At 38.2% G+C, this 68,820-nt stretch overlaps 2 protein-coding genes and 1 pseudogene across 2 annotated transcripts in view; all 3 read left to right on the top strand.

Annotated features, from left to right (window-relative positions):
• Window positions 1–17,256: 17,256 nt before the first annotated feature.
• On the top strand, window positions 17,257–24,276 carry LOC138814289 (vomeronasal type-2 receptor 116-like). Its single transcript, XM_070003294.1, has 6 exons — window positions 17,257–17,282; window positions 18,069–18,357; window positions 19,498–20,304; window positions 20,988–21,215; window positions 22,126–22,249; window positions 23,360–24,276. The coding sequence occupies exons 1-6, from the start codon at window positions 17,257–17,259 to the stop codon at window positions 24,274–24,276; spliced, it is 2,391 nt and encodes a 796-aa protein (XP_069859395.1).
• A 12,209-nt stretch (window positions 24,277–36,485) lies between these two features.
• Window positions 36,486–38,333, top strand: LOC138813461 (serine/threonine-protein phosphatase PP1-gamma catalytic subunit-like; annotated as a pseudogene).
• A 29,824-nt stretch (window positions 38,334–68,157) lies between these two features.
• The window catches only part of LOC138814290 (vomeronasal type-2 receptor 116-like), a 4,203-nt gene continuing 3,540 nt past the window's right edge, over window positions 68,158–68,820 (top strand). The window contains exon 1 of the mRNA XM_070003295.1: window positions 68,158–68,544. Within this exon, the coding sequence (XP_069859396.1) occupies window positions 68,158–68,544 (387 nt within the window). The remainder of the gene's footprint in view (window positions 68,545–68,820) is intronic.

Raw genomic sequence — 68,820 nt, forward strand, 5'->3', positions numbered from 1 at the left:
TCAATGCGATACCTATCAATATTCCAACCTCATTCTTCCAGGAAATAGAAAAGGCAATCCAAAAATTCATATAGAACAATAAGAGACCCCAAATAACAAAAACGATCCTCAACAGAAAGAACACTGCTGGAGGAATATCAATACCAAATTTCAAACTCTAATACAAAGCCATAGTAATCAAAACTGCTTGGTACTAGCACAGGAACAGACATCAGGACCAATGGGATAGAAATGAAAACCCAGAAATGAACCTACAGACCCATAACCATCTAAACTTCCATAAGGGAGCTAAAAAATAGAATGGAAGAAAGACAGCCTCTTCAGTAAATGGGGCTGGCAAAATTGGTTAACTACTTGTAGAAAACTAAAGCTAGATCCTCATATATCACCCTGCACTAGAATCAACTCCAAATGGATCAAAGACCTCGGAGTCAAAGCAGACACTCTGAAAACATTACAGGATGGAATAGGAGAAACCCTAGGTCTCCTTGGCAGAGGTCAAAATTTTCTTAATGAAGACCCAGAAACACAACAAATCAAAGAAAGGTTGGACAAATGGGATTCCAGGAAATTGCAGAGCTTCTGCATGGCAAAGGACATAGCTAGCAAGATTGATAGAAAGCCCACACATTGGGAAAAGATCTTCACTAGCCATACGATGGGCAAGAGTCTCATATCTAAAACATACCTGGAACTCAAAAAATTAAATCTCCCAAAAACAAATCTTCAAAGAAACAACTGCCCAATAAATAACTGGGCTAAGGACTTAAACAGAAACTTCTCTGAAGAGGAAAGAAGGATGGCCAATAGACACATGAAGAAATACGCAACCTCCCTAGCCATAAAAGAAATGCAAATCAAAACAACATTGAGATACCACCTCACCCCAGTTAGAATGGCTATAATCAAGAACTCTACTAACAACAGATGCTGGAGTGGATGTGGACAGAAGGGAACCTTACTGCATTGTTGCTAGGAGTGTAAACTTGTTCAACCAATTTAGAAAGCCATATGGAGGTTCCTCAATAGACTCCACATAGACTCCCCTATGACCCAGCAATCCTACTTTTAGGCTTTATCCAAATGTTTACAAACAAGACCACACTAAAGCTACCCACAAGACTATGTTTATTGCAGCATTATTTGCCATAGCTGAGATCTGGAACCAACCCAGATGCCCCTCATTAGATAAATGGATCAAGAAAATGTGGCATATATACACAATGGAATTCTATGCCTCCATCAGAAAGAATGATATTGCCCCATTTATTAGGAAATGGAAAGGCTTGAAAAAATTATATTGAGTGAAGTAAGCCAGGCCCAAAGAACCATAGGGCCCATGGTTTCCCTTATTTTCAATAACTAGTATATGTCTGAGTCAAGCAGAAAAAGTCAGATAAAGTGATGTTAGGGAAATGAACCCTAAGATATGTATTCAAATGTTTTTTTTCTTTCATGTGATTGTTCCTAGCACATTTATAAGATTATTTATTTGTTGCTTTGTATGTCCCTCCCCCACGATATAACCCCTGCTTTCACTGTATTTGATGTTGGTATAATTTGTGGATGGGAATGGCAAAAAACAAATAGTTTAAATAGGGATACAGGTGGAGCCATTGGAACAATGAGATGTACATGTTGTTATGTAGAAAATTAGCTTTACAACTTTCTGGGGAGGGGGGCAGGGAAGAATGGGAAGGGTTGGGAAGGGGAAACAAAGGAGGAGGCTACAATGCTTGGTAAGAAATGTACTCATTATCTTGCCCAAGTAATTGCAACCCCTCTGTACAGTATTTTCACAATAAAAAAAGAAAAAAAAAACGAATTCTTTCTATTGTCTGCTTTCCCAATTTCTTACTTTAAAGCTTTAACTTTCACTGTAGAAATCTTTTACAGATCCTACATTAGGTTTTAAATCCTAGATTTTTTTTTTGTAAAGCTGCCTTTTCAAGGTATATATAAAACCAATTCTGAGGTTCTCTTTAGCTTACCTTAATGGATTAAAAAGTTAAGTTTAACTCTGCTTGGGGCTCATGCCTGTAATCCTATCTACTCAGGAGGCTGAGATATGAGGGTCAGGTTTCAAAGCCAGCCCAGAAAGAAAGTGTATGAGACTCTTATCTCCAATAAGCCACCAGAAAACTACATGTGGCACTGTGGCTCAAGTGGTAGAGTGCTCACCTTAAGCTGAAGAGCTGAGCTACAGTACCCAGGTCCACAGTTCAAATCCCATCATCGACAACAAAAAAAAATTAAGTTTAGGTAAACAGGCCAAAGAGAAGTTATTTTTCCAACTGTAAGTGGACTGTCTTTTAAATTTAATTTTTGTATTACTTTAAATTTTCTAGTATATATGGTACAAATGGTTTTCATTATGATAGTATTATAGGGCACATGAAGTCTTTTTATCTGATGCCTCTTTATCCATTACTTTTTATTTCATCTAAAACATTAAATTACCCTAATGGCCTGCAGTATTTTATTTTCATTCATGCATAGAAAATCCCTAATGTTTCCACAGTATATATCTAAACCTTTGAAAATAACAACAAATCAGATAAAATTTTCATTTGGCATTTCATTCCCAATACCACTTGACACAGACACAGACACAGAAAGACATACAGACATATGCTCATACACATGTACACACACACACACACACACACACACACACACACACACACACACACTCAGAAAACAAAGATAGGGAAAACTTGACGCAGAAGCCAAATCCAGCCTTCCTTTTATGAATAAAGTTTTATTATAACACAAAAGAAAAAAAATATTATTTTGGGTCCGTTTGTGGGGCCTGAACTCTAGGCCTAGGCGCTATCCCTCAGCTCTTCAGCTCAAGGCTAGCACTCTACCACTTGAGCCACAGAGCCACTTCCGGCTTTTTTCTTTTTGCTTATGTGGTGCTGAGGAATTGAACCAAGGGCCTCAGGCATGCAAGGCAAGCACTCTACCACTGAGCCACCTTCTGAGCCCCAAGTAAAATAATTTTATATGGCTACATTTTCCTTGTTCCATTTTTTCTATTAATGGGTTTCTATTTATCTGTCAGATTCTCTATTATGTGCCATTACTCTCTCCCTGGCTGACACCCATTGGGTGGGGGGAGGGAGAGAGGAGGATTAAGTGGGGGCATGGGGAGTATGGGAAGGGATAGCAAGGGAAAACAAAAGAGGAGGCTACAATGCTTGATAAGACATGTACTCATTGCTTGATAAGAAATGTACTCATTTTCTTGCCCATGTAATTGTAACCCCTCTGTACAGTATTTTCAAAATAAAAAAAGAAAATGTGAGATATAGATATATAGATATGTAGATATATAGATATATAGATATATGGAGAGAGACAGAGAGAGTGGACTTCTAAGCCTTTGTCAGAAAAAATGATACTGTCACATTTGTAAGGATATGGACAGACTTAGAAAAAATTATATTAAATAAAGTAAGCCAGGCCCAAAGAAACATAGGTCCCACCATTTCCCTTATTTGTAATAACTAGTATATGAATAGGACAAGCAGAAAAGGTCAAGAGGTATGTACATATAACCATGTAAGGTGATGTTAAGCAAAATGACCACAAGATAGAGACACAAGAGGATTTATCTTCGGTTGCTATAGTTTTAATGTATTTATAGTGTACTATGTGATTATTTTGTTTCCCTTGTATATTCTTCCCCCATAGCATAACCCCTGTTTTCACTGTATTTGATTCCAGTGTCCTACATCTTGTATACACATTTTGATAATTTGGAGAGGAGAAAGGAAATAATGAAATGCTGAAATATGGATACAGTTTATCCCATTGTAATAATAAGATGTACAAGACACTATGTTGAAAATGAACTGTACAATGCTGGGGGAAGGAGTAGGAGAAGTGGGGAGGGAAGGGATGGTAGGGTATAAACAAAGGAGAGGATAACAATGCCTGATAGAAAATGTACTCATTACCTTACTCATGTAACTGTTAACTGTACAGTACTTTTACAATAAACATATATATTAAAAGAGAAAATGTGCTGTATTCATACAACAGAATTCTATGCTTCTATCCACCTGTGTTTTAAAAGTACATATGTGATATGTATTTTGATACCCAGTACATGATTGTGAACAAATGGAACAAAATATGTTCACTGCCCTAAGGTAGTTCTGTTCTCCAGAGCCTCTGAAGTCTCTGCATGGAATTTGGGTGTACCACATGTTGTCAATTTGATAACATAGAGTTGCTTTTGATACTGCTTTAGCATTGTGATACAGAAGAATTTCCTTTCCTACCCCTTATTCTCAACCCACTGCAGCATGGAAATATCTTCATCTATATTTGCATGTATGAATTCAATTATCAATTTGACGGCAACATTTCAGAATGTCAAAGTAGAAATCACTTTCGACGTTGGTTGTGATTGATTGGCATATCATTGGTGGGTTCATAAGCAATACTGCTTCCTCAGGCAATAGTAAATGGCTGGATTTCTAGAGGCCTTTTCATATGGAATTCGTATGAAAGCTGCTGGTATCAACCGCTAAGATTCTATGGCTATTATTTACGTTGTGTGTGTTAATTGAATTTCTGGGTGTGATGTTCTCAAAATGTTAGCTGATACCTCACAGGCATAGATTTTGTGTGGACATTTCACCATGCACAGGGCATGGCATCCTCTGAGGGAAATCAGGTGCACCATCCCAAATGGCTTTCATGCAAATGGTTTTGTGACAGAGATGCTGGACAAACTACATCCTGGAAAACTCTATCTCTGGGGCCTCACTATCTGTGGTCTTTGATGAAATCATAACTCCTGGGTGAAGAACACAAATGGACAAACATGTTTTCCAACCCATGTGTTTCTCCTGGATGAAGGCCACAGATGTAGAGCTCCAGGGAATACTTTTACACATGACTTCTCGGGACTCACAAGAAGCTTTGATGAAAGGAGAGCTATAGTGTAGATCTCTATCAATAAAAAGACACATACGCACTTATAAAAACATATATGAATATGCATGCCTAACATGTTGACTTCACATCCAGACAGAATTTCAGCTTGGCAGAGGCTTCAGGCATGTACCTTTTGACTTTCAAACTCCTTCTTCTCCAGCTTCCCCTCCTCTTCAGGTCCTTGGCTGGCAATAGCTGCTTCTCTACTATGAAGCGCCGAGCACACATGGATGGAGATATGACGATCACTGGGATTTTCCCTCTGAACACTTTTGGAATAGACCACAGTAACAGCCATGTTTCCAGTCAAGAACAGCACACAACGTAAGTAATTCATTATTCTATTCCCATTTACTATTTCAATATGAGGATGGGCAAAGACTAAGGAAAATCTAGGTGCACACATCAATGTTCTCTGTCTTTTCTATGATGAACTCCATCTCTATGGTATCAGGAGCAGTTCAAGTTCATTATTTTATCTTACATATACTGTTAAGCAACTTTCTGCTTGCTAGAAGAACAGGATTTTATTTCCTTCCATACAGTTCTTCTTTCCAAGCTGGTAAATTTTTCACTTTTCTCCAGCATTCCTGTATCTCCTCCATTTCATCTGTCATTGCAGAAGATGAAGTGATGTTACTACAATCACCCTGAGTCACTGGAATGAGATCTGTACTAAAAGTCTGCAACCACATTTCCTTCATGCTTAGGTCAGTACTGTGAGAACTTCGCTTTAGGAACCCCTATATTTTGAGAACATGGATAAAATTTCTTATCATCAGTTGGTGGCTCATACTTGTTAATTTTACTCTTGGTGCTAATATTAAGGATCAGTACTTGAAGCCAGCCCATGCAGGAACATCTGGGAGACTTTTATCTCCAATTAAACAACCAAAAGCTGGAAGTAAAGCTGTGGCTCAAGTGACAGAGTGTTAGCCTGGAGGAAAAAAGCTCAAGGAGAGTGTCCAGGCACTGATTTCATGTCCTAGGACTGTCTAACACACACACACACACACACACACACACACACACACACACACACACACACACACAGCCTCTCTCTGTCTTTCTCTCTCACTCTCTCACTGGAGAAAAGTAGTTACTGTTTCCCTAAGCCTTGTGTCATTACTTTATGTCAGATATGCTACACAACACATGTCTTACCAGGCAGGTTAGAATGATAAAGATCTCTTACAGAAAAATTTCATCTGCCCAAGTTCTATTTTACTTGTGCTCATGTATGTTTCTTGTTTCTGGTCTTGAACAGAGAGCCTCACTAATAAAAGGCTATACCAAAAAAAAAAGAGAAAAATGACTTGCAGAAGATCAAGAAATTCTAGCAAACTATTTGATTCCTATTGCAAGAGAAAATGTCATTGTGTCTATCATTTGCACTTGTTTAAAACGGCTGGTGTGACAAGTAGACACTGAGGTAGATGCCCACAATCAAGAGCAGTGATCCCAGGATAGTAATTACTCTCTTCTGACCTATGAAAGAAATATGGCCTTATCTTATATGTCATTGGTATGTTTATCTGTCTTCATTTGTGCTGGTCCTTGGAACTCAAGGTCTGGGCACTATCGCTGAACACTTTTGCTTAAGGCCAGTACTCTAGCATTTGAGCCACAGAACCACCTGTGGCAATTTTGGGCGGTTAAAGGGAGATAAGAATCTCACCGACCCTTTCCATTTCCTAACAAATGGGGAAATGTCATTCTTTCTGATGGAGGCATAGAATTCCATTGTGTATATATACCACATTTTCTTGATCCATTCATCTACTGAGGGGCATCTGGGTTGGGTCCATATCTTAGCTATGGTAAATAATGCTGCAATAAACATAGTTGTGCTGGTAGCTTTAGTGTGGTCTTGTTTGTAAACATTTGGGTAAATGCCCAAAAGTGGGATTGCTGGGTCATAGGGGAGATCTATGTGAAGTCTTTTGAGGAACCTCCATACTGCTTTCCAAAGTGGTTGAACAAGTTTACATTCCCACCAACAATGAAGTAAGGTTCCTTTCTGTCCACATCCCCTCCAGCATCTGTTGTTGTTAGAGTTCTCGATTTTTGCTGTTCTAACTGGAGTGAGGTGATATCTCAATGTTGTTTTGATTTGCATTTCTTTTATGGCTAGGGATGTTGAACATTTCTTCATGTGTCTATTGGCCATCCTTCTTTCTTCTTCAGAGAAGCTTCTCTTTAAGTAAGCCAGGCCCAAAGAAGCATAGGTCCCATGGTTTCCCTTATTTGCAATATCTAGTATAGGTATGAGTCAAGCAGAAAAGGTCAGATAATGTGATGTTAGGAAAATGAACCCTTAAATATGTATTTTAATGTTTTCGTTTCTTTCATGCATATGTTTCTAACGCATTTATAAGATTATTTCTTTGTTGCTCTGTATGTCCCTCCCCCACAGTGTAACCCCCGCTTTCACTATATTTGATGTCAGTATAACATGTGGAGGAGATGGGGGCAAACAAGTCGTTTAAGGATTCAGGTGGACCTGTTGCAACAATGAGAAGTACAAAATGTCATGTCAAAACCAGCTTTACAAAGTCGGTGGGGGGGGAGGAGGGGGGTATAATTGGGTGGGGGAGGGGGGAGGCTGGGAAGGGAGGTGAAGGGTAAACAAAGGAGGAGGCTGCAATGCTTGGTAAGAAATGTATGCATTATCCTGCCCATGTAATTGTAGCCCCTCTGTACAGTATGTTCTCAAATAAAATAAAATAATATTAAAAAAAAAAAAAAAAAGAATCTCACCGACATCCCTGCCCAAGCTGGCTTCAAAGGATGATTGATCTGCACCCAGAGAAAGTGAAGACTCAAGGCTAGGAGTGTCACCGGTGACCTAACCCCCCCCCCCAGTCCCAGGGAGAGCAGAGGAAAGGGTGATTCCCCTGATAAGAACAGTGCCTAGGCAACCAAACACAGACCTGAAGACAAGACATCTTTATTTTTAGGATGACTGGCATCCATACATCAGAACCCTGAGCTCTGATGTCCAAGTCTGTGCCAATATATTAGGTTAAGTAAGCCAATCATATTAGGTTCAGTAAGCCAGTCCCAAAGAAACAGAGGCTCTATAGTTTCCCTCATTGGAAATAATTAGTTTATCCCTTAGATAATCCTGACAGAGAACCATAATAGCTCAATAGCTATGTACATATACAGAACTAACACCCAGACCTGGAACAACAGGTCTTTTTTTTGGTTGTTGACCTTGTTGTTGCCAATATACTGTATCTAATTCTTTCTTCTTAATTAATTTAATTTTTATTTTTTCTTTGGATTACTCCTGGCAATTATTGTCTTTGATTCCAGTATCCTATGTTTTTTTTATGTACATTTATCTGATTTGGGCAAGGGGAATAACAAAATGCTGAAACAAGGACAAAGGATGCGCCATGCAACAACGATACATACAAGACACTATGTAGGAAATGAACTTTACAACTTTGGGAGAGGCAAGGAAGAGTAGGGGAGGGAAGGGACAGTGGGAGAAAAAACGAAGGGGTGGGTAACAATATTTGACAAGAAATATAATCATTACCTTACTCAGGTACTAACATCTTTATAGTAAAATAAAATTTAAAAAAAAGAAATTTTCCTTGAAAACACCTCATTTAAGAAACTAGTAATCTGTTAATTAAATTGAATATTTTTAATTATACTAATTTATTCATTTATGGTTGACAAATAATTCATAGCATTTCCATATTCTGTGCATGTTTTTACTGTTTTCCTTGTTGATTTCTGGCCTCACTACAGTGTGATGGGCACGTGTGCTCAATAAACACACTTTCAATACCTTTAATATCTGACTGGTTTTATTCAACAGCATAAAGAAAGCAATCCATATGGGGGATGATTTCATACCTGGCTATTTTGCCAAAGTTCTATATCAACTCTAGTGGATTGAGAGAGGAGATTTTTGGAGTCCCTTTAGTACAGTATAATATCTGTTTTACTTCTTGCTTCCCTAGTTGGTTCCCCTAAATGTCTTTCTCTTGTTTACTACTCTTGCTGGAAATTCCAATGCTATGTTGAAGAGGAATGGAGAGAATGGATGTCTTTGTCTTGTTCCTGATTTTAGGGAAATGGCTTTACTTGTTCACCATTGAGCTTAATGCTGGCTGTAGGTTTGTCATATACAGCATTAATACAATTGAGGAACATTACAAGGATTCTTAGCTTCTCCAGGGTTTTTATCACAAAGGGTGTTGAATTTTTCTGCATTGATCAGGATGATCATGTGGTTCTTATCTTTGTTTCTGTTGATGTGTTGCAGTATGCTAACTGGCATATAGGTTAAACCAAATTTGCATCCCTGGAACAAATCTAGTTTGACCATGCTATAGATGAGTTCTTTCATTAGTTTGGAGTTCATATACCAGTATTTTGTTGAGAACTGTCTCATCAATGTTCATCAAGGAGATAGACCTGAAGTTCCCTTTCCTCAATGTGGCCTTATCTACTTTGTGGATAACTGTAATGCCTGCTTCATAGAATGAATAGTGTTCCCTCACTTTCATTTTCATTGAAGGGTTTTATAATTGATAATTCTCCTTTATCAGTATTATAGAATTTGCTTGTAAAGGCATCAAGTCCTGGGCTTTTCTTGGAAGTGAGATCTGCTATTGCCAGTTCAATCTCATTGTTTCTAATGGGTCGGTGTGTTCATTTTAATTTATATATTTGGTTTTACTTTGCATTGTTACTATAGAGTTGATACACAGAAGGCTCACAGTGACATGTGTTAGGTAATCAATATCGAACACAATTCTTTTTGAACGATGTCTCCCTTTCCATCTCTTTCTCCCAGTCTTTCCCTCCAGTCCATACACACAAGATGGCCAGTTCATCTTCCACATAGTGTCTAGTGGTTAACACTTGTGCCTCCTTGTTCCAACTTTTATGTACCCCCATTACCCTCCAAAATATAAACAAAAGGAGAAGAGATCAAAAAAGAGCCTTAATGGGAAACAAAAAAGTCTTTTGTTTCCTTTTCTTAGAGTTCATTTCATAGCATATGATTTTATATGGCCATATATTATATAGCTATTGAGCCATCATCCCTTTTTCCTATGCTTGTCCTCTCTTGGCCTACGTATGTTAATGTCTAGGGTCCTATATAAGTGTGTGTACACATATATTTATTTACATATTTATAAATTTACATATTTGTCAGTGTGTTTACTTGTAGATTTCCAGATATATTCCACTTACAGAAAACGAGGGAAAAGATGCAACCTATATTTCTTTGGCTCTGGCTTACATTGATTAATATAATTTTTTCAAAGTCTTTCCATTGCCTTACGAATGATATATTATCATTTTTTTCTGATACATAAGTAGAATTCCATTTTGTATATATACCAAATTTTCTTCTATTTGTCCACTGAGGTTCATCTGGGTTGATTTCATATGTTGGCTATTTTAAACAGGCTGCAATAAACATGGTTGTTTAAAGCTTCGGGCTTTAGCGTGGTCTGCTTTGTGGTCCATTGGATAGATGCCCAGGAGTGGCATTGCTGGGACAAAAGGAAGCTCTGTGTTTAGTCTTTTAAGGAACCTCCATACCACTTTCCAGACTAGCTGAACAAGTTTACACTCCCACCAACAGTTTCATAGTATTCCTTTTAGGACTTATCCCTGCCAACTTTTGGTATTGTTAGTTTTCCTGATAAAGTCGGCTCTAATTGGAGTGAGGTGGAATCCCAATGTTATTTTGATTTGCACTTGTCTTGTGGCCAGAGATGTTGAACACCTGTTCGTTTGTGTGTCTATTGGCCATTCTTTTTCTTCCTCAGAGAAGTCTCTCTTTAAGTCAGCCTATTTATTGATTGAGTTGTTGAGTTTGGGGAGGTTTTTTATGGAAGGTTAATTTTTTGAGCCCCGTCTATATTTTACATATGAGGCATTTGTCTCATGTGTACTGAATGAAGATTTTCTCTTATGCTGTGTGTTATTTATCTCGTTAGCTAGTCCCATGCTATGCAGAAACTCTTCGTTTTAATACAATCTCCTTTATCCAATTATTCTTTAATTTGTTTGATTCTGTATCTTTTAGAAACTCTTGTCCAATTGTAAGAAGGGTTAGGATTTCCCTTATCTCTTTCTGCAATATTTGCATACTACATGGTCTTTAGTCTACCTACACTTAATTCTGATACTAGGTGATCTATGGGTATCTAGCTTCGGTTTTCTGCATGTAGCTAACCCAATTTTGCCAGCACCATTTCTGTAACAGGATATCTTTCTTCCAAACTGTGTTTTGGGATCCCTTATCAAATATTAAGGGGTTCTATATTTGTGGGAATTTTTCTGCATCTTCTGTTCCATTGTATTTGTCCTCAGGCCTAGTCTTGTGACACTAATCTATTTTTCTTACTATGGCTTTGAAATAAACATGATTCCCATCTTTGGTTAATTCCAAAATATTTTCTTTTCTCTGGGGCTATTACAAATGATGTTGCTTTTCTGATTTGAGTATTGTTGGAAAACAGGAAGACAACTGATTTTTGTGGGTTGATTTTATACCACACTATTTTGCCAAAGGTTTAAATCAACTCAAATAGCTTAGGTGAGGAATATGTAAGATTCTTTTGTCTGCAAAGAAGGATAGAATTACCTTTTCTATTTAGATCCACTTTATGTGTTCTTCTTCCCTTTTTTCTCTTGGTAGGAATTCTAGCACTATGACGAATGGAGACAGTGGGAACCTTTGTCTTGTTCCTGATTTCAGAGAGATTGGTTTCAATTTTTCCCCATTAAGTATAATGCTGGCCCTAGTTTGGCATATATAGCCTTCATTATATTGAAGAACCTTCCATGGATTCTGAATTTGTCCAGAGCTTTCATCATAAAGAGGTGTTCACTCATGTGAAATGATTCTTTGCATCTATTGAGATGAACAAGTGGTTCATATGCTTGCTTCTGTTGATGTTTTGAATTACATTGATTTGCTTATATTGAACCAGGTTTGCAATCCTGGAATGAATCCCATTTGATCATAATATGTAAATTTTTTTGATTTTTTTGATGAACTCGGTTTGCCAGAATTTTGTTGAGAAGTTATTTATCAACATCCATCAAATTCATGTGTCTATAGTTCTCTTTCTTTCATGGGTTCTTATCTGCTTTTGGAATGAGTGTTATGTTGGCTTCATAGAATGAGTTTGGTAGTGATCTTTCTCTTTCTTTATCATTGAAGAGTTTGAGGAGTATGAGACTGAGTTACCCTTTGAAGACCATATAGACTTCTGCTGTGATTCCATCTGGTCCTGGGCTTTTCTTGAATAGTAGGTTCCTTATTGCCATTTCAATGGCATTAGTTGTTATGGATCCATTTGGTTGAGATAAATCTTCTTGGTTCATTTTGGGGATATCAATACTCTCCAGAGATGCTTCCATTTCTTCCAGATTCCTGAATCGACAGTCATAAAGGTTTCTGAAGTATTCCCTAATAACATTATGAATCTTGCATATTTCTGTTCTGATGTTCCCATTTTCAAGTCTAATTTTATTAATTTCGGTGTTCTTTCTTTCATCAAATTTTCTAAGGGGCTATCAATTTTGTTACATTTTTCAAAGGACCAGCTTTTTGTGTTGTTCATCCTCTAATTTTTTCACCATCTAATTCCTTTATATCTGATTCATTTTTATTATCCACTTTTGTATATTAATTTTGGATCATCCTTGGTCCTGTTTTTCTCAGACATTGAGTTGCATCACTAAAATATTCATTTGTGTTTTCTCCAATATGTTGATCTCAGAACTATAAATTTTCCTGTGTTCTGTCTTTAGTATGTCCCAGAGGAGCTGGGGTTTCTTTGTAGTCATTGTTCTTACATTGTGTAATGATTTGGATTTCCCTTCTAATCTCCTCCAGTACCCATTGCTCAATCAATAATATGTTGTTTATTTGTCTATAAGTCAGATTTTTCTCTAACGGATTTTGAGGTTCAGCTCTAATTTTCATCCAGTGTGGTCTGATAGGATTAAAGGGAGTAAGGACAATTTTTTTTTAATTTGCACAGGTTTGCTTTGTGACCTAACATGTGGCCTGTTTTGAAGCATTGCCAGGGCGACTGAGAAGAATGTATATTCTAATGCTGTTGGGTAGGAGTCTGTAGATGTGTGTTCAATCTACTTGGTCGATTTAGTTTATACTTCTGAGGTTGCTTTGGTGAGTTTGGCCTACCTAATATACCCAGAGATAAGAGTGATAAGTTGAAGTCTCCAATTATCAATGTGTTTTGATCTATGTGTATTTTTAAATCAAGTAGTATGTGTTTGATGAAGTTGGGTGCTCCAGAGTTTGAAGATATTTAGAATTGTCATATCTTTTGTATAGTTTGTTATTTATTTAGTTCGTGTACTATAATCAGTATATAGTATATACAGTATAATTGCAATATATACTATATACTATAAAATTGAAATATATATCAAAATATAGTATAATTGTATAGTTTCTTCATTAGTATGTAATGATCTTGTTTCTCTTTCTTTACTGATTTTAATTTGAAGTCTATTTTAGCATATTAGGATATTAGGATTGGTACTCTATCCTCTTTATTCCAAACTTTCAATTGGAGAATGCTCTGTCAGCAAGTTTTGTCTTGTGTAAGCAACAGATGGACATCTCTTGCTTTTGGATCCAAGTAGTCAGTCTATGTTTTTAATTGGAGAGATAAGTCCATAAATATTGAGGGTTAGGACTGAGGTGTCTGGTAATTCCTGCTGTGCTATTTCCAGCTTTAGGGGTTGTGAGCTTTTCCTGTTCTTAAAAATAAGTAAGGATCTCTGTTCAGTGTGCTAGAGATCAGGGCTATTCTGCATTGCAGTTTCTATGGGAATTGCCTTAGTTGGGACTCCTTTAGAAGCAGAGACTTATTTCCAAATTGAACTTGACCCTTCTTGATACTGGAGCTATATGCTGCTGGTCCCACCAGAGATGCTGTGTGGGAAATGTAGTAGAGGAAGTTGTTAGGTTTTTAAAAAGGAGGTAGCCGAGTAAGAACTGCACCACGCACGTGGTATTCAGGTAAGGGGTTTATTCAGTAGACCTGCTGGGACCAGGCAAGGTTGGCACTCCACGCGGCTGGCAAAGGAAAAAAGAGGGCGGTCTGGCGGCGGTTTAGGCCTTATATAGGGTAGGGGGCGGGGAAGGGTGTGTCCAGGTAAAGGGAAGTGGGATCAGGTGGGAGAAAGGTGTGGCCACATCAGGTTAGGATGTGACCTCAGCGGATGCGGATGTGACCTCTTCCAGGTGTCCCAGTTGCCAAGGTAACGCACGTACTGGGCGAGGTCTGTTCGTAGTCCGGGAATGGACCTTACAGAAGTAATACGTTTTAGCCTTTTTTCCTGTGTAGAGGTGAGTTCTGGTGTTCCCAGGTGCCTCATGGAGGCATGTGTTCCCTATGTGTGTTGCTGTCTGCTGGTGGGAGTTCTCATCAGAGTTTGGGAGTTGTAGTTTGTTGGCACAGGTGCAGATCATGGAGTTGTTTTCCCAGTTGATTCCCTGGCTACATGTAGCATTGCTATCCCCTGGCAGGAGTTTGGGAGAAGTTTTGGAGTTGTAGTTTCCTGGCAGAGAGGCAGAGCTAAGTCTCAGGGGACTCCTCTAATAGTGAGTGACAAACAGTATGGGGCAAGAGTTTGGTGTCTTACCCTCTTCAAATAGGCAGGGCAGTGTGGATAACCACAAGGAACTGATCCTCCTGGGAGGGTCTCAGTTGAGGATTCACCGATTCTGGAGCCTGTTCAGAGCTGGCAAGAGGAGTCTTGGTGAGGGGCCTCTATGTCTGAATGTGGCAATCTCAATCTCCTCTTCATCCACCCCCCTCCCCCACACACACACTGATCCTGTGGTTTGTGGCAGCTGCAGAGGCCTCTCAGTAGGGGTCCTCAAAGCTGATTTCAGATCTGACCTGTTTTTCCTCTTTGTGTTCCTAGGGTTACTTCAGTGTGGTGTGATTTCTTCAGCATTACACTGGTCTTCTGTTTAAGGTGTGGCATTTCAGGCATGTCCTTCTGAGTCTCCCAGGGCTGCCTGGGGAGGTAAGGGGCCTAGGCTGCAGATGCTCAGCAGGAGTCTGCATGCTGAATTGATGTTTTCTGCTTTTGTGTTTCTGCCAGGAGATTTCTTCCTTATTAGAATGAGTCTCTGCAACAGAGGAACCCATCAGCTGCACTGAACATTGACCAAAATGAACTAAGCAACTCAATGGCAGCGATGGGAAGGAGTGAACAAGTGGGAAAGAGGCAACAGCTGATGCTATACAAAACAAAGAAATGTACATATCACCCAATGTGGAAGAAATAACTATATCGCAAAGATCATAGAACTCATAAATGTTATAGACCGTGATAGACAATTTGCACCAGGAAAGTTAGAATGTGTTTGTGACTTTAACTGAGTATCACAATCCCACAATACAGTGAAATTTGGGGAATTATGTAACCACTAAATCACAATAAAAATTTTGAAAAAAAAAAAAGAATGAGTCTCAGGCTGGGAAGGTAGCTCAGTGGTAGAGCACTTGCCTTGCACTCTAGAGCCCCTGGGTTCAATTCCTCAGCACCACATAACCAGGAGAAAAAAGGATAGAAGTGGTGCATTGGCTCAAGTGGTAGAGTGCTAGCCTAAAACTGAAGAGCTGAGGGATAGCACCCAGGCCCAGAATTCAGGCCCCAGGACCTGAGCCATATATATATATATATATATATATATATATAAAATGAGTCTCTGTGTAAAGTTTGATTGGAGTGCAGCACTTAAGGTGACATATGTGCTGGTACGCTAAGTGTCTGTTTCAGCAGATACATAGGGAGTTGACTTGTGATGATGCCACCTTCTTCCCAAAATTGTAAGGTCTGTCTTTGAAGTGCAATCATTAGGGTATTGACTTGCGATTTTCTCTTGTTGATATAAGCACGTACACACATGAATTGTCCTGAGAACTGCCTTGTTGTGTGCCACATTTGATATTTTATGTATTCTTTTCCATTGAATCCAAAAAACAATGAAATTTCATTTCTTTTACCTGAAAAACCTACTGAAGACTATGCAATGAATTCTTCAGTTTCCATGAGCAAGTATTTTCTGTGATTGGTGTTGCTGCTGCACTCAACATCAAATAGAGTGAAAACAGGGGTTATACCGTGGGGAAGGGACATACAGAGCAACCAAGAAATCATCTTATAAATATGCTGGAAACAATCGCAAGAAAGAGAAAACATTTGAGTCCTCATCTTGGGGTTCATTTTGCCTAACATCAATTTATCTGACCATTTCTGCTTCTCTCAGACATATACTAGTTATTGCATATAAGGAAACCATGGGACCTATGTTTCTTTGGGCCTGGCTTACTTCAATCGGTATAATTTTTTCCAACTCTCTCCATTTCCTAACAAATGGGGCAATGTCATTCTTTCTGATAGAGGCATAGAATTCCATTGTGTAAATATACCACATTTTCTTTGATCCATTCATCTCCTGAGGGACATCTGGGTGGGTTCCATATCTTAGCTATGGTAAATAATGCTGCAATAATCATAGTAGTGCTGGTAGCTTTAGTATGGTCTTGTTTGTGATCATTTGTGTAAATGCCCAAAAGTGGGATTGTTGGGTCATAGGGGAACTCTATGTGGAGCCTTTTGAGGAACCTCCATACTAATTTCAAAGTGGTTGAAGAAGAATACACTCCCACCAACAATGCAGAAGGGTTCTCTTCTGTCCACATCCCCACCAGCATTGACATACCAGCTCAACCTAGTTAGAATGGCTGTAATCAAAAATAATAACAACAGATGCTGGAGGGCATCTGGACAATAGGGAACCTTACCGCATTATTGGTGGGAATGTAAACTTGTTCAACCACTTTGGAAAGTAGTATGGAGATTCCCCAAAAGATTCCCCATATAGCTCTCCTATGCCCCAGCAATCCTACTTTTTGGCATTTACCCAAATGCTCACAAACAAGACCATAATAAAACTATCAGCACAACTATGTTTATTGGAGCATTGTTTACCATAGTGAAGATATAGAACCAACCCAGATGTCCCTCAGTAGATGAATGGATTAAGAAAATGTGGTATATATTATATATACACAAGGGAATTCTATGCCTCCATCAGAAAGAATGACATTTCCCCATTTGTTAGGAAATGAAAGACTTGGAAAAAATTATATTAATTAAAGTAAGCTAGGCCCAAAGAAATATAGATCAATTGGTTTCCCTTATTTGCAATAACTAGTACATATTCTCTGAGATAAACAGAAAAGGTCATATAAAATGACGTTAAGTAAATTAACCACAAGGTAAGGACAAAAGAGGATTTTCATTTCTTGCTATTGCTTCTAACGTATTTATAGGGTACCACGTGGTTTTTTGTTGCTTTCTATGTCCCTTCCCAATGGTATAACCTCTGTTTTCACTGTATTTGATGATCATATAATTTGTGGAAAGGAAGGGAAAAACAAATTGTTTAAACATGGATACAAGTTGACACACTGCAACAATGAGATGTAGAAGATGCTTATCAAAAAACGAACATTTCAATTTAGGTGGGGAGTGGGGGAGATTTGTGGAGATGGTAGGGAAGGGATGGTAAGGAGAAAACAAAGGAGGAGACAACAATGCTTGAAAAGGATTGTACTCATTACCGTGCTCATGTAACTGTAACTTGTCCTCCATACAGTATTCTCACAATGAAAAACATTTAAAAGTTAAAGTGGGTGACAAAACCACAAGATTTATTTTCACACAGGTAGAGCTAGTTGCCCTAAGATAAAGGCAACAGAATATTTGCTGTCTCATAAAAATCTATTCCAAAAGATTGTGGCTGTAGTGAAGGTTTGGTGGGGGGGAGGGGAAGCAAGCTCTCTCTCTCTACTTAAATGTTTCTGAATCGTATTCATGACAAATGCCCTTCATGTCTTTATCTAATTCTCTATACAACCATAACACATTACATTCATATTCCATTCCATTTAAACAATTTAATTTAATTTAATTTAAACAATTATTTGGCAAAGAAGCAAGTATTTACTATACTAATTCATAAGTTTTTAATAATCCTCCATGTGTCTATGCCAATTATGCAGGTTTGTGTTCAAGAACTATCAGTTTGTGTTGGCTTTGGCTTTTGCTATTGAAGAAATCAATAAAAACCCTGATTTTTTAAGTAACTGGACTCTGGGATTTGAGGTCTATGATGTTCAATTCAGAGATTGGACAATGCTTAAGAATCCCTTCATTTGGTTCTTTGGGAAGTACAAAATTCCAAACTACTCCTGTATGAGAGACAGCAGGTCTATAGCAGTACTTACAGGACCATTAGGATTCACATCTCAGAAAATTGGAACATTGCTGGGACTCTACAGATTTCCACAGGTAAAAATAGTGGTGTCAAAAGTCATAAAAACGTCTAGTTTGATGTCATTTTAGGTGTTAGAAGAGAATGATAGGAGAGACTGGATTTATAAACCTATCAAATTTTGTGGTATCAAAGAATAAGTTTATAAAGATATATATATAGATAGATATATATCTACTGTTTGGAAAAGGATATGGAAAAGTTAGAAAAGACAAATAGATAGTTTATTGTTGCAAGCCTATCAATAATCTCCTTTAAAAGAAGAAGTAAATGTAAAATGAATTAGCAGTGTGAATATATTAAGCAGAGTACTAATAGTCCACACCAGTAATTCTAGCAATTCAGGAAACTTGTATCTAGAATTACCCAGCAACAAGCTGGTAGACCAAAAAGTTGGCTCAAGTGGTAGACCAGTCTTGAGAGAATAATCCAACAAAGTGCATGAGGACATGAGTTTGTGCCCCTCTACTTGCTTGTATGTGCACAATCATACACACACATAAACACACACACAAGATATTACATTGAATGAAGTAAGTTAGGCTCAGATTGAGATGGGGAATGTGTTCTCTCATATGGGAGAGCTAGATCTAAAATATGAACATGTATCACACACATAGTTTATGTGTATGTGTCTGTGTGTCTCTGTGTGTGTATAACCAACCTGACTAAAGCATGGTATGTATATATATATATATATATATATATATATATATATATATATATATATATATATATATATATAGGTAGAACTGGATGCTATGACTTTTCTTATCTACTGACAGTACAAAAATAAACACCATAAACCTGAAACATAACTGAGAAGGGTAAGTATTGAGGGAAAACATGAGAGGAATAGGGAATACAGGGGATGGCATACACAGAACACTCACTGTACATATGTGAAAATGGAATTACGGAGTGGGTGGGGTTGATATAGTTTGGAGGAGCTTATGGAAATAGTGACAAACATAAAGAGACATTTTACAATTTATATGTTATACAACTCCTCAAAAACAATTAAAACATTTTTTCAAAACCTAAAATGAAATCTACCTTCCACCTACTTCAACTACTTCTTCACATATATCAAGACTCAAATTTTGATGGACGGCAATGCTCTAATTCATAACGCATCCAATTTCCTTTCCTTTTAGATTACCTTTGGGACATTTTCTCATGCCCTGAGTGACCATCACAAGTTTCCTGCTCTCTATCAGATGGCTCCAAAGGACACATCGATAGCGAAAGCCATGGTCTCCTTACTGCTTCACTTCAGCTGGAACTGGGTGGGACTATTGAACTTAGAGGATGAGAATGGTTTGTGGTCTCTTGCTGAATTGAAAGAAGAGATGGCCAAGAACAGAGTTTGTGTAGCCTATGAGCTAGTGATCTCAAGCCAATCAATATCACATGTACCCCAATCCATGGCAGTTTATAATGACATAAATAAATCTTCAACAAATGTTCACATCATACATGGTGATAATGATTCACTAATACATTTAATCGTGTTCATTGAGCAACTTTTAATAAAAGGCAAAGTTTGTATCATGAACTCACAGTGGGATTTCACCATGAAAAGGAAATATTTCATGCTAGGCTCATTGCATATACCTCTCATTTTTTTACACTATCATAAAGATGTTTCTGGATTCACAGATTTTGTCAAGGCAGTTAATCCTTCCAAATACCCAGAAGACATTTTTCTTGCTAGGATTTGGTTTCTGTCTTTTAATTGCTCAAATCCTCAGTCTGACTGTGTGACATGGGACAACTGTCCTCATGATGCCTCTTTGGGTTGGTTGCCTGGGCGTGTTTTTGACATGACTATGTCTGGACACAGTTACAATATATACAATGCTGTGTATGCTGTGGCCAAGGCTCTCCATGAGATGCTTCTTCATCAGACAGAACTTCAAATAATGGGAAATAGAAAAGGGACACCGCTTTCCCCTGCACAGGTAATGTCAACTATGTGGATGGCACATACTATGAGCAGAGGCACTTCCTAGAAAGTGTGTCATTCTCTGAAATTGAATGTTTCAGGTGTTTTTGCAAGTCTCAAACTTTTAAGCCCAGTCTGGTTTAAATTGTCCTACTCATATCTCAGCCTCCTGAGTAACTGGGATGACAGGTGTGAGTAACCAGTAATCAGTTATAAATTCATTTACTTATAAATAACCACAACGTGTCCATAGCTAATCTTTTAAAAACTAAATTAGGATTTTCCCTATACTTTTCTTCAGGAATACCAAAGGATGACATGCTGAACAGAGTTTTCTATATTTTTCATATGGGATCTAGTTTCCCTCAACGTTGGTAATAAAAATGGAACATTCTCAAACTATAGACATTAATAAAAATAGAGTTTCTGATAAACTCTAGCTGTGCAACTGAGAATTGTCTCATTCGTGGCTATATAGTATAGGTTTCTCTTGAACAAAGGCTTGTATTCTTTTCTGAGTGACCAGGATTCAGAGAATTATTTTTATTCCTCCTTAGATTGTTTACAGAGATACTTCAATAATTCTCAGTGCTATTCTTGAATTCAGAATTGCTGGTAGGTAATGAGTAGCATTTCTTAATTCACATTTTGTGTCTTACTTTGGAATGTATTTCACCATAATATGATGTCTCTCTATAGTTGCTCCATTTTCTGAAGAACATCCAGTTTCAAAATTCTGTTGGACATCAAGTGATTTTGGATGAGAAAAAGAAATTGGAGCCAGACTATGACATTCTGAACATTTGGAATTTTCCAGAAGGTCTTGAACTTGAGGTGAGAGTCGGAAAGTTTTCTCCCAATGCTCTACATGGGAATCAAATGTTTTTATCTGAAGATATGGTAGAGTGGGCCATTGGAAATACAGAGGTGAGTTGGGTCCAATCCTAATAATTTTATCGACACAAAAATAAACAAAGATTACCTTCATATTTACACTTTCCTGAGTGTTACCAACTTTCTCCCATAAGCCTACCTACTCTGATACTTGAGATCTGAATATCATGATTTAAAAGTCAGCCCTAAAAGAATGTCTGTGATTCTGTTATGGCCTATTAACCAACAAAAATCTGGAAGTTGAGCTGTGACAGAGGAATGCAATAATATCTTTGAGCAAAAAATTCTCAAGGCCAGTACCTAGACATTGGGTTCAAGCCCAGGATGGAAAATAAAAATATTACATGTGTTCCTAATTTTTGATTCAGAATATTGTCAGCTTATACTTTCCTATTTCCTACACTGGGATAAAGTACCTGACACATACATTTATGGGCTCAGAAGCTTTATTGGGTTCCATTACGTAGAGTTTTCAGTCAATGGTTTGTTGACCTGCCTTTTAGGCATCCTTGGTGAAAGGAATGACTGAATATGCCATTATGAAGATTCATTCTTCATCACCACTGGAAAGCTAAGAGGAAAATATGATGGGCCTATAAAAGGGAGGTCATCCACCAGGCTTTTCCCCTTGTCGCAGATAAGTAGGAGACAACATATAATGACATGAGTTTAAGAAAATTCTGTAGGGTTATGAAGAGGACTCATTTTCTCACCACGGGGTTCACCCTTTCAAAGATCCCATACTGTTCTCTAGTTCAACAGGCTAGCACAAAAGTCTTTAGAAATCATAGGATATGGAGTCTATAACACAATTCAATTTATCGACTGCACTTAGCTACATAGCAACATTATGCTGAATAACCAATTCTTTCCAACAATGGGTTTTTGGAGTTTTAGCTATGAAAGTTTGAAGAGTTATGGACAGATACCTGATTTTCCTCAGACTCCTCGCTCTGTCTGCAGTGAGCCTTGTGGTCCTGGATTTAGGAAATCTCCTCAGGAAGGAAAGGCTGCCTGTTGCTATAATTGTACCCCTTGCCCACAGAATGAGATTGCTAATATGACAGGTAAGTCTAAGACTCTCCTCAGTTTTCCTGAACCAAACAAGTCAATGCAAAACTTGTACATTGTGATTGCAGACCCCTTTTTCCTTTTCTCTGTTAATAATTTAATTGTGAGGGACTGGGAAAGTGGCTCAGTGGTAGAGTGCTTGATTTGCATGCATGAGGACCCTGGTTTGATTGCTCAGCACCACACGAGCAGAATTAAAGCCAGAAATGGTGCTGTGGCTCAAGTGATAGAGCACTAGCCTTGAGCTGAAGAGCTGAGGGACAGTGCCCAGGCCCAGATTTCAGACCACATAACTGGCCACAAATAATAATAATAATAATAATAATAATAATAATAATAATTTGACAAGTTGTGGTACTGTTAGGTGAAATGTGATAGGTCATGAGCTTGAATTGCATATTTCAGTAATATTTTATACTCTATTGCAGCAGGCAAACTTAGCCCCAGAAATCCCTCTTATCACTCAGAGTTAAGACAAGTATAAACCCTAAGATGAAAGTAAACATGTCTTATTGGACAGTGCTCACCTTTTTATTCACACAGGAAACACAGATCTTACACATCTTTATTTCTCTCTGCCCAGCACTGTTCATGGCACAGAGAAAGTACTCAGAAACGTGGATTGACTTTAAGAAGTGAGCATGACTATAAAGGGCCCAAGAAGGTTTTCTCTCTTCCTATTGCTTCACAGATGAGTTGGACAGAAAAATAGGATGAGATAAATTCAAGAAGGTGCAATTGGGATAAAATTAATGTTTTACAAAAGACATTTAATTAATTGTAACCCATAGTATTTATTGTGGATTGCACAAACAGTTAATAAATGTTAAGACATATAAGAAATTGTTGTTAGGACATGAGAATGACCCAAAGTGCACATTATCACTACATATGATAATGACTGAAAGAAAAAGGAGTTGAATGAAAAAGTCTGAAGAAACAAGTAGATGGAAATGGGAGGAGGTTATGATTTAGAAAAGATATAAATGTGCATTAATGTTTACTAATGACATGTTATCATTACATCTAAGGGAGTAATTTCCCCATTTCTTTGAAATAAAAGAAGTTCAAAATAAGAACTAATGATAGCTTACACTCTTTATCAGAGATGGAGCACTGTGTGAAATGTGCAGATCATCAGTATGCCAACACACAGAGAAATCAGTGCCTCCTGAGAGATGAAAGTTTCCTGGCTTTTGGAGATCCTTTGGGCATGGCTCTGGCCTTCATGGGTATCTGCTTCTCTGTGCTAACTGCTGTTGTTCTGGGAATATTTGTGAAACACCAAGACACTGCCATTGTCAAGGCCAATAACCGGAATCTCAGCTACACCTTGCTCATCTCCCTCATCTTCTGTTTCCTCTGTTCCTTGCTCTTCATTGGCCGTCCCAACACAGTCACCTGCATCCTGCAGCAGATCACATTTGGACTTGTCTTCACTGTGGCTGTTTCCACAGTGTTGGCCAAAACAGTGATTGTGGTCCTGGCCTTCAAGTCCATTTCTCCAGGGAGAACAATGAGGGGGTTGCTGCTATCAGGGGCTCCTAACCTCATCATCCCCATCTGTACTCTCATCCAGGTGACTCTCTGTGGATTCTGGTTGGGAACCTCTCCTCCCTTTGTGGACACAGATGCACACTCTGAACATGGCCACATCATCATCCTGTGCAACAAGGGCTCCATCACTGCATTCTATTGTGTCCTGGGATACCTGGGCTCCCTGGCCCTGGCCAGCTTCACTGTAGCTTTTCTGGCCAGGAACCTGCCTGACACCTTCAACGAAGCTAAATTCCTGACCTTCAGCATGCTGGTGTTCTGCAGTGTGTGGCTCACCTTCCTGCTTGTCTACCACAGTGCCAAAGGGAAGGTCATGGTGGCTGTGGAGGTCTTCTCCATCTTGGCCTCTGGTGCAGGGCTCCTAGGCTGCATTTTTGTCCCCAAATGTTACAATATATTGTTAATGTCCAATAGAAATTCTCTGCATGGCTTTAGGGAAAAGAGTCAACATAGTAGGAAAAATTAGCTTTCTTATGAAGAATCTCCTATGTTTGATTACGATACAGATGGTTTGATCTAAATCTAGAGTCATTTTCCATTGTTTTGTTACATTGTAATGTGGATTTTAACTTCAATGAATAAGGGCATTTTGCTCATTTTTCTTTTTTTCATTTTTTATTGCACAGAGGGGTTAAAGTTACTTGAATAGGGTAATGAACACATTTCATAGCAAGTGTTGTTACCTCCTCCTTTATTTTCCCCCTACCAAAACTTCCCTCCCTGCTCTGACAACTTGTCCCTCCACCCCCCACCCTGACATTGTAACATTCATTTTCAATATAGGGTCCTGTACATCTTGTCTTCACAATGAGTCAGCCTGCATACCCATTTAAGCATTCTGCAATATCTCTTCCACTCCTCAAATTACAAAAGTGTATATACAAGGTGCAGAATACCAGCAACAAATCCATTGAAAACAGGGGTTATACCATGGGGGGGAAAGCATACACTAAATAGAAAGAAAAAGATCACATAGTGCATTGTATCTAGATTAAACACACTAGCACATAAGGAAAAAACCTCTTCTGCCCCTGTCTTGGGTATATTTTGCTTAATATTATCTCATGTGGTTGTACGTACATAACTTTTGACTTTTTCTGCTTGTCCTAGACATGTACTAGTCACTGTAAACAAGAGAAACTAGGGGACCTATGAAGTAAGCCAGGGGCTTACTTCACTTAATATAATTTTTCCAAGTCTTTCCATTTCCTAACAAAAGAGGCAATATCATTCTTTCTGATGGAGGCATAGAATTCATATTTTTTTCTTGATCCATTCATCTACTTAGCCCATATGGATTTGTTCCATATCTTAGCTATGGTAAATAATGCTGTAATAAATATGCTCGTGCTGGTAGCTTTGGTATGACTTTCTTTACTGTTTTTTCGGTAAGTGCCCAAAAGTGGGATAGTGCCCAAAATTGCCCAAAAGGTCATAAGAGAGCTCTATGTGGAATCTTTATTTTAGTTTTTATTTATTTTTTATTGTGAAAATACTGTACAGAGGGGTTACAATTACATGGGCAAGATAATGAGTACATTTCCTATCAAGCATTGTAGCCTCCTCCTTTGTTTCCCCTTCCCATCCCTTCCCATCCTTCCCCTGCTCCTCCCACCCAATCCTCCCCAACCCCCGCCACCAAAGTTGTAAAGTTCATTTTACATAACAACTTGTAAATCTCATTGTTGCAATGGGTCCACCTGTATCCCTATTTAAATGACTTGTTTTTCCCCTTCCCCTCCACAAATTATACTGATGTCAAATACAGTGAAATTAGGGGTTATACTGTGGGAGAGGGACATACAAAGCAACAAAGAAATCATCTTATAAATGTGTTAGAGACAATCACATGAAAGAAAAAAAAACATTTCAATACATATCTTAGGGTTCATTTCCCTAACATCACCTTATCTAACCTTTTCTGCTTAATTCAGACATATATTAGATTTTCAAATAAGGGAAACCATGGAACCTATGGTGTTTGGCATAGTTTTTTTGTAATTCCTGCTAACTTCGTCATAGTTGAGATTTCAGTAAATTCACACAACCCTCTTTTCTCTTAAATGAAAGAATGAAGACTATGAATACATGGATAACTTGATGTGTTGAAGCAAGTTTTTATGGATGCCATGCAGGGAGAAAGCCAATGGCACATAAAAGAGAAGCTCAAAGATAAATAGGAGAGAAATAAAAAGAAGGGAATGAGTAAAACAGATCTACATGAAATTAGATTGCTTTTGTGCCCCAAGAAACATTATTCATAAAAAGCAGGCTGGATTTGACCCGTGAGATATGATTTGCCTATCTTGGTTTTGTGGGGGACAGGGCGTAATTAGGGGTCAAATGCTATATGAAAATTTTTATCTGATTTTCTGTACCTTTCAAAAGCTTTAGATATATTAGGCTGCCCCTCCCTACAGCAGCCTTGACAATCAATAGAAATTCAGAAAAAATAAACCCTGAGAATGGCTCCAGGCTGGGCTCTGTGAGTGTCTCAGAAGATAGCCCCTCTAGGAAAGGCTACGCTTTGCTGAAAGGCCTCAACTCTACCCAGAACCTAGCGTCATCACAGCCTCTCCAAACTAGAGAAAACAGCCATCTCCCCATTTTGTGATACTCAAAGCAGATCTCCCTCCCATTGAACTAGCCTAGGAGGAGGATCACAAAATCTTGGGTCAAGCAGAGCATTTTTCTGCCTGCTCAAACTGACTTCAGAAAACAACCAATCCACAGGAAAAACACCGCAAGCAGACCAAAAACTCCAACAAGAGACTGGTTAGGGACATGAGGGAGATACAGGACCTTCCCATCCTTCCCCCACCCCCCCAAAAAGAAAGAACTCTTTTTTTATACCATTTATAAAAAAAATTCTAAAATTATCTTTAATTTTTAATTTTTAACTTTTTTTAAAAAATTGTTTTCTATTAACTTTTTTTTCTTCCTCTTATACTTTTTATTTTAGGAGTATATATGTGTGTGCTTTTTTATTCATTCTTTTTTCTTTTTTTTCTTTTATTTATTTATTTTTCTTTAGTTCTACTGACATTTTGATCGTTTTTTTATGTCCATCTCATTCTTTTCACCTTTTCTTCTCTTTTGTTCTTCATTGCATTACTAAATTGCTGTTCTGCTCATCCTCAGATATACCCATAGCCAATTATTAGACCTTATCCCCCATTGTATACACACTTAATCCGGAAATTTATTACTAAATTCAAAACATCATAGACTTAAATTCCATAATAGCACTACTACCTCTTTATGCCTATATAATATTTTATGCATTTTTATTTTAAATTTTTCACATCTCCTTTCTATCCCTACACTTCTCTTATCCTATCAATGTTCTTCTCTGAATATTATGTTTTTAAATTTGCATAATTTTTATTTTTTTCACTCATTAATTTTTAATTTTGTTTTCTGATTTTTCTTCTCTCTTTTTTCTTTCTTCGTCTTCTTTTTTCTCTTTCTCTACTATCATTCTATCCAACCTATTTCCGCATTGAGATTAGAACTTAGTTGAGTTAACTCTCCCTCTGCCTTTCCACATCCTTCTATTCCTATTTTTATCCACATCTCTCCCTAAACATAATAATTATTGGTTTGCCAAATTCTTTGCGGTTTGTAGCCCATTAATACATAGTTGTTTGATGCTGAATAGGTATATCTGTTGAACTAGATTGTATCTTTGGTTGATGCTTGCCTTAAGATAGTGTTCTAGCTAAAAACTGGTGTTACTTTCATCCCAAATGGGCATAGCAAGTCAGAAAAACACAAGAAAAATGGCAAATCATGATACTCAGGTGACAGAACAGATAATGAATAATCCACAGGAGAGTTCCCAAAAAGCTCTACAAACACTACTGGTAAACATGGTAAATGAAAAGATGGAAAACCTGCAAAGGACTTTATATTAGCATGATAGGGAGAGAGAGAAGGCAAACTAAAGGTCAATACAGGAATATCATGAGCTTGAGGACTACTCAAAGATTGATACAGGAATTGTGTGAGCAACTTGAGAACACTCAAAGAGAAATAAAGGAATGCCGTGAGCAGGCTGAGATGAGTCAAAGATATAGACAGGAATTGCGAGAGCTGGCATAGAACAGACATAGGGAAAGTCAGGAATGGTGTGAGTAAGCTAAGAACACTCAAAGAGAACTACAGTAATTGCGTGAACAGAAGGAAGCTAATCAAAGAGTAATATTGGAATTGAGAGAGCAGGATGAGAATACATAAAGATCACTAAAGGCATTCATGGAATCCATAAACAGAGAGCTGAAAGAAATCAGGGAGACCACAAAGGGAATGCTGAATGGAACCCAACAGAAGGAATGGCAGTCCAAGGAAACCATAACCAATCAACTAAGTGATTTGAGAATAAACACTGAACACCAAATTAAGGAAGAAAAGAAGTTCATACAAGATCTAAAACAAAGCTCCAAGAAAGAATTTGAAGCCATCAAAGCCGACCAACTAGAAGGAAAAGAAATAAAAAACAAATTAGAAAGTAATGATAGTAGGTTAGACCATGCAGAAGATCAAATTTTGGGGATTGAAGACAACCTAGATATTATAGAGAAAGAACATACAACCATCCAAGACAAATCCAAGAAATATGATAGATCTATCCAACACTTGGAAGACACCATCAGAAGGCCTAATCTGAGGATAATGGGTGTACAGGAGCACCTAGAGACAGAAGTTAATGGTCTAGGAAATTTGTTTAACAGGATCCTAGCAGAGAACTCCCAAACATGCAAAAAGATAGGCCTATTCAGATACAAGAAGCTTTTAGAACTCCAAATAGACCAGACCAGAATAGGACATCCCACCATCACATTACAATCCACACAGGGTCAATCCAGACCAAGGAAGAGATCCTTAAAACTGTCAAGGAGAAAAGATCAATCACCTATGAAGGGAAACCAATTAGAATCACCTCAGGTTTCTCAGCTGAGACAATCAAAGCAAGAAGAGCCTGGAATGATGTATGAAATGCCCTAAAGACAAACAACAATCAACCAAGAATACTGTACCCAGCTACACTCTCCTTCATAACTGAAGGTCAAATAAAAACCTTCCATAGCCTGAAACAGACAAAGTTCCAGGAAGTTAGCGGAGGAGAAGCTGGAGGCTAAGGAAGCTCTCACATAGAAAGCCGTTTTAGTGTTCCAGTGAACAGTCCTAAGCCAGAGAATCACACCAAGTGTGCCATCACAGTACAGAGTTAGGCCAGAGAGGGAAAATCCAGGCAAAGAGACAGATCTGAGCACTTGTCAGCAGATGTGGCTGCGGCTGTGGCTGCAGTGGCGGCGGCCGTAGCATCCATACCTGCAACACAGAGAGTCTGGGACGAAGGAGCCAGATGCGGCAGGCAAGTGGAATCTACTCAACACCAGCAAGAACTGACAAGGAGCAGACATCTTCATCCTGCAGTTCGCAGACCAGAGACGACCCAGGAAACAAGACAGCGTGAGTAGAAGCCTGATATCCTCACTCCTACTCAGGGAGCAGAGGAGGGAAGGCCACCCTTCCCCCAACCTCCTACTACCAGAGATCTCCATCTTTGATACTGACAAAGCCCCAGCTGAGCTGCTAGCTCCAACTCAGGCCTTGGAAGAAAACAAGAGTCATTTAGCAGGTCACAAGAACTTAACCTGACCTGCAAGACTCAGCTCCACCCAGGGAAAAGTCACCCAGCTTGGGCTGCCAGCCCCAGGAGTGGTTGTCTTCACTGGGTAAACAGAGCCAGAGGCTGCCCCTCCCTTTAGCAGCCTTGTTAATCAATTGAAATTCAGTAAACATAAACCCTGAGAATGACTCCAGGCTGGGCTCTGTGAGTTTCTCACAAGCTAGCCCCTCAAGGAAAAGCTACTGTTTGCTGAAAGGCCTCAACTCTACCCAGAACCTAGCATCATCACAGCCTCTCCAAACTAGAGGAAACAGCCATCTCCCCATTTTGTGATACTCAAAGCAGATCTCCCTCCCATTGAACTAGCCTGGGAGGAGGATCACAAAATCCTGGGTAAAGCAGAGCATTTTTCTGCCTGCTCAAACAAACTGACTTAAGAAACCAATCAAGCCACAGGAAAATCAAACACCACAAGCAGACCAGTGACTTCAACGAGAGACTGGTTAGGGACACAGGGAGATACAGGATCTTCCCAACCCTCCCAAAAAAAATCAAACAACTTTTTTTTTCTTGTACCTTTTATAAAAAAATTTTTTTCTAAAACTTTTTTTAATTTTTAATTTTTACCTTTAAAAAATTGTTTTCTAGTAACTTTTTTTTCCTCTTATAATTTTTATTTTAGGGGTATAGGTGTGTGCGTTTTTCTTTCTTTTTTTTTTTGCTTTTTAAAAAAATTTTATTTTTGTTTTTTGTTTAGCTCTGCTGAACTTTTGATCTTTTTTTCTTTCTCATTCTTTTCACCTTTTCTTCTCTTTTGTTCTTCTTTGTGTGACTTACTGTTCCGCACATCCTCAGATACACCCATAGTCGATTATTAGACCTTAACCCCCATTGTGTACACACTTAATCCAAAAATTTATTACTCAATTGAAAATATTTTAGACTTAAATTCCTTAATAGCAGTACTACCTATTAATACCTATATAATATTTTAAGTATTTTTATTTTTAAGTTTTTCACGTCTCCTTTATATCCCTCCCCTTCTCTCATTATATCCACGTTCTTATCTGAATATTTCACTTTCAATTTGCATAATTTTTAAGCATCGCACTTTTTAATTTTTAATTTTTGCTTTTCTATTTTTTCTAAACTTTTTTTCTCTTTCTCTTTCTTCTTTTTTTTCTCTCTCTCTACTTTCAGCCTATCCAACCTGTTTCCCGCTTTGAGATTAGGACTTAGTTAACTCTCCCTGTGCCTTCCCACATCCCTCTATTCCTATTTTTACCCACATCTCTCCCTAAACCTAATAATTTCTGATTTGCCAAATTCTTCTTTGTTGTTCGTAGCCCATTAATATAGAGTTGTTTGATGTTGAATAAATATATCTGTTGAACTACATTGTATCTGCAGACTTTTAACTGTGCAACTACAGATATTGGTTGATGCTTGCCTTAAGGTAGTGTTCTAGCTAAAAACTGGTGTTACTTTCATCCCAAATGGGCAGAGTAAGCCGGAAAAAACACAAGAAAAATGGCAAGTCCGGGTATCTCAACTCCCACTCATGATAATCAGGTGACAGAACAGTAATGAATAATCCAGAGGAGAGTTCCCACACTGAGGGTAAACATGGAAAATGAAAAGACTGAAAACCTACAAAGGACTCTGTATGAGTGTTAAAGGGAGAGAGAGGAGGCAAACAAAAGGTTTATACAGGAATATCATGAGCGTGAGGAAGCTGCTCAAAAACTGATACAGGATTTGCATGAGCATCTTGAGAATACTCAAAGAGAAAGGCAGGAATGGCGTGAACAGGCTGAGAACACTCAAAGAGATCTACAGGAATGGTATGAAGGGGAGGAAGCTAAGCAAAGAGTAATACAGGAATTGAGAGAGCAGGATGAGAATACACAAAGAACACTAAAGGCATTCATGGGATCCATAAACAAAGAGCTGAAAGAAGTCAGGGAGACCACAAAGGGAATGCTGAATGGAACCCAACAGAAGGAATGGCAGTCCAAGGAAACCATAACCAATTAACTAAGTGATTTGAAAATAAACACTGAACACCAAATTAAGGAAGAAAAGAAGTTCATACAAGATCTAAAACAAAGCTTCAACAAAGAATTTGAAGCCATCAAAGCTGACCAATTAGAAGGAAAAGAAATAAAAAACAAATTAGAAAGTATTGACAGCAGGTTAGACCATGCAGAAGATCAAATTTTGGGGATTGAAGACAAACTAGATATTATAGAGAAAGAACATACAACCAAGACAAATCCAAGAAATACGATAGATCTATCCAACACTTGGAAGACACCATCAGAAGGCCTAATCTGAGGATAATGGGTGTACAGGAGCACCTAGAGACAGAAGTTAATGGTCTAGGAAATTTGTTTAACAGGATCCTAGCAGAGAACTCCCAAACATGCAAAAAGATAGGCCTATTCAGATACAAGAAGCTTTTAGAACTCCAAATAGACCAGACCAGAATAGGACATCCCACCATCACATTACAATCCACACAGGATCAATCCAGACCAAGGAAGAGATCCTTAAAACTGTCAAGGAGAATAGATCAATCACCTATAAAGGGTGAGAAATCTCAGGTTTCTCAGCAAAGACAATCAAAGCAAGAAGAGCCTGGAATGATGTATGAAATGCCCTAAAGACAAACAACTATCAATTAAGAATACTGTATCCAGCTAAATTCTCCTTCATAACTGAAGGCCAAATAAATACCTTCCATAACAAAGAAAAATTGAAACAATATATCTCCACCAAACCAGCCCTACAAAAGATTCTTAAAGATGTCCCACACATACAAAACCGACAAGACCAAAATAAATGCATAGAAACCTCAACCAAACTGAGAGATCTGAAACCAACAATTTAATGAAACATCTGAGCCTCCTTGAAAAAGAGCAGCAATATGAACCCCAATCCAGTAGATGGAAAGAAATAATTAAAATTAAATCAGAATTAAATGAATTAGAATAAAAAAAAACATAGAAAGAATCAACAAAACAAAGAGTAGGTTCTTCGAAAAAATTAACAAACTTGCAGACGTTTAGCAAATCTTATCAGAAAAAGAAGGGAACACACCAAAATCCATAAACTCAGAGATGAGAATGGTAACATCACCACAGAAACAGCCAAGATTCAGAACATTATAGGGGAATATTTCTCAAAACGTTATGCTAATAAGTTTGAGAACTTGGCAGAAATGGACCTTTTCCTAGCAATTATTGACATGCCAAAACTAAACCAAGATGAGTTAAGCCATCTTAACAGGCCCATATCAAGCATTGAAATAGAAACAGCAATAAGAGACCTCCCAGCTAAGAAAAGTCCAGGACCAGATGGTTTTACAGCAGAATTCTACAAGGCATTCAAAGCAGAGCTCACGCCAATATTCCTCCAACTCTTCAATGAAATTGAAAGAGAAAGTTCACTACCAAACTCATATGAAGTTATCATAACTCTCATACCAAAACCAGGCAGGGACTCATCAAAGAAAGAGAACAATAGACCCATTTCTTTGACAAACATTAATGCAAAACTTCTCAACGAAATTTTGGCCAATCGATTTCAACAATTCATCCAAAAAATCAAACACCACGATCAAACAGGATTCATTTCAGGGATGCAAAGCTGGTTCAATACGCACAAATCAATCAATATAATTCATCACATCAACAGCAGCAAGGATAAGAACCACATGGTTATCTCAATAGATGCAGAAAAAGCATTTGACATGATCCAACACCCCTTTTTGATGAAGGTTCTGGAAAAATTAGGAATGCAGGGAACATTCCTCAATACAATAATGATTGTCTATGACAAGCCTACAGCCAGCACTATACTTAATGGTGAAAAACTAAAGCCATTTCCTCTTAACTCAGGAACAAGACAAGGATGTCCACTCTCTCCACTTCTCTTCATTCTAGTATTAGAATGCCTAACTACAGCAATAAGACAAGATGCAAACATAAAGGAGATCCAAATAGGAAAAGAACAAGTAAAACTCTTCCTCTTTGCAGATGACATGTTCTTGTATTTAAAGAATCCCACAGACTCTATTCCCAAATTACTCAAGCTGATTCAAAACTTTGGCAAAGTAGCAGGGTAGTCTTATTCAACTACTTTGGAAAGCAGTACGGAGGTTCCTCAAAAGACTCCACATAGAGCTCCCTTATGACCCAGCAATCCCACTTTTGGGCATTTACCCAAATGTTCACAAACAAGACCACACTAAAGCTACCAGCAAGACTATGTTTATTGCAGCCTTATTTACCATTGCTAAGATATGGAACCAATCCAGATGCCCCTCAGTAGATGAATGGATCAAGAAAATGTGGTATATATACACAATGGAATTCTATGCCTCCATCAGAAAGAATGACATTGCCCCATTTGTTAGGAAATGGAAAGGCTTGGAAAAAATATATTAAGGGAAGTAAGCCAGGCCCAAAAAACATAGGTCTCACAGTTTCCCTTATTTGCAATAATTAGTAATGTCTGAGTCAAGCAGAAAACATCAGATAAGTTTATGTTAGGGAAATGAACCCTAAGATATGTATTCAAATTTTTTTCTTTGATGTAATTGTCTCTAACACATTTATAAGATTATTTCTTTGTTACTTTGTATGTCCCTCCCCCATGGTATAACCCCTGCTTTCACTGTATTTGATGTTGGTATAATTTGTGGAGGGGAGAGGAAAAACAAATCGCTTAAATAGGGATACAGGTGGATCCATTGCAACAATGAGACGTACAAGTTGTTATGTCGAAAAGGAACTTTACAACTTTGGTAGTGGGGGAGGAGGGTTGGGTGGAGGGGCGAGGGGAGGTGAAGATGGGATGGGAAAGGGAAACAAAGGAGGAGGCTACAATGTTTGATAAGAAATGTACTCATTATCTTGCTCATGTAATTGTAACGCCTCTGTACAGTATTTTCACAATAAAAAAAAAGAAAAATTTTAAAAAATGCATTTGCAGTGACACATGTACAGCCCTGAGGATTAATGAATAGAATAAACAACTAGGAAATTAGTACAAAGAACTATGGCCACGTAAACTTTGATGAGGGAGTAAACAGCACAGGATGAAAGAAAACAGCATCTTCAACAAATGATGTTTGCAGAATTGGCTATACATATGCAGAAAACTGGAGTTAGATTTTTATATATCATCTTGCACCAGAATCAATTTCAAATTGTGAAAAAGACCTCAATATGACACCAGATACTCTGACAATATTACTGGAAGGCATAGAGGGAACATTAGGAGTCCTTGGCACAGGTCAAAACTTCTTAAATACAGATCCAAAATCACAACAGAACAAATAAAGACTGGATAAACAGAACTGCATTGAACTGAAGAATTTTGCATGGCAAAGTATAGCTAGCAGGATAAATATAGAGCCCACAGAATGGGAAATGGTCTTTAATAGCTACTAATAACAGAATGCTATCATAACCAAAAGTATACTTGAAGCTTAAAAATTTAAAACTCCAAAAGGCAAATCCTTGGAAAAATACCAACCGATTAAAAATTGGGCTGAAGACTTAAAGACAGACTTCTCTGAAGACGAAATACCAATGGCCAATACCCTCGAAGTCAAAAGAGACACACTAAAAACATTACAGGAAGGAATAGGAGAAACTCTAGGGCTCCTTCACACTGAGAGAAATTTTCTACATAAAGACCAGAAAGACAACAAATCAAAGAAAGGTTGGATAAATGGGATTGCATGAAACCGCAGAGCTTCTGGATGGCAAAGGACATAGCTAGCAAGATCAATAGAAAGCCCAAGGATTGGGAGAAGATCTTCACTAGCCATACAATGGACAAGGGTCTCATATCTAAAATATATTTGGAGCTCAAAAAAATAAATCACCCAACAACAAATCTTCAAAGAAACAACTGCATGATAAATAAGTGGCTAAGGACTTAAGAAATTTCTCTGAAGAGGAAATAAGAAAGAACAATGGACATATGAACAAATGTTCAAACTTGATAGTAATAAAAGAAAGGCAAATCAAAACAACATTGAGATTCCACTTCATCCCAGTTAGAATGCCTATAATCAAGAACTCTAATAACAACAGATGCTGGAGGGGATATGGCCCGAAGGGAACCCTACTGCATAGTTGGTGGGAGTGTAAACTTGTCTAACTCTCAATATCATGGGCTTAACTCTCCAATTAAGCGACATAGTTGGCATAAAAGGCAAGATCCTTCTATATGCTGCCTTCAAGAGTCACACCTTGGCCATAAAAAGAAACATATTTTGAAAGTGAAAGGCTGGAATAAAATCTACCACGCAAATGGCCCCCATAAACAGACAGGAGTTGCAATCCTAATATCAGATAAAAGAGAGTTCAAATTAAAATTTCTGAGAAGAGATAAAGAAGGTCACTACATACTAATTAAGATATCTCTCCTTTAGGAGAATATTACAGTTCTAAATATCTATTCACCAAACAATACAACACCCAAATTTATCCAAGAAATACTACTTTCCCTCAAATCTCACAGAGATCCAAAGACATTAATTGTTGGGGACTTTTAACCCACTGCTATCCCCACTAGATAGATCAACCCAACAAAAACTCAACAGAGAAACCGCAGATCTAATCAATTACATAGATCAACTAGATTTAACAGAGGTCTGCGAAATATTTCACCCAGCAGCCTGAGAATATATGTTCTTCTCAGCAGCACACGGAACATTTTCCAAAACAGACTACATTTTAGGTCACATAGTAAATTTGTCCAAATTCAGAAACATTGAAGTTATGCCCTGAATTCTCTCAGACCACAAGGGAATAAAATTAGAACTTAACAGCAAAAGTCAACAGAAAAAGTCTTGTAACACATGGAGGCTGAACAACACTCTGTTGAATAACCAGTGGGTCAAGCAATAGATTAGCGGTGGTTCCAGTAGGGATCGAAGGAGGAAGCAGTGAGCATGAGTCCCGGGCGTGAGCCGCTGGTGGCGGTGCCACTGCTGCGGGAGGGTCGGTGGCGGGAAGGCGATGGCGTGTATCAGCAAACTCAACATCGACAGCATCATCCAACCGCTGCTGGAAGTGAGAGGGTCCAAGCCAGGTAAGAATGTCCAGCTGCAGAAGAATGAAAACAGAGGACTGTGATTGAAGTCCCCCGAGATCTTTGTCAGTCAGTCTATCCTACTAGAACTTGAAGCACCACTCAAAATATGTGGTGACATTCACGGGCAATACTATGATGTGTTTTGACTTTTAGAATGTGGGGAATTCCCACCAGAAAGCAACTATCTCTTTCTGGGGGACTACCTGGACAGGAGGAAGCAGTCCCTGGAGACCACCTGCCTCTTACTGGCCTACAAGATCAAGTACCCCGAGAACGTCTTTCTTCTCAGAGGCAACCAAGAGTGCGCCAGTATCAATAGAATTTATGGGTTTTATGATGAATGTAAAAGAAGATACACATTAAACTATGGAAGACTTTCACAGACTGCTTTAACTGCTTGCCAATAGCAGCTATCCTAGATGAGAAAATATTCTGCTGTCATGGGGGCTTATCACCAGATCTTTAATCTATGAAGCAGATTCGGCGAATTATGCGACCAACTGATGTGCCTGATCAAGGTCTTCTTTGTGATCTTTTGTGGTCTGACCCCGATAAAGATGTCTTAGGCTGGGGTGAAAATGACAGAGGTGTGTCCATCTCGTTTGGTGCAGAAGTGGTTGCCAAATTCCTCCATAAGCATGATTTGGACCTTATTTGTAGAGCCCATCAGGTGGTTGAAGACAGATATGAATTTTTTGCAAAGAGGCAGTTGGTCACTCTGTTCTCTGCACCAATCTACTGTGGAGAGTTTGACAATGTGCGGTCCATGATGAGCGTGGACTAGACGCTGATGTGTTCCTTCCAGATTTTAAAGCCTGCAGAGAAAAAGAAGCCGAATGCCATGAGATCTGTCACGCCACCCTGCGGTATGGTCACAAAGCAAGCAAAGAAATAGCGTTGCCCTGCCTCCCAGTCAGGACTTGTGCCATAGAATTATAGATAGCCTTCATTTTTCAGACCGCACATGCGTGCCGGTCAACCTGCTCAGATAGACCTGTGCTGTGGGCCCTCCCCTCTTCAACTTAAGGATGGCATTTGCTAGTTATAACAGTAAATGAAAGAAAAATCATTTTGTTTTTAAATACCCTATTCCTTTTGCAAACAACGTTAATGATGGTGTTAAAGCTGTACACCCAGTACAGTTTATCCTGTCGGAGGAGTAAGTGTACAATTGATTTTTTTTAATTCAGTGCAAACCATGAATACTGTAAATGCTCATTTTCTTTAGGATATAAAGAGCCCTAGGGTGCTCTGAGGCTGTACATGTTACTGTCATGAAATGCATACTGTTGATATAAATCACTGTGAACATATGTTTTATTTTCAGATTTTGTTTCAAAGAGCTTGCTTTCTCTCCTTCTCTTGTCCTGGGCACCAGAGTTCCCTAGCTCTGACAGTAGGACTGTCCTGCACCTCCAGCCCCTCTGGTAGGGTGTGCATTACTAAAAAACAGCCCTCCTGTACTCCTTTTGACAACTGAAGTCATTCTTTAAATGCCTGGGATTCTGAAAGCCAAAGCCTCCACCCCTCAGCATGGGGCATGCAGGAGGAGGGAGCGCCCACAGCCGCCCCCTGCTAGGGCCCAGGGAAGCTTTGGGTTTTGAATAGCAGTTAGTAATAGAGTACTGTTTAAACTATTAATGATTAAAGTTAAAAACATTTTGTACAATTTCCATATAGTGAATTAATTAAGTAATCTTTTTACAGTTGGATCGGGCCTGAACTCGTCCATTCAGAAAGCTTCAAATTATACAAACAATACTGTTCTATAAGAGTGACCCATTATGCTTTCTTTGGCCTCATTCTTTATCCTTCGGTGAAGTTGAGGCTTGTCATTCAGAAAAAAGTAAATAAGTTGCTGTCCACCAGTTTATACAGAACTCACAGTGTCTATAACTTTTTTAAACTAAGATCAGTTAAAAAGAAATGTTTCAACAGATGACCATGTACAATACCATGTGACAAAAACTGAGACTTATTCAAGGCAGTCACCCTGAAAACATTACAGGATGGGGTAGAAGATATTCTAGCACTCTTTGGCACAGGCCGAAATTTTCTTAATAGAGACCTGGAAACACAAAAAATCAAAGAAAGGTTGGACAAATGGGATTGCATGAAACTGCAGAGCTTCTGTAGGGCAAAGGACATAGCTAGCAAGATTAACAGAAAGCCCACCAATTGGGAGAAGATCTTCACTAGCCATACAACAGACAAGGGTCTCATATCTAAAATATATCTGCAACACAAAAAAATTAAAATCCCCCAATAACAAATCTTCAAAGAAACAACTGCCCAATAAATAACTGGGCTAAAGACTAAAGAGAAACTTCTCTGAAGAGGAAAGAAGGATGGCCAATAGACACAAGAAGAAATGCTCAATGCTCTAGCCATAAAAGAAATGCAAATCAAAACAACATTGAGATACCACCTCACCCCAGTTAGAATGGCTAAAATCAAGAACTCTAACAACAACAGATGCTACAGGGGATGTGGACAGAAGGGACCCTTACTGCATTGTTGGGGGGACTGTAGTCTTGTTCAACCACTTTGGAAAGCAGTATGGACGTTCCACTAAAGACTCAACATAGAGCTCCCCTATGACCTAGCAATCCCATTTTTGGGTATTTATCCAAATGTTCACAACCAAAACTGCACTAAAGCTATCAGCACGACTATGTTTATTGCAGCCTTATTTGCCATTGCTAAGTTATGGAATCAACCCAGATGTCCCTCGGTAGATAAATGGATCAAGAAAATGTGGTACATATACACAATGGAATTCTATGACTCCATCAAAAAGAATGACATTGCCCCATTTGTTAGGAAATGGAAAGACTTGGAAAAAATTATATTAAGTGAAGTATGCCAAGCCCAAAGAAACTTAGGTCTCATGGTTTCCCTTATTTGCAATAACTAGTATATGACTGAGTCAAGCAGAAAAGGTCAGATAAGTTGATGTTAGGGAAATAAACCCTAAGATATGTATTCAGATTTTTTTTCATTCGATTATTTCTAACACATTTATAAGATTATTTCTTTGTTGCTTTGTATGTCCCTCCCCCATGATATAACCCCTGCTTTCACTGTATTTGATGTCGGTATAATTTGTGGAGGGGAAGGGGAAAAACAAATCATTTAAATAGAGAAACAGGTGGACCCATTGCAACAATGAGGTGTAGAGGTTGTTATGTTGAAAATGAACTTTACAACTTTGGTGGGGTGGGGAAGGAGGATTGGGTGGGGGCTGGGGGGAGGCTAGAAGGGATTGGAAGGGGAAACAAAGGAGGAGGCTACAATGCTTGATAAGAAATATACTTATTATTTTGCCCATGTAATTGCAACCCCTCTGTACAATATTTTCACACTAAAAAAAAAAATAATAAAAAGAGATGCTGGTGCACCCATTGCAACCATGAGATATACAAGATATTATGTCGAAAAACAAAATTTAATAAAAAAGTTGGCAAAGGGGGGAAAAGAGGGCAGGGATGGTAAAGGGAAACAAAATGACCAGGCAACAATGCTTGATAACAAAGGGACTCATTGATGAAGGTCTTGGAAGAATTAGGAATCCATGGAAAATTTCTCAATACAATAAAGGCTGTATATGACAAACCTACAGCCAGCATTATACTTAATGGTGAAAATTTAAAGCCATTTCCTCTTAACTCAGGAACAAGACAAGGATGTCCACTTCCTCCACTTATCTTCAATCTAGTATTAGAATGCCTAGCTACAGCAATAAGACAAGATGCAAACATAAAGGGGATCCAAATAGGGAAAGAAGAAGTAAAACTCTCCCTCTTTGCAGATGACATGGTCTTGTATTTAAAGACTTGCATAGACTCCACTCCCAAATTACTCAAACTGATTCAAAACTTTGGCAAAGTAGCAGGGTATAAAATTAACACCCCAAAATCAATGGCTTTTCTGTATGCCAACAATGAGAAAAGTGGGGCTGAAATTAGGAAAGCATCTTCATTAGTAATAGCCCCACAAAAACTAAAATACCTAACTTAACCAAAGAAGTGAAGGACCTCTATGAAGAAAACTTTAAAAACTTGAAAAAGGAAATCAAAACAGAACTTAGAAAGTGGCAAAAACTCCCATGCTCTTGCATTGGAAAGATCAACACCGTGAAAATGGCAATACTTCCCAAGGCTATCTATAAATGCAATGCAATACCCAACAAAATTCCAACCTCATTCTTCAAGGAAATAGAAGAGGCAATCTAAAAATTCATAGGGAACAATAAAAGATCCCGAACAGCAAAAACGATCCTCAATGGAAAGAACACTGCTGGAGGAATATCAATGCCAAATTTCAAACTCTACTATAAAGCCATAGTAATCAAAACAGCTTGGTACTGGCACAAGAACAGACCTCAGGACCAATGGAATAGAATTGAAAACCCAGAAATGAACCTACAGACCTGTAGCCATCTAATCTTTGATAAGGGAGCTAAAAAAAATAGAACGGAAGAAAGACAGCCTCTTCAATACATGGTGCTGGCAAAATTAGTTAACAACTTGTAGAAAACTAAAGCTAGATCCTTATATATCACGCTATACCAGAATCAACTCCAAATGAATCAAAGCCCTCAGAGTCAAAGGAGACACTCTGAAAACATTACAGAATGGAATAAGAGAAACCCTAGGTCTGCTTGGCGCAGGCCGAAATTTTCTTAATAGAGATGCGGAAACACAACAAATCAAAGAAAGGTTGGACAAATGGGATTGCATGAAGTTGCAGAGCTTCTGCATGGCAAAGGACATAGAAAGCCCACAGATTGAGAGAAGATCTTCACTAGCCATACAAGGGACGAGGGTCTCATATCTAAAATATACTTGGAACTCAAAAATTAAATCCCCCATCAACAAATCCTCAAAGAAACAACTGCCCAACAAATAAGTGGACTAATGACTTAAAAAGAAACTTCTCTGAAGAAGAAAGAAGGATGGCCAATAGAGACATGAAGAAATGCTCAACCTCCCTAGCCATAAAAGAAATGCAAATCAAAACAACATTGAGATACCATCTCACCCCAGTTAGAATGGCTATAATCAAGAACATATGCTGGAGGGGATGTGGACAGAAGGGAACCTTATTGCATTGTTGGGGGGACTGTAGTCTTGTTCAACCACTTTGGAAAGCAGTATGGAGGTTCCTCAAAAGACTCCACATAGAGTTCCCCTATGGCCCAGCAATCCCACTTTTGGGCATTTACCCAAATGTTTACAAACAAGACCACACTAAAGCTACCAGCAGGACTATGTTTATTGCAGCATTATTTACTATAGCTAAGATATGGAACCAACCCAGATGTCCCTCAGTAGATGAATGGATCAAGAAAGTGTGGTATATATACACAATGGAATTCTATGACTCCATCAAAAAGAATGACATTGCCCCATTTGTTAGGAAATGGAAAGGCTTGAAAAAAATTATATTAAGTGAAGTAAGCCAGGCCCAAAGAAACATAGGTCCCATGGTTTTCCTTATTTGCAATATCTAGTATATGTCTGAGTCAAGCAGAAAAAGTCTGATAAGGTGATGTTAGGGAAATGCACCCTAAGACATGTACTCACATGGTTTTTTTTCTTTCATTCGATTGTTTCTAACACATTTATAAGATTATTTCTTTGTTGCTTTGTATGTCCCTCCCCCACAGTATAACCCCTGCTTTCATTGTATTTGATGTCGGTATAATTTGTGAAGGGGAAGGCGAAAAACTAAATAGAGATACAGGTTGGCCCATTGCAACAATGAGATGTACAAGCAGTTATGTCGAAAAATGAACTTTACAACTTTGGTGGGGGGGAGGGTAGCAGGGAGGATTGGGTGGGTGGGCGGGGGCAGGATGGGAAGGGATGGGAAGGGGAAACTAAGGATTGAAACAAAGGGGAAACAATGCTTGATAAGAAATGTATTCATTATCTTGCCCATGTAATTGTAACCCTCTGTACAGTATTTTCACAATAAAAAAAAAAAAGAAAAAGAAAACGAACTTTACACCTTTGTATTGGGGGTAGGGGGTGAAGGGAGCAGGGTGCATTGGGTGGGGGGATCGGGAAGATGGAGAGGGATGGGAAGGGGAAACATAGGAGGAGGCTAACAATGCTTGATAAGAAATGTACTCATTTTCTTGCCCATGTAATTGTAACCCCTCTGTACAATATTTTCACAATTAAAAAAAAAAAAAAGAAATGTACTCATTACCTTGTTCATGTAATTGTAACCCCTCTGTACGGTAACAAAAAGAAAAAAAATTTTTTAAGAGTTCTCAAAAAAAAGAACAAAATTGACAAATCTTATCAGAAAAAAAAAAAGAACACACACAGCTAAACAAACTCAAAGATGAGAATGGAAACATCGCCATAGAAACAACCATGATTCAGAACATTATAAGGGAATACTTCTCTAACCTTTATGCTAAGAAGTTTGAGAATCTGGAAGAAATGTACGTTTCCTAGCAAATATCGACATTCCAAAACTAAACCAAGATGAGTTAAACAAACGTAAAGGCCCATATCAAGCATTGAAATAGAAACAGCAATAAGACACCTCCAATCTAAGAAAAGCCCAGGAACAGATGGATTTACAGCGGAATTCTACAAGGACTTCAAAACAGAACTCACACCAATCCTTCTCCGACTCTTCAATGAAATTGAAATAGAAAGTTTACTATAGAACTCTTTCATGAAGCCATCTTAACCCTCATCCCAAAACCAGGCAGGGACTCACCAAAGAAAGTGGAAATATAGCCCCATTTCTTTGATGAACATCCACGAAAAACTTCTCAACAAAATTTTGGCCAATCGACTTCAACACTTCATTCAAAATATCATAAACCACAATCAAACAGGATTCATTTCAGGGATGCAAAGCAAGTTCAATATATGCAAAACAAATAATATAATTCATCACATCAACAAGTTCAAGGATAAGAACTACATAGTTATCTCAATAGATGCAAAAATGTGCTTGACAAGATCCAACACCTCTTTATGATAAAGGCTCTGGAAAAACTAGGAATCAATGGAATATTACTAAATACCATAAAGGCTGTATTTGACAAACTTACAGCCAGCATTATAATGAATGGCGAACTGAAGCCATTTGCTCTAAACTGAGGAATGAGACAAGGATGTCCACTCTCTCCACTTCTCTTCAATTTAGTATTAGAATGCCTAGCTACAGCAATAAGACAAGATGAAAACATAAAGGGAATGCAAAAATGAAAGATGAAGTAAAACTCTCCCACTTTGCAGATGATATGATCTTGTATTTAAAGAATCCCACGGACTCCACTCCCAAATTACTCGAGCTGATTTGAAAGTTTGGCAAAGAACCAGGGTATAAAGTTAAGTCTCAAAAACCAATGGCTTTTCTGTATGCCAACAATGAGAAGAGTTTGGCTGAAACCAGGAAAGCAATTCCTTTTGTAATAGCTCCACAAAAAAATAAAATCATTAGGAATTAACTAAAGAAGTGAAGGACCTCTATGATAAAAATTTTAAATACCTGAAAAAAATCAAAACAGAACTTAGGAAGTGGAAAAACCTCTTATTCTCCTGGAATGGGAGGATCAACATCGTGAAAATTGCTATCCTTCCCAAGATTATGTACAAATTCAATGCAATATCTGTCAATATTCCAACCTGATTCTTCAAGGAAATAGAAGAGGCAGTTGAAAAACTCATATGGAACAATAAAAGACCCTGAATTTAAAAAATGCTCCTTAACAGAACAGTACTGGAGAAATACCAATTCCAAATTTCAAACTCTACTAAAAAGCCATAGCAATTATAACAGCTTAGTCCTGGCACAAGAAAGGACCTCAGGACCAATGGAATAGAATTTAAAACCCAGAAATGAACCCACAGACCTATAACCATCTAATCTTCGATAAGGGACCTAAAAAAAGTTGAATGCAAGAAAGACAGACTCTTCAATCAATGGTGCAGGCAAAATTGGTTAATCACTTGTAGAAAACCAAATCTAGACACTGACATATCACACTCAGCAGAACCAACTCTAAATGTATCAAAGTCCTCGAACTCAAAGCAGACACTCTAAAACATTACAGAAAAGAATAGGAGAAACCCTAGGTCTCCTAGGCACAGGCCAAAATTTTCATAATAGAAACCCAGAAACACATCAAATCAAAGAAAGGTTGGACAAATTGGATTGCATGAAATTGCAGAGCTTCTGCATGGCAAAGGATATAGCTAGCAAGAGCAATAGAAAGCCCACAGATTGGGAAAAGATCTTCACTGGCCATACAACAGACAAGGGTCTCATATCTAAAATATACCTGGAACTCAACAAATTAAATCCCCCAACAACAAATCCTCAAAGAAACAATTGCCCGATAAATAAGTGAGCTAAAGACTTACAGAGAAACTTCTCTGAAGAGGAAAAAAGGATGGAGAATAGAAACATGAAGAAATGCTGAACCTCTCTAGCCATAAAAAGAAATGCAAGTCAAAACACCTCACCCCAGTTAAAATGGCTATAATCAAGAACTCTATTAACAATAGTTGCTGGAGGGGATGTGGCCAGAAGGGAACCCTACTGCATTACCAATATCATTCTTCAATGAAATATAATAAGCAATCAAAATTTCATATGTAACAATAAAAGACCCGAATAGCAAATACAATTCTTAGCAGAAATAACATTACGGAAGGAATATCAATACCAAACTACAAACTCCACTACAAAGACATAGTAATCAAAACAGCTTGGTATTGGCTCAAGAACAGACATGAGGACCAATGAAATTGAACTGAAGACCCAGAAATGAACCCGCAGACCTATAGCCACCTAAGCTTCAATACAAGGGCCAAAAAAAGTAGGATAGACAGAAGACTGCCTCTTCAAAATTGGTTAGACATCTATAGAGAACATAGTTAGATCCTGATATATCACCCTGCAACAGAATCAACTCCAAATGGATCAAAGACCTTGAAGGCAAAGCAGACACCCTGAAAACATTACAGGAATGAATAAGAGTAACTCTGAGGCTCCTTAGCACAGGCTGAAATTTTTTATTAATAATGACCCAGAAACACAACAATTAGAAGAAAAGCTGGACAAATGGGATTGCATGAAACTGCAGAACTTCTGCATGGCAAAAGACATAGCTAGCAAGATTTAGAGAAAGCACACAGATTGGAGAATAGCTACAAGAGACAAGGGCCTCATACCTAAAATATACTCAGACCTCAAAATATTAAATCCCCCCAAAAATGCACAAAGAAACAACTGCCCAATTAATAAGTGTGCTAAAAATTAAAGAGAGACTTCTCTGCAGAGGAAATAAGATTGGCCAATAGACACATGAAGAAATGGCCAACTTCTCTGGTCATAAAAGAAATACAAATCAAAACAACACTGAGATTCCACCTAACTCCAGTTACAATTGCTATAATCAAGAAAACTAACAACAGGTGCTGGGGAAGGGGATATGGCCAAAATTGAAACAAACTGCACTGTTCGTGGGAGGGTAAATGTTCTACCAATCTGGAAAGCAGTATGGAGGTTCCTCAAAAGAATACATAAAGAGCTCTCCTATAACCCCCAAAATCCCACTTCTGGGCATTTACCCAAATGATCACAAACAAGGCCATATTAAAGCTCACAGCACAACCATGTTTATCTCAGCATTATTTACCATAGTTTACATATGGAACCAACCCAGTTGCCCTCAGTAGATGAGTGGATGAAGAAAATGGAATATATATATACATACACACACACACACACACACACACACGTGTGTGGAGACAGAGAGAGGGAGAAATAGATATATATAGAGAGAGAGTGGAATTCTATGCCTTTATCAGTAACAGAATGATACTGTCCCATTTGTTAGGAAATGGAAAGACTTGGCAAAAATTGTACTATAAAATTGTCCCATAGTTTCCCTTATTTGCAATAACTAGTATATGACTAGGACGAGCAGAAAAGGTCAAAAGGTATGTACATATAACCATATAAGGTGATGTTAAGCGAAATGACCACAAGATAGAGACACAAGAGTTTTATTCTCTGTTGCTATTGTTTTAATGTATTTATAGTGTACTATGTGATTATTTTGTTTCCCTTGTATATTCTTCCCCCATGTTATAACCCCTGTTTTCGTTGTATTTGATTCCAGTTGCCTGCACCTTGTGTGCAAATTTTGATAATTTGGAGAGGAGAAGGGAAATAACAAAATGCTGAAATAAGGATGCAAGTTGACTCATTGTAACAATAAGATTTACAAGACGCTAAGTTGAAAATGACCTTTACAGTGCTGGCTGAAGGAGTAGAGGAAGTGAGGAGGGAAGAGATGGTAGCGGGAAAACAAAGGAGAAGATAACAATGCTCGATAGAACATGTACTCATTACCTTACTCATGCAACCGTAACCCCTCTGTACAGTATTTTTACAATAAAATTATACATTAAAAAAGAAAATGTGCTGTATTCATACAACAGAATTCTATGCTTCCATCCACCTGTGTTTTTAAAGTACATATGTGATATGTATTTTGATACTTAGTGCATGATTGTGAACAATTGGAACAAAATATGCATCCAGCACTACATCCTTGTGTAGAGTATGTCCACTGCCCTGAAGTAGCTCTGTTCTCCAGGGCCTCTGCATGGAATTTGGGGCTAACATATGTTGTCAACTTGAAAACATAGAGTTGCTTTTGATACTGCTTTAGCTTGTTATACAAAAGAAACTCCTCTACTACCAAGTGTTCTCAACCAAGTGCATCATGGAAATGTCTTCATCTATATTTGCATGTATAAATACAATTACCAATTTGACCACAAAATTTCAGAATGCCAAAGTAGAACTCAATTTTGGCATTGGCTGTGAGTGATTGACATATCATTGGTAGGTCATCAACAACACTGCCTCCTCAGGCAAGAGTAAATGGCTTATATTTCTGGAGGCCTCTTCACAAGGAATTCGTATTGAAAGCTGCTGGCATTAACCACTAAGATTCTATGGCTGTTATTTACATTGTGTGTGGGAATAGACCCTCTGGGTGTGATGTTCTTAAAACTTTAGCTGACATTTCACAGGCACAGACTTTGTGTGGACATTTCACCAGGCACAGCACATGGCATCCTCTGAGGGAATTCAGCTGCACCATCCCAAATGGCTTTCATGCAAACGGTTTTGTGACAGAGATGCTGGACAAACTACATCCTGGAAAACTCTATCTCTGGGGCCTCACTATCTGTGGTCTTGGATGAAATCATAACTCCTGGGTAAAGAACACAAATGGACAAACATGTTTTCCAACTCATGTTTTTCTCCTGGATGAAGGCCACAGATAAAGAGCTCCAGGGAATACTTTTACACATGACTTCTCGGGACTCACAAGAGGCTTTCATGAAAGGGGAGTTATAGTGTAGATCTCTATCGATAAAAGACACATATGCATATATAAAAACATATATGAATATGCATAGCAAACAGGTTGGCTTCACATCCAGACAGAATTTCAGCTTGGCAGAGGCTTCAGGCATGTACCTTTTGACTTTCACATTCTTTCTTCTCCAGCTTCCCCTCCTCGTCAGGTCCTTGGCTGGCAATAGCTGCTTCTCTACTATGAAGCAACGAGCACACATGGATGGAGATGTGACCATCACTGGGTTTTTCCCTCTGAACACTTTTGGAATAGACCACAGTAACAGCCATGTTTCCAGTCAAGAAGAGCACACACCGTAAGTAATTCATCATTCTATTCCCATTTGCTGTTTCACTCTGAGGATGGGCAAAGATTAAGGAAAATCTGGGTGCACACATCAATGTTCCCTGTCTTTTCTATGCTGAACTCCAGGAGCAGCTCAACTTCATTATTTTCCCTTACATCTACTGTTAATCAATTTTCTGCTTGCTAGTAGGACAGGATTTTATTTCCTTCCATACAGCTTCTTCTTTCCAAGCTGGTAAATCTTCACTTTTCTCCAGCATGCCTATATCTCCTCCATTTCATCTGTCACTTCAGAAGATGAAGTGATGTTACTACAATCACCCTGAGTCACTGCAATGAGATCTGTACTAAAAGTCTGCAACCACATTTCCTTCATGCTTAGGTCAGTAGTGTGAGAACTTTGCTTTAGGAACACCTATATTTTGAGAACATGGATAAAATTTCTTATCATCAGCTGGTGGCTCGTGCTTGTTAACTTTGCTCTTGCTGCTGTTATTGAGGATCAGTATTTGAAGCCAGCCCAGGAAGGAACATCTGTGAGATTTTATCTCCAATTAACCTAGCAAAACCTGGAAGTGAAGCTGTGGCTCAAGTGACAGAGTGTTAGCCTGGAGGAAAAAAGCTCAAGGACAGTGTCTGGGCACTGATTTCATGCCCTTGGACTCTGACACTCTCTCTCTCTCTCTCTCTCTCTCTCTCTCTCTCTCTCTCTCTCTCTCTCTCTCTCTCTCTCTCTCTCTCTCTCTCTCTCTCTCTCTCTCTCTCTCTCTCTCTCTCTCTCTCTCTCTCTCTCTCTCTGTCACACAACACATGCCTTACCAGGCAGGTTAGCATTATAAAGATTTCTTACAGGAAAATTTTATCTCCCCAAGGTGAGTTCTGTTTTACTTGTGCTCATGCATGTTTCTTGTTTTTGGTCTTGAACAGAGAGCCTCACTAATAAAAGGCTATACAAATAAAAAGAAAAATGACTTGTGGAACATCAAGAAATTCTAGCAAACTATTTGATTCCTACTGCAAGAGAAAATGTCATTGTGTCTATCATTTTCACTTGTTTACAAGGGCTGGTGTGACAAGTAGACCCTGAGGTAGCTGCCCACAATTGAGAGCAGTGATCCCAGGATAGAAATTACTCTCTTCTGTGCTATGAAAGATATATGGCCTTATCTTATAGGTCATTGATATGTTTATCTTTCTTCCTTTGTGGTGGTCCTTGGAACTCAAGGCCTGGGCACTATCGCTGAACACTTTTGCTTAAGGCTAGTGCTCTAGCATTTGAGCCACAGATCCACTTATGGCAATTTTTGGTGGTTAAACGGAGATAAGAATCTCACCAACATGCCTGCCCAAGCTGGCTTCAAAGCACAATCCACATCCAGAGAAAGTGGAGACTCAAGGCTGGGTGTGTCACCTAGGACCTAACCCCCCCAGTCCCAGGGAGAGCAGAGGAAAGGGTCATTCCCCTGAGAAGAACAGTGCCTAGGCAACCAAACACAGACATGAAGACAAGACATCTTTATTTTTAGGATGACTGGCATCCATCCATCAGAACCCTGAGCTCTGATGTCCAAGTCTGTGCCAATAGGCCTGGCTCTCCAAAACTGGAGGTTCATTGACTAGTTACCAGGTCACCTGGGCAAACACAGGGTGGTGACTACCTAAACTGTCTGGTGAGTGAGGGACAGAAACAGCTCAGATGAGGTCAGGCAAGAACATGGGATCCAGCGAGTCCAGGGCTGGGCTGGGCTGGATGGCTTCCTACTTCTAACACTGTGTTGAGAAACTGGTTTGTAAAGCACAACTTCTCAGCCTGTTATTCCTTATTCCTTGTAACCATCCTGTGAAGGAGGCATTCACTCTGGTATTGACCACACAACCAATGCTCTCTGTTATTGATCTTTTCAACTCTACTCAGAGTTTAAAAGTGGCTTTCCCCTAAGCAAAAGGATAGAACTGTAAACATCACCTGATGTGGAAAAAATAAATTGTATTATCAAAGCTCATAGAATTCACAAACTGCATAGACCATGATAATGACAGTGTGCCTTCTGAAGGTTAAAATGTGTTTATGACTTTAACTATCACTATTTACAATACTGTGAAATATGTGAAATTTAGGTAATCACCTAATCTCAATTTTTAATAATAGTGAGAGAAGGGATGGGTTAGGATCCATGGGTAACATACTGTCAGACACCCTGTATTCATATATACTGTTTTGTAGAATGGGAACCTCTTTGTACAACTTTGTACAACAATATTATTAAAGATAATAATAAAATAAATTAAAGGAAACAAAACAATCAGAAGATCTCAGCTTCCTGAATACTTAAGACTGCAAGGGTGAATCACTAGTGCCTGGCTCACTTTATTCTTTATATTCCCCACTATTTACCCATGTTCAGCTGATTTTCATTCTCTTAATTTCCCAAAATATATTTGATTACTTTGGTTACTGTGCTACTATTGACATATGGAGTTTCATACCTTTCCACAGATGTAATGTGAAGTCTGGTCTGGGTTAGTAACTTTTCATGTATGCTATTGACTACAGACAGCAATATTTATCACCAAACTGTTCTTGCAGATAAATAGAGCACTGCAATTCCACATGAGTAGCTGAGAGATTTACTTCCAGTTTACTCCCACTGATGTTACAGTGATGTTTACCAACTTTAATACACTATATTCTTGTGTCTAATTCCTGGTTCATATTGTAGTTCCACACTTCAGGTTGTATATTTTGGTTATATTCAAACACCCTTTTATGAACACATTTTATATCTTATCACACATCCTTTTTTCTCTACAATATCTCTCATTTCCTCTGCTCATTTTCACCTTTCTGAGGTAGCTACTGTTGAGCCACTGGTGATTGGCTTGTGTTGCATTCTTAATTGGCTTTTTCTCTCAAAGATGACACTCTACCACTTGAGCTTCATGTCCATTTCTAGCTTTTTGGCTACAATGCTTTGACTAAGGACCCTTAGCTCTCAGCAGCCTGTTCAGCTAGGATTACAGGTATGAGCCACCAGTAGAGGTAGTTTTAATTTCTTGAGGAATCTCTAAACTTTAATATTTATATACTATTATCAAAACTGCAATTTCTGTCTGGGTTGATGGGTATCCAATGACTGACCTGATTGCACAAATCGTTAAATTTTGGGAGGTACTGATTTCTATTTGTACTTTTAAATTTTTTGTCAGTTGTGGAGCTTGAACACTGGCCTGAGTGCTGTCCCTGAGCTCTTCAGCTCAAGGCAAGCACTCTACCACTTGAGCCACAGCACCACTTCTGGTTTTCTTGTAGTTTATTGGAGATAAGCGTCTCAGGAACTTTGTTGCCCAGACTGGCTTTGATCCATGATCCTCAGATCTCAGCTTCCTCAGCAGCTAGGATTACACTCATGAGCCACCAACACCCAGCTGTACTTTTGAATTTTTAAAGCACCTGTTTTCTGATTGGATTTTTTCTCTACTGCTATTTAATTTTTAGAGTTGTTTTACACTATGCTATTAATCCTCTGTGAGAAGAGTAGTTGGTAAGGTTTTTAACTATTCATTTGTTTGTTTCAATTTCTTTCATTATGCTGAAGCTTTTCAATTGGACACCAAGCAGAGTTCCTTTACATTTCCAGTGCTGGTAGAATTTAAGGACTAGTAAATGAGACAAAGGTTTCTACCACTTAGTCAACAGCAGTTCTTAATTCTTGCTATTATTTTAGAAGCTATCTGAGTTCTACTTAAGTTACTATTTTTTATTTTTTATTGTAAAGGTACTGTAGAGTCCTATCAAGCATTTTTATTCCTCCTTTTATTTTCCCCTACTATCTCTCCTCTCCCCACCTCCCCAACTCCTCCTTCCTCTGACCCCAGAACTTGTAAAGTTCATTTCAGCACAGAGTCTTGTACATCTCATTTAAGTTACTTTTGTATGTGTTTTCATTTATCATTTTCTCTATTACTTGTAAAGTTCCAATCTCTATTAAGAACTAATTAGTTTTGAGTTTTAAAATATACAGGGTCTAGTTTGAGTGTTTGACACTTCCACAATGGCACACTTGGCTAACAGTGTCAGGTTTAGGCTTTGTATTATTTGATAATTTCTCCAAATATCAGATACCCATAGTTGTTTGCAGTTACTACTTGGTCTTATATTTCTTTGATTTATGTATCCATTTTTACCAGTATTTTTTCTGCTTTTATGGCACTGCAATGTAAGAGAAAAACAGGTATAGTGATATTTCAGAATTAGTTTTATGTCTGAAGATAGCTCTGGCTAACTGATGAATTCCTTTTCCATAACATTTCATTTTGCCTTTTCTATTTCTGTGAAAGAAATGAGAGGTGTTTTGATGTAGACTGAACTGAATCTGTAGATCATTTTTCAGTAACATGGCCTTTTTCTCCATACTGATTCTGGCATCCAGAATGATGGGAGGTATGTACTGGTGTGTGTAATTTTGTTGCTTTCCCCTTTGATGGTTCATGATTTTTACATCATTCTTATCAGACTTTTGTTTTTCTAGAACCTCCTCATTGCTTTATTGACTATTGCTATTGTGTTTTTATTTTCTAATTCTTTTTCTTCTACTTGATTATTTCATTCTCTCTGCTAACATTGGGTTTGATATTCTAGTTTCTTGAGATGTAGCATAGGTTCTTTGGTACAGTATATGTACTCCTCATTTAAGCAAGGGTTGTTAAAGTTTCATTTTATTGCTCTTTTTCCTATATCTATAGATTCTCATATTCTGTTTTCATTTTTATTTGTTCCAATGATCACTTAATTTCTAGAAATTTTCCTTAAAACTTAGCTCCCAACCAAGGAGAAACCAAGAAGATCCAGCAATCTCACTCCTGATCATTTATACAAATGGTCACAAGCAAGGCCACACTAAAACTACCAACACAACTATGTGCATTGCAGCATTATTTACCATAGCTTAGTTATGGAACCAACATTGATGCCCCTTCAGAGATGAATGGATCAAGAAAATATGGTATATATACAAAATGGAATTTTATGCTCTGTCAGAAAGAATGGCCTCACTTCTTTCATAAGGAAATGGAAAGTCTTGGAAAAAAATCATATTAGTTGAAGTAAGCCAGATCCAAAGAAACAGAGGCTCTATAGTTTCCCTCATTTGTAATAATTACTATGTCCCTTAGATAGTCCTGACCGAGAATCATAATAGCTCAATAGCTAAGTACATATTACCTAACAAAAAGATCATTAAAATAAACTCCCTGACATGGAACAACAGGTCTTTTTGTTTGTTTGTTTGTTTGTTGACCTTGTTGTTGCCAATATTCTGTATCTAGTTCTTTCTTCTTATTTTATTTTATTTTTAGTTTTCCATTGGTTTATACCTGTCAATCACCATCTTTGATTCTGGTGTCCTATATTTTTGTGTATACATTTTTTTGATCTGGGGAAGGGAAGGACAATAACAAAATGTTGGGACAAGGACAAAGGATGAACCATGCAATAAGGATACTGACAAGACACTATGTAGGAAATGAACTTTACAACTATGGGGGAGGCAAGGAGGAGTGGGGGAGGGAAGGGATAGTGGGAGATAAACAAAGGGGGGGAACAATGTTTGACAAGAAATATAATCATTACCTTACTCGGGTACAGCATCTTTACAATAACATAAAATTTAAAAAAAAAAAAGAAATTTTCCTTGTAAAACATCTCATTTAAGCAAGTATTAATCAGTTAATTAAATTGAATATTTTTAATTACAGTAATGTATTCATTTATGGTTGATGAATAATTCATTGCATTTCCATTTTTAGTGTTTTCTTTGTTGATTTCTAGCCTCACTACAGTGTGATGGGCACTTGTGCTCAGTAAACACACATTCAATACCTTTAATATCTTACTAGTTTTATTCAACAGCTCAAAGAAAGTAATTGATTTGGGGGTTGATTTCATATCTGGCTATTTTGCCAAAGTTCTGTACCAACTCTAGTAGCTTGAAAGAGGAGATTTATAGACAGTATAATATCTGTATATATTATATATAATTATTATATAATTTAGTACAGAATAATATCTGTCAAAAGGGATAGCTTTACTTCTTGCTTCCCTATTTGGTGTCCCTAAATGACTTTCTCTTGCTTACTACTCTTGCTGGGAATTCCAATGCTATGTTGAAGAGGAATGGAGAGAATGGATGTCCTTGTCTTGTTCCTGATTTTAGGGAAATGGCTTAACTTGTTCACCATTGAGCATAATGCTGGCTGTAGGTTTGACATATACAGCATTTATAATATTGAGGAACATTAAAGGATCCATAGCTTCTCCAGGGTTTTTATCACAAAGGGTGTTGGATTTTTCTGCATTGATCAAGATGATCATGTGGTTCTTATCTTTGTTTCTGTTGATGTATTGTAATATGCTGATGTGTTGTAATTTGCATCCCTGGGACAAATCCAGTTTGATCATACTATATGAGTTCTTTCATTAGTGTTTGGATTCTGTGTACCAGTATTTTGTTGAGAACTGTCTCATCAATGTTCATCAAGGAGATAGACCTGAAGTTCCCTTTTCTCAATGTATACTTATCTGGTTTGTGGATAACTGTAATGCCTGCTTCATAGAATGAATAGTGTTCCCTCACTTTCATTTTCATTGAAGGGTTTTATAATTGATAATTCTCCTTTATCCGTATTTTAGAATTTGGTTGTAAAGGCATCAAGTCCTGGGCTTTTCTTGGAAGTGAGATCTGCTATTGCCAGTTCAATCTCATTGTTTCTAATGGGTCGGTGTGTTCATTTTAATTTATATATTTGGTTTTACTTTGCATTGTTACTATAGAGTTGATACACAGAAGGCTCACAGTGACATGTGTTAGGTAATCAATATTGAACACAATTCTTTTTGAACCATGTCTCCCCTTCCATCTCTTTCTCCCAGTCTTTCCCTCCAGTCCACAACACATGAGGTGGCCAGTTCATCTTCCACATAGTGTCTAGTGGGTATCACTTGTTCCTCCTTGTTCCAACTTTTACGTGCCCCCCTTACCCTCCTAAATACAAACAAAAGGAGAAGAGACCAAAAAAGAGCCTTAGAATTCATTTTGTAGTATATTATTTTATATGGCCATCTATTATATAGCTATTTGAGCCATCATCCACCATTCCTATGCATGTCTTCTCTTGGCCTATGTATGTTAATGTCTAGGGTCCTATATAAGTGTATGTGCACATATATTTATTTATATTCTTTATTTATTTATTTGTCAATGTGTTTACTTGTAGGGAAAGCATAAACCCTATATTTCTTTGGTTCTGGCTTACACTGCCTAATATAATTATTTGCAAAGTCTTTCCATTGCCTTACCAATAGTAAGATGACAGATGAATAGAATTCCATGGTGTATATATACCAAATTTTCTTCTATTTGTCCACTGAGGTTCATCTGGGTTGATTTCATATCTTGGCTATGGTAAACAAGGATTCAATAAACATGGTTGTTTAAAGCTTGGGGCTTTAGTGTAGTCTGATTTGTGGTCCATTGGATAAATGCCTAGGAGTGGAATTGCTGGGTCAAAGGGAAGCTCTATGTTTAGTTTTTTAAGGAACCTCCATACTGCTTTCCAGATTGGTTGAACAAGTTTACACTCCCACCAACAGTTTCATAGTATTCCTTTTAGGACACATCCCTGTCAACGTTTGGTATTGTTATTTTTCCTGATAAAGTCTGTTCTAATGGGAGTGAGGTGGAATCCCAATGTTATTTTGATTTGCACTTGTATTGTGGCCAGAGATGTTAAACACTTGTTTGTTCATGTGTCTATTGGCCATTCTTTTTTCTTCCTCAGAGAAGTCTCTCTTTAAGTCAGCCTATTTATTGATTGAGTTGTTGAGTTTGGGTAGGTTTCTTTGGAGGGTTAAGTTTTTGAGTCCTGTCTATATTTTATATATGAGGCATTTGTCTCATGTGTACTGAATGAAGATTTTCTCTCATGCTGGGTTATTTACCTTGTTAGCTATGTCCCATGCTATGCAGAAACTCTTCATTTTGATACAATCTCATTTATCCAGTTATTCTTTAATTTGTTTGATTCTGTATCTTTGTTTAGAAACTCTTGCCCCATTCCAAGAAGGTTTAGGATTTCCCTTACCTCTTCCTGTAATATTTGCATACTACCTAGTCTATTGTCCACTTACACTTGATTTTGGTACTAGGTGATATATGGGTATCTAGCTTTAGTTTTGTACATGTAGCTAACCCAATTTTGCCAGCACCATTTGTGTAACAGGATATTTCTTCCAAACTGTGTTTTGAGATCCCTTATCAAATAGTAAGGGGTTCTATATTTGCGGGATTGTTTCTGTGTCTTCAGTTCCATTTTTTTATCCTTGGGCCTATTCTTGTGACATTAATAAGCTATTTTTCTTACTATGCCTTTTGAATATAGATGATTCCCAACTTTTGTTAATGCCAAAGTATTTTCCTTTTTCTGAGGCAATTACAAATGATGTTGCTTTTCTGATTTCAGTATTGTTGGCATAACAGAAAGGCAACTGATTTTTGTGGGTTGATTTTATACAACACTACTTTGCCAAAGGTTTAAATCAACTCAAATTGTTTGGGTGAGGAATATATAAGATTCTTTAAATACATGATCATATTGTCTGCAAAGAAGTATAGACTTATTTTTTCTATTTAGATCCCCTTTATATGTTTCTCTCCCCTTTTTTCTCTTGGTTGGAATTCTAGCACTACGCTGAAGACAAATGGAGACTGTGGGTACCCTTGTCTGTTCCTGATTTCAGAGAGATTGGTTTCAATTTTTTTCCATTAAGTATAATGCTGGCCCTACGTTTGGCATATATAGCCTTTATTATATTGAAGAACCTTCCATGGATTCTGAGTTTGTCCGTAGCTTTTATCATAAAGAGGTGTTGACTTATGTCAAATGATTCTTTGCATTTATTGAGTTGAACATGTGGTTCATATGCTTGCTTCTGTTGATGTGTTGAATTACATTAATTGACTTACTTATATTGAACCAGGTTAGCAATCCCAGAATGAATCCCATTTGATCATAATATGTAAATTTTTTGGTTACTTGATGAACTCGGTTAGCCAGAATTTTGTTGAGATGTTACCAATTAACATCCAACAAATTGATGTGTCTACAGTTCTCTTTCTTTCATGGGTTCTTATCTGCTCTTGAAATGAGTGTTATGTTGGCTTCACAGAATGAGTTTGGTAGTGATCTTTCTCTTTCTATTTCATTGAAGAGTTTGAGGAGTATGAGACTGAGTTGCCCTTTGAAGATGCTATAGAATCCATCTGGTCCTGGGCTTTTCTTGAATAGGAGGTTCTTTATTGCCATTTCAATTGCATTGTTTGTTATGGGTCCATTTAGTTGAGATAAATCTTCTTGGTTCATTTTGGGGATATCAATGCTATCCAGAGATGCTTCCATTTCTCCCAGATTCTTGAAATGACTGGCATAAAGGTTCTGAAGTATTCCCTAAAAACATTATGAATCTTCCATATTTCTGTTGTGATGTTTCCATTTTCAAGTCTTATTTTATTAATTTTGTTGTTTTTTATTTATTTATTTTTTGGTCCGGTCATGTGGCCTCAACTCTGGGCCTGGGCATTGTCCTTCAGCTCTTCAGCTCAAGGCTAGCGCTCTACCACTTGAGCCACAGTGCCACTTCTGGCTTTTTTCTTATGTGGTGATGAGGAATTGAACCCAGGGCCTCAGGCATTCAAGGCAAGCGCTCTACCACTGAGCCACCTTCTGAGCCCCCTATTTTTTATTTTTTAATTGTGAGAATACTGTACAGAGGAGTTACAATTACATGGGCAAGATAACAAGAACATTTCTTTTTTTTTTTCAGGTAAGGGGTAGGTTTATTCATCGTTCTGGCTGGCACCAGGCCATCCTTGTCCTCCACGTGGTGGGGAAAGGCCTGAGAAAGAGAGCTGGGAGAGCTGGGAAAGAGAGAGCTGTGAAAGAGAAGAGAAGGAAAGAGCTGAGAAAGAGCTAGAAAAGAGCAGAGAGAGAGTGTCTAGGCCTGGGCTAGGCCAGGCCTTATCTAGGGTATGGGCAGAGAAAGGTATGGCCACATCAAATTCAGGTGTGACCTCAGCAAATGCAAATGTGACCTCTTCCAGGTGTCCCAGTTGCCTAGGTAATGCTGGTATTGGGTGGAGACTTTGCTGTGAGGAGGGTGGAGTCTGCTAGCCATCCAGGAGTGGACCTTACAATCCAGACTTTTAATAATCATTAATAGGGCGCTGATTCTCTCTGGCTACTTCCTGCTGACAAGGGGCGTCGACAATAGGGTAAAAGGCTGGAATTTGGTCCCCTCCCAGAGAAGGCAGCCAGCAGCAGCTGTCCCTTGGTTGCATGAGTCCTTAGATGAAGTCAGGAGAAGTCTCATGAGCATTGAGGGGCTGGAAAAAAAATACTAGAGAGCAAATAAATGGCAAGAGGAAGGACTTGGGGCTGAAAATGTTGGTAGAAATGTCCCTAGCTACTTCTGACATGTGGCAACTGGGTAGAGAAGTCAGGTGACAAAGGCAAGAATATAAATTCTTGTTCAGTTAATAAGTAGACAGGTATAAATATTGGATGGGCAGGCTTCTTACTTCTACTGACCTCCCGGCTCTGGTTAATTTTGAAAGGGCAGGCACAAAGTAGCTGATGTGACATCATCTCCTCTTACTCCTGTCCATGTTCCCTTGTTCCCCAGACTGAGTCTAGGTGCTCGTTGCTGGGATGGCTTGGCCCAGTTGGTATTCAAGGAGGACTGAACTCAAGGCCTGGGCGTTGTCCCTGAGCACTCCTGCTCAAGGCCAGCACTGAACCACTTTGAGTTATAGTACCACTTGCAGAGTTTGGCTGGTTAGAGATAAGAGTCTTGAGCCATGCTTCCAGCCTGGCTCTTTGCAAGTTAGTTGGGAGATGGAGTCTTAGGAATTTTTCAGCCCAGATTGGCTTTGAACCAAAATCTTTGCCACAAAAGCCCTTTATTATTTCCAATTAAAGCAACAAGGAGATCAAGTAGAATAAGTAGAGCTTACCTGGTTCTTATCAAGAATTGACCAACAAATATTCTGGAATAACAAAACTTCTTAGATGTAAGAATCTTAGCACAAATATGCCCAATATTTTAGTCAGTAGTCAGTACCAGAATACATAACACAAAACAAAAAAGGCAAAACTCAAAACCTAAAATTTTGACAACAATGTTTAGACATCTTTACTAACAAAGCACATCAGATAGTTGGGCCTCAGTTACCAGGGCCTGTGAAAAGAGCAACTCGTTAGCAAGGCACCTTAGAATAGATGGATGGAGTAGTAAGCTTGGTGGAAGGTTAAGGGTCAGATGGGGCCAAACCCTTAACCCACTATGTGGCCAAGATGGCGAATTCAAGATGGCGAATTTCTTAAAAAATGCAAAGAAGCCCTGAACAAATAGATCAAGCCTACATTAGCTAGCCTTTGAGAGGGAACCTAGACGGGGGTCCCCGGGACCCAGCCTGCATCACACTCTTCAGGGCACAAGCCAAAATGTTGTAGAAAAGAGAAAGGGAGAAATAGGGAAAGTTGGACATGACTGGCAGAGAGAGAGCAAAGAGAGCCTGAAAGTAAACAGACTTCTGCCCATTTACCATTGCAGTGGCAAAAACTGTCTACATCTGAGAATGGCATAAAATGAGGCACTCTGGCTTTCCAGGGAGTGTAGGAGGCATTTCAAAGGAGTTTCACAGCTCAGGTGTGGCTCGCAACACCCCACTAAATGAGTAGGAGAGTCAGTCTGGTGAGTGAAGCAGAGCTGACCAGGCAGAAGTGGCCTCCCAACTTCCCCCAGAGCCCTCTAGAGAGAAATGGCCAAGCCCCCAAAACCAAGCATCCTCGCTTCAGAGGTGACCGGCCTTTCAGCTAAAGGCCATAGGAGCTCTCTGGCATGGCGCCACTTCTGGACAGACTGAGCAACAGAGAACCGTAGAGAGTAGTTTCACTCACCAGAGTAAAGAAGTGGTATGGACATCGATGTGAAGGCCAGTAATGCTATTGATGTGCTGTGTCCGCAACAGACAGACGGGTTTGCAAAAGGCCATCAGAACTGTGGGTATTCCTCAGAGCAAAAAGGGGAAGAACAAAAAAAGAAAAAAAAGAGGAAAAAAACCAGAGAGGAATTCCACCTATCCTGACTTTAAGCCCTTTATCTGAGTCATGGCACCATTTATGTCAGGTTTTTAAAAAAGAGGTAGCCGAGTAAGAACAGCACCACACACGTGGTATTCAGGTTAGGAGTAGGTTTATTCATCATTCCGGCTGGCACCAGGCCATCTTGGTCCTCCACGTGATGGGGAGAGGCCTGGGAAAGAGAGCTGGGAGAGCTGGGAAAGAGAGAGAGCTGGGAAAGAGAAAGCTGGGAAAGAGAAGAGAAGGAAAGAGCTGAGGAAGAGCTAGAAAACACCAGAGAGCACAAGTGCATTTCTTATCAAGCATTGTTGCCTCCTCTTTGTTTCCCATTCCCATCCCTTCCCATACTCCCTCCCTCCTTCACCCGATCCTCCTCCCACCCTCCACCAAAGTTGTAAAGTTCATTTTTCGACATAAGGACTTGTACATCTCATTGTTGCAATGGGTCCACCTGTATCCCTAGTTAAACAATAATTTTGGTGTTCTATCTTTTGTCAAATTTTCTTTTTTATTATTATCATTGTGAAAATACCATACAGAGGGGTTACAATTACTTGGGCAAGATAGTGAGTACATCTCTTACCAAGTATGGTTGCCTCCTCCTTTGTTTCCCCATACCATCCCTTCCCCTCTCCACCCTGCACCCCCACACCCCCTATCCCCCTCAGCCGCCTAGCCCCCCCATCCTGCCAAAGTTGTAAAGTTCATTTTTCGACATAATGTCTTGTACATCTCATTGTTGTAATGGGTCCACCTGTAACCATATTTAAACAGCTTGTTTTTTCCATTCCCCTCCACAAATTATATCAACATCAAATACAGTGAAAGCAGGGCTTATACCCTGGGGGAGGTACATACAAAGCAACAAAGAAATCATCTTATAAATATGTTGGAAATAATCACAAGAAATAAAAACCCTTATCTTGGGATTCATTTCGCCTAACATCAACTTATCTGACAAATTTTCTAAGGGGCTATCAATTTTGTTACTTTTTTCAAAGGAAAAAAGTGTTGTTCATTTTTTATATGTTTTTTTTTCTTTTTTACCCTCTAATTTGTATATTTCTGATTTATTTTTTTTCCACTTTTGTATATTAATTTGGGATTTGGCTTGTTCCTGTGTTGCCTCAGACATTGAGTTGCATCATTAAAGTGTTCATTTGTGTTTTCTCCAATTTCTTGACATAAATGCTCAGAACTATAAACTTTCCTGTGTTCTGTCTTTAGTATGTCCCAAAGGAGCTGGGGTTTCTTTGTAGTCATTTTTCTTACATCGTGTAAAAATTGGGATTTCCCTTCTAATCTCCTCAAATATCCACTGGTCATTCAATAATATGTTGTTTTGTCTCTATAAGTTACATTTTTCTCTGACAGCTTTTGGGGTTGAGCTCAAATTTTCATCCAGTGTGGTCTGGTAAGCTTCGGGGGAGTAACGACATTTTTTTTTTATTTGCACAGGTTTGCTTTGTGACCTAACATGTATTTTGAAGGATTGCGATAGGCTGCTGAGAAGAATGTATATTCTGATGCTGTTGAGTGAGAGTCTGTACATGTGCATTCAATCTACTTGGTCGATTTAGTTTATAGTTCTGAGGTTACTTTGGTGAGTTTCGTCTAGCTAATCTATCCAGAGATAAGAGTGATAAGTTGAAGTCACCAACTATCAATGTGTTTTGATCTGTGTGTATTTTTAAATCAAGTAGTATGTGTTTGATGAAGTTGGGTGCTCCAGCCTTTGAAGATATTTAGAATTGTCATATCTTTTTGTTATTTGTTTAGTTCATGTAGTATAATCAGTATAGTATATACTATAAAATTCATATATATACATATCAAAATATAGTATAATTGTATAGTTCTCTTTATTAGTATGTAATGATCTTGTTTCTCTTTCTTTACTAATTTTAATTTGAAGTCTATTTTAGCATATTAGGATATTAGGATTGGTACTCTATCCTCTTTATTCCAAACTTGCTCTGTCAGCAAGTTTTGTCTAGTGTAGGCAACAGATGGACAGATCTTGCTTTTGGATCCAAGTAGTCAGTCTATGTCTTTAATTGGAGAGTTAAGTCCATAAATGTTGAGGGTTAGGACTGAGGGGTGTCTGGTAATTCCTGCTGTGCTATTTCCAGCTTTAGGGGTTGTGAGTTTTTCCTGTTCTTAAAAATAAGTAAGGATGGGCTGGGAAGTTGGCTCAGCTGAGAATCTTCCCTGTACATACATTTCAAGTGTGAGTGCTTCATCATAAGACAGCTTGCTATAGATGTCATAGTCAAAAGTCTGATTATCCTTTCATGTTTAGGTCTATTACATTGAATTCTTCTCTACATTTGTTTTTTTCAAAATACTGTTGTTAACTTTTAACAAAACTTTTCCACACATCTTCATTCTTGCTTTCCTTATTCATAAATATATGTGTGTTTAATTATATTTTTCCTCAAGTTCACTATACTTTTCTGTTTAGAATACTTTACAAAAGATTATAGGCTTTCTTTGTGATCATTTCATATATACCTACAGTATATGTTGACTAAGATAATCCTTTCATTAACATTTCAAATGTGCCTTCATTGTTTCCTCTTTAAAATGCCAGTAAATTTCACTAATTTCTTTAGGATATATACAAGTGAATGGAGGCACTTGAACACATGAACACACAAATATTAATACACACATACTGGCACAGAGAGAGAGAGAGAGAGAGAGAGAGAGAGAGAGAGAGAGAGAGAGAGAGAGAGAGAGAGAGAGAGAGAGAGAGAAGGAAAAGTACTTTGATCCTATTTATATTGCTATCTTGGCCCCTTTTCAGTTTTTCACTATAAGTATACTGGGAAGAGAGTAGTGATCACTGCAATTTACCATGGTGGCCTTGGAATTAGGATTTGAATATATAGCTTGTTTACAATTCTCTCCTCAACCCTCATGTTGTGGGTTCCTCTCCATAATGAGTTCCTTGGAATTGGATGCATCCCTTTTGTTTTGTTACATAAATAAAAATAAAATTCCCTCACCAGGTATTAGAGCCCATGTTCTGCTGGTTATTGCAGATGAGTTCCTTGGAATTGGATGCATCCCTTTTGTTTTGTTACATAAATAAAAATAAAATTCCCTCACCAGGTATTAGAGCCCATGTTCTGCTGGTTATTGCAGTAAGAGCTGTTCAATATGCTGGGTATATGAGCACAGCTTGCTACAGGATATTTCACAAATAACATTTTGCTTCTGAAAGTTGCTCTTAAATTGAACATTGATTGATTAGCCTGACCTGCCTGCCATATAAACACATAATATCTGGGTGACAGAAATGAACCCACAGACCTATAGCCATCTAATCTTTAATAAGAGAGCTTTAAAAACATAGAATTGAAGAAAAACAGCCTCTTCGGTAAATGTTTCTGGCAAAATTGGTTAATCACTTGTATAAAACTAAAACTAGATCCTTATATATCACCCTGCACCAGAATCAATTCCAAATAGAACAAAGACTCAGAGTCAAAGGAAACACCCTGAAAACATTACAGGTCAGAATAGGAGTAACCCTAGGTCTCCTTGGCACAGGACAAAATTTTCTTAGTACAGACCCAGAAAGACAACAAATCAAAGGACATAACTAGCAAGATCAATAGAAAGCCCACGGATTGGAAGAAGATCTTCACTACCATAAAATGGACAGAGGTGTCATATCTAAAATATATTGGAATTCAAAAAATTAAATCCCCCAACAACAAATCCTCAAAGAAACAACCACCCAATAAACAAGTGGGCTAAAGATTTCAAGAGACACTTTTTCTGAAGAGGAAATAAGAATGGCTAATAGACACAGGAAGAAATGCTCAACCTCTGTAGCCATAAAAGAAATGAAAGTCAAAACAAAGTTCATTTTTCAACATGAGGTCTTAGACATCTCATTGTTGCAAAGGGTCCAACTGTATGGCTATTTTAACAATTTGTTTTTTCTCTTTCCCTCCACAAATTATATCAACATCAAATACAGTGAAAACAGGTTAGACTGTGGGGGAGAGACATACAAAGCAACAAAGAAATAATCTTATAATTACGTTACAAAACAATCACAAGAAAGAAAAAACATTTGAGTCTTTATCTTGGGGTTCATTGCGCCTAACATCGACTTACTTGGCCATTTCTGCTTGTCTCAGACATAGTTGTTGCAAATAAGGGAAACCATGGGATCTATGTTTTGGGGGCCTGGCTTACTTCACTTAGTAAAATTTTTCCAACTCTTTCCATTTCCTAACAAATGGGGAATGTCATTCTTTCTGATGGAACCATAGAATTCCATTGGTACATATACACCACATTTTCATGATCCATTCATCTACTGAGGTACATCTGGGTTGGTTCTATATCTTCACTATGGTAAATCATGCTGCCAGAAACATAGTTGTGCTGGTACCTTCAGTATGGTCTTGTTTGTGATCATTTGGTAAATGCCCAAAAGTGGGATTGCTCAATCATAGGGGAGCTCTAGAGTCTTTGGAAAGTAGTTGAAGAAGCTTCCACTCCCACCAACAATGCAGTAAGGTTCCCTTCTGTCCACATCCCCTCCAGCATTGAGATACCACCTCAATCTAGTTAGAAGGGCTATAATCAAAAACTCTAATAACAACAGATGCTGGAGGGTTGTGGACAGAAGGGAACCCTACTGCATTGTTGGTGGGAGTGTAAACTTGTTAAACCACTTTGAAATCAGTATGGCGGTTCCTCAAAAGACAACACATAGAGCTCCCCTATGACCCAGCAATCACCCTTTTGGGCATTTAGCCAAATGATCACAAACAAGACCATACTAAAGTTACCAGCACAACTATGTTTATGGCAGCATTATTTACCATAGCAAAGATATAGAACCAACCCAGATGCGCCTCAGTAGATGAATGAATCACGAAAATGTGGCATATATACACAATGGAATTCTATGCCTCCATCAGAAAGAATGACATTGCCCCATTTGTTAGGAAATGGAAAAAATTATATTAGTAAAGTAAGCCAGGCCCAAAGAAATACAGGCCCAAAGAAATATGGGTCCAATGTTTTCCCTTATTTTCAATAACTAGTACATATACTCTGAGACAAACAGAAAAGGTCAGATAAGACGATGTTAACTAAATTAATCACAAGGTAAGGATACAAGTGGTTTTTCATTTCTTGGAATTGCTTCTAATGTATTTATAAGGTACCACATGATTTTTTTGTTGCTTTGTATGTTTCTCTGCCACGGTATAACCCTTGTTTTCACTGTATTTAATGTTGGTATAATTTGTGGAAAGGAAGGGAAAAAATAAATTGTTTAAACAGAGATACAGATTGACCCACCGCAACAATGAGATGTAGAAGACACTTGCCGAAAAGCGAACATTTCAATTTAGGTGTGTGTGGGGTGGGAGGAGGAAGGAGTTGTGGAGATGGGAGGGAAAGATGGTAGGGGGAAAACCAAGGAGGAGACAATAATGCTTTATAAGGAATGCACTCATGACCTTGCTCCTGTAACTGTAACTCATCCTCCGTACAGTATTCTCACAATAAAAAACATTTAAAAAATAAAGTGGGTGACAAAACCACAAGATTTATTTTTCACACAGGTGTAGCTAGTTGCCCTAAGATAAAGGCAACAGAATATTTCCTGTCTCATAAAAATCTATTCCAAACAGGGTTTGGGTGGAGTGGGGAAGCAAGCTCTCTCTCTCTCTACTTAACTGAGTTTCTGAATCATATTCATGACAAATGCCCTTCATGTCTTCTTCTAATTCTCTATACAACCATAACACACTACATTCATATTCATGCCAATTGGGATAATAATTTAAACAATTCATTGGCAAAGAAGCAAGCATTTATTATACTAAAGTCATAAGTTTTTAAATAATCCTCCTATATGTCTATGCTAATTATGCAGGCTTGACTTCAAGAACTATCAGTTTGTGTTGGCTTTGGCTTTTGCTATTGAGGAGATCAACAAAAACCCTGATTTTTTAAGTAACTGGACTCTGGGATTTGACGTCTATGATGATCAATACAGAGCTTGGTCAATGCTTAAGAATCCCTTCATTTGGCTCTTTGGGAAGTACGAGATTCCAAACTACAGTTGTATGAGAGACAGCAGGTCTATAGCAGTACTTACAGGACCACAAGGATTAACATCTGACAAAATTGGAACATTGCTGGGACTCTACAAATTTCCACAGGTGAGAATGGTGGTGTCAAAAGTTATAAAAGGGTGTAGTTTGGTAACATTTCAGGTGTTAGAAGAGAATGATAGAAGAGACTGGATTTATAAACCTATCAAATTTTGTGGTATCAAAGGATAAGTAGTCAAAGATATATATAGATATATATATCCACTGTTTGGAAAAGGATATGGAAAAGTTAGAGAAGAAAAATACATAATTTATTGTTGCAAGCCTTACCAATTATCCCCATTGAAAGAATGAGTAAATGGAAAATGATTTGCCACTGTGAAGATATGTTGAGCAGAGTACAAATGGCCCACACCAGTAATTCTAGCTATTCAAGAAACTTGAATCTGCAATTAAGCAGCAACAAGCTGGTAGATCAACAAGTTGGCTCAAGTGGTAGCCAAGTCTTGAGAGAAAAATTGAACAAAGTACATGAGGACATGAGTTTGTGCCCCTCTTCTGGCATGTATGTGCACACTCATACACACACACACACACAAAGATATTATCTTGAATGAAGTAAGTCAGGCTCAGATTGATCTGGGGAAATATGTTCTCTCATATGTGAGAGCTAGGCCTAAAATATGAACACGTAACACACACGTGTTATATATATATATATATATATATATATATATATGATTAAAGCATGATATACATACAGATGGAACTCGATGCTGTGATTTTTCTTATCTACTGACAGTACAAAAAATAAAAACCATAAACCTGAAGCATATCTGAGAAGGGTATGTGTTGAGGAAAAATGTGAGATGAATAGGGAATAGATGTGTGGGAAAGCACAGAATATTCAATCTACAAATGTGAAAATGGAATTAGGAAAGTCAGGGAGTGGGTTGGGTTGATATAGATGGGAGAAGTTTATGGAAATAGTAACAAAGATCAAGAGACATTTTACAATTTATATTTTATACAACTACTCAAAAGCTAAAATGAAATCTATCTTTGACCTACTTCAACTGCTTCTTCACACACATCAAGACTCAAATTTTGATGGATGGCAATGCTCTAATTCATAATGCATCCAATTTCATTTCCCTTTAGATTACCTTTGGGCCTTTTTCTCATGTCCTGAGTGAGTATCACAAGTTTCCTGCTCTCTATCAGATGGCCCCAAAGGATACATCAATAGCCACTGCCATGGTCTCCTTACTGCTTCACTTCAGCTGGAATTGGGTGGGACTGTTAAACTTACAGGATGAGAATGATTCGTGGATTCTTGCTGAATTGAAAGAAGAGATGGCCAAGAACAGAGTTTGTGTAGCCTATGAGCAATTAATCTCAATCCAATCAATATCACATGTACTCGAAGCCATGGCAGTTTATAATGAGATAAATAAATCTTCAGCAAATGTCTTCATCATACATGGTGATAATGGTAAACTAATAGAATTAATTGTGTGCATTGAGCAACTTTTAATAAAAGGCATAGTTTGTATCATGAACTCACAGTGGGATTTCACCATGAAAAGGAAGTATTTCATGCTAGGCTCATTGCATGTACCTCTCATTTTTTTACATCATCATGAAGATGTTTCTGGATTCACAGATTTTGTCAAGACAGTTAATCCTTCCAAATACCCAGAAGACATTTTTCTTGCTAGGATCTGGTTTCTGTCTTTTAATTGCTCAGATATTGAGTCTGACTGTGTGACATGGGACAACTGTGTTCATGAGGCCTCTTTGGATTGCTTGCCTGGGCATGTTTTAGACATGACTATGTCTGGACACAGTTACGATATATACAATGCTGTGTATGCCGTGGCCCAGGCTCTCCATGAGATGCTTCTTCATCAGACAGAAGTTCAAATAATGGGAAATAGAAAAGGGACACTGACTTCCCCTGCACAGGTAATGTCATCTATGTGGATGGCACATACTATGAGCAGAGGCACTTCCTAGAAGGTGTGCCATTCTATGAAATTGAATGTTTCAACTATTTTTGCAAGTCTCACAAACTTTTAAGCCCAGTCTGATTTAATTTAAGATACTCATAGCTCACCCTCCTGAGCAACTGGGATTACAGGTGTGAGTAACCAGTAATCAGCTTATAAATTCATTTACTTATAAATAACCACAATGTGCCCATAGCTAATCTTTTGAAAACTAAATTAGAATTTTCCCTAT

This window comes from Dipodomys merriami, unplaced genomic scaffold (assembly GCF_024711535.1).
Source record: "Dipodomys merriami isolate MVZ:Mamm:240054 unplaced genomic scaffold, mDipMer1.0.p SCAF_6, whole genome shotgun sequence".
NCBI lineage: Eukaryota > Metazoa > Chordata > Mammalia > Rodentia > Heteromyidae > Dipodomys > Dipodomys merriami.

What these genes read in the sequence shown, in the direction of transcription:
- LOC138814289 (XM_070003294.1), top strand. Translation starts at nt 17,257, where the DNA reads ATGACGTTAAGTAAATTAACCACAAG. An exon ending in TTAAGTAAATTAACCACAAG is followed by an intron (nt 17,283 to 18,068) that starts GTAAGGACAAAA and finishes CCAATTATGCAG; the next exon opens with GTTTGTGTTCAAGAACTATC. An exon ending in CACCGCTTTCCCCTGCACAG is followed by an intron (nt 20,305 to 20,987) that starts GTAATGTCAACT and finishes GTCTCTCTATAG; the next exon opens with TTGCTCCATTTTCTGAAGAA.